The sequence below is a fragment of the Cajanus cajan genome, chromosome 1 (assembly GCF_000230855.2).
Source record: "Cajanus cajan strain Asha chromosome 1, NIPB_CcT2T_4, whole genome shotgun sequence".
NCBI lineage: Eukaryota > Viridiplantae > Streptophyta > Magnoliopsida > Fabales > Fabaceae > Cajanus > Cajanus cajan.
Genome location: NC_138517.1, coordinates 33,390,124 through 33,462,212, shown reverse-complemented (window position 1 = coordinate 33,462,212; position 72,089 = coordinate 33,390,124). Strand labels below are relative to the sequence as shown.

General features: G+C 33.1%; 3 protein-coding genes across 4 annotated transcripts in view; 2 read left to right on the top strand and 1 right to left on the bottom strand.

Moving 5' to 3' along the window:
* The window catches only part of LOC109806710 (Translation initiation factor SUI1 family protein), a 4,369-nt gene extending 278 nt beyond the window's left edge, over positions 1–4,091 (top strand). The window contains exons 1-7 of the mRNA XM_020369194.3: positions 1–56; positions 194–283; positions 613–662; positions 775–856; positions 1,180–1,247; positions 2,514–2,597; positions 3,834–4,091. The exon at positions 1–56 is cut by the window's left edge and continues 278 nt beyond it. Of these exons, the coding sequence (XP_020224783.1) occupies positions 1–56; positions 194–283; positions 613–662; positions 775–856; positions 1,180–1,247; positions 2,514–2,597; positions 3,834–3,890 (487 nt within the window). The 3' untranslated portion in view covers positions 3,891–4,091. The remainder of the gene's footprint in view (positions 57–193; positions 284–612; positions 663–774; positions 857–1,179; positions 1,248–2,513; positions 2,598–3,833) is intronic.
* A 1,271-nt stretch (positions 4,092–5,362) lies between these two features.
* On the bottom strand, positions 5,363–6,783 carry LOC109806444 (uncharacterized). The gene has a single exon (XM_020368853.3). The coding sequence runs from the start codon at positions 6,593–6,595 to the stop codon at positions 5,783–5,785; it is 813 nt and encodes a 270-aa protein (XP_020224442.1). The 5' UTR covers positions 6,596–6,783; the 3' UTR covers positions 5,363–5,782.
* A 39,567-nt stretch (positions 6,784–46,350) lies between these two features.
* LOC109805519 (uncharacterized) lies at positions 46,351–57,480 on the top strand. Of its 2 annotated transcripts, none has more exons than XM_020367608.3 (21): positions 46,351–47,015; positions 48,096–48,197; positions 48,312–48,437; positions 48,510–48,731; positions 48,821–48,949; positions 49,070–49,204; positions 49,327–49,452; positions 49,553–49,687; positions 50,728–50,823; positions 51,517–51,645; positions 51,774–51,902; positions 52,033–52,161; positions 52,987–53,190; positions 53,296–53,364; positions 53,464–53,565; positions 53,672–53,779; positions 53,895–54,266; positions 54,349–54,642; positions 55,031–55,420; positions 55,519–55,762; positions 56,392–57,480. In XM_020367608.3, exons 1-21 carry the CDS (start codon positions 46,928–46,930, stop codon positions 57,035–57,037), a joined length of 3,975 nt encoding a protein of 1,324 aa, XP_020223197.1. In that variant the 5' UTR covers positions 46,351–46,927; the 3' UTR covers positions 57,038–57,480. The 2 variants fall into 2 exon arrangements, with proteins under 2 accessions (XP_020223197.1, XP_020223196.1); XM_020367607.3 differs by having other exon boundaries at positions 46,352–47,015; positions 48,072–48,197.
* The last annotated feature ends 14,609 nt before the right edge of the window (positions 57,481–72,089 follow it).

Here is a 72,089-nt window from a genome sequence, read left to right as displayed (position 1 = left end):
ATGCAAACCCTGGTTGATTCAAAATGTTCCTGACCTTTACCCTAATCTTATTAAAGGTACCTTATTTTCCTTAAAATAAGATATTTTATTTGCCGTATGAGTCCCCCAATTTACAGTTTTATTTATTATTTCGATCATTTGGATTTAATCTTGATTTTAAATGGGAGTTATTATTGGTGAATTTTTTGTGCAGAGGCGAATGATAAGGAAGCTGATAGAGTTGCTGACAAGCTGCAAGGTACCGGTATATCATCCGGAGCTGGTGATGGAGCTGCTTCCTCAGGTTTTTTTTTTTTTTTTTTTTTTTTAATTTGAATGAGTGCATGTATGGTTCAACATCTATGATCCACGTTTAAGTAAGAATCGTATCAAAATTGATGGAAAGGTAACTAATTGTTGCTTCCAGTGGTCCATGTCCAACAAAAAATGATGTGAATCCAAACATGCTTTGAAGATGGTGGAAGTTTCATAAATTTCAGAATTGGTAGTTTAGTGGGTTAATATTTGTTTAGATGAGTTGTTTGGTGTTTAAATGATGTGATTTTGTTGGGTTTGTTAGCTGGGTTTTGGTGTGTGCGAGGCTTATGGTGTGTTTTGATTTTGATGTTGTAGCACCGAAAGAAGAGGTGAAACGTCTTCCTGGTGGGAAGATAAAGAAAAAGGCATGTCTTGGAATTCTTTGACCCTCCTCTCAAATGAGTGTACTTGGTGTTTGATGCTGAATGTTGTGGTTCCCGGTAATTTGATGTGATCAGAAGTGGTGTTGGTTTTCAGGAGAAGCAAGAGGTTATTATTGAGAAGGTTGTGCGCAACAAGCGAAAGTGTATCACCACTGTGAAGGGCCTGGAACTATTTGGTAAGCTGTTTCTGTTATTCTCTTGGGATATCTAATGAGTAATGACAAGTGGAATCTATAGAAAAGATGGAATTAAATTGTCATACCACTTTATAGGTATTTTATGATGAAATGGAGGAAAGTATTCATTCTATAGGGTGGAATGGGATAAAATAGATGTGTTCTGTTTCAGTCCATCTCAAACAATCCAAAAAATGGTTACTAGCATGATTTCATTCTCCCTCATTAATCCCATTCTATTAAGTATTAATACAAACATAGCGTAAGTTATTAATACATTGGTGTGCTTGGTGTTTAATTTGGTTTCTTTTGTTGTATTTCAGGTGTCAAGCTCAGTGATGCTTCAAAGAAACTTGGGAAAAAGTTTGCTACAGGAGCCTCTGTTGTCAAGGTTTACTGAATTTTAGAAAGTGTACATATAATGCATGTTGGGACCGCTTTTCCTAGAAAAAGAACTTTTTTTTTTTTTCTCTAAAGCTTGTTTAGGAAGTTGCCAAAAATTCATTTTTGAATCCCAAAATAAACCAATCCAACCATAGTTGTCAATATGCCAAATAGTAGCTCTATCACGGAGTACCTAGAGCATGTTACAAAAGTTGAGCATTGCAGTTTGAAGTAATGGCTATCATGGCTGGGATAGTGGACCAAATCACAGAAATTTGCAGCTGTAGTGGGTTCTATTGGAGTGAGTCATAAAAAACTTATTTGAACCAAGAAGCAGTGTTGTTTAGAGCTGTCAATTCCGAATTTCGCCTCCTCCTTTGATTAAGAACTGAAACCCTATTTCTCAGTCACTTGCATGCTCACTGTTATGAAGTATACCCACTGTTCTCCTTTCTGACAAATACTCACCCTTCTCTGGCAACATTTCCAGCATTTTCCAGCATTTTCTGGCCAGCTGGGACAGTAGGTCAACCCCAACCTCTGCAGCCTCTGCTTTCCATAGTTTCCAATGATACCTGAGATCTCTGCAGCCATTTTCTGGTGAACCTGTCACTGTTTCTTTCATCACACTGTCTTATACTCTCTTCTAAGTTTTACCTTTTTATTCTAATTGGTTAGAATAGTGGCCATCCTGGTACCTGTATCTTGCAATAGCATTTAAGGGTCAGTTTCTCTGCCTTTGCATTGCTATTTGTGATTCACAACTATGACCAAACCCCCATGTCTTTGTTGTTCTGTTTTTTAATCTCTCGAACAGGTTTTTCGTCATGCTGTCTTGTGTTCTCTTCTAAGTTATTCTAATTGGTTAGAATAGGGGCCATCCTGCTACCTGTATCTCACTATAGCATTTTAAGTGTCAGACGCACTGCCTTCACATTGCTATTTATGTTTGACTACTATGATCTAAACACCCATGTCCATGTTGTTCTGTTTTTAATCTCTCAAACAGGTCTTTCATCACACTGTTTTGTGCTCTCTTCTATGTTTTACCCTTAATCTTTTTATTCTAATTGGTTAGAAAAGTGGCTATCCTGCCACCTGCTATCTTTCTATGCATTTTAAGGATTAACTACTATAGTGGCCATCCTTCTACCTGCTATCTCTGCCTCCACATTGCGTTTTGTGATTGACAACTATGATCCCAACACCCATGTATAGTTTGTTTCATATATAGATATAATGTCTAATACTATTGTGGGTTGATTGGTCTCAGGGCCCGACTGAGAAAGAACAAATTGATGTTCAAGGGGATATAGCTTATGACATCGTGGAGTTCATTACAGATACTTGGCCTGACGTAAGTAATTTTGATTGCTGGTTGTTTGGCATTGTAATCTGATTTAATATGTATGTATTTCTGGCAGCCAGTGAAAATAAACAATTAAAAAAGAAAATTAGAGATATCATGCTTCAGTAATATAATTTATGTTCTAATTTGTTTCTTCATTTTGAAAGATAGGCTAGTAGATATTTTAATTTGGTTATAGAAATTTGGTGAGGAGAATGTGTTGTTCAAAGTGGCAGTCTATCTTTGACATCAGTTTATATGGTTTGTGGAACATTTCATTTACCTAGCTAGGATGCTACATAATGAAGCGAACATATTTTACGTAAAACATTTGTTTCCTTTTCCCTCCAGTGAACCAAGTTACTAGTACTTAAGTAATTTTTTATTACGTCTAATCTATTATTAGTAACAAAAATGTTCACTCTGTAAACTCATTTAGAGAATTATATTTTGATTTTCGTACTGATGATGACTTTGGTGATTAAAATTGAGTTTGTAAATATTAGCTGTAAAGATGCACGGGTTTTTTCTATAAATGTCATTGACCAAGCTAGGCCTGCTTCTTGTTATTGAAAGAGATGTTGATAGTGAGAGTTGTTTTCTATTTTTGTTAACTTTATTTCTGGACCCAATTGTTTGACTATTTTAATGATGTAATTCTCTCAAGACAAAAGTGAACTAATCTAGTTTTAGCTATATGAATCTTTTGAAATGGATTCTATATGCTTTGTGTTATGGAAATTTTCACAACAATAGGAGCTGCCATCATAATAACTCCCCTCCTTCCCTGACAAATAAAGAAGAAAAAGCAGTTGGGGTTTCTTCTATTTTTCTTTTAAATATAAATTTCCACGAGATTGAATAGAAATGAAGTAAATACTTGAAGATTTGACTTTTCTTTCTATTTTTCTTTTTTATTTTCTCTTAAATCAAACAAGGGAAATTTTAAATTAAGATATTTTCTTTACTATTTTCTTTTTGTCCATCCAAAAATAGGGTAAAATCAACATAAAACATTTCCTATGCTTATGTTAGACATAATATACCAGTGTGAAGCTATCCTAGTATAGTACGAATGGCAAAATAAATATGAATCTATATTTATAAGAGGTGTTCCATGGTCTTTTCTCTAATTGATCCTGTTGTTGATCCAATTTCCAAAACTGTTTTTTCTGTGTTATACAGGTCACTTGCTCTTTATAAATGCAATTAGTTCCTTTTAAAATCTATATCTTTCTCTTGCAGGTTCCAGAAGCAGCAATTTTCTTTATAGAAGATGGGAGAAAGGTTCCAGCTGCTTGATTTTGATATCCTGGCATTAAAACTTTGACTGATTGCCAGACTCTATTTATTGTAATCCCCCCTCCCCCCTTCCTAATATTCCCCAAAAAAAGAACATAGTGTGGCCCTGGTGGACATCAGCATATGTAGTTTTGGTTGAACTATCATATTCAATTAATGGGGTGTGTAGAGGCAAAAGGAAGAAAAGGCTCATTTGCATCATTTTTGTATTTTCATTGAGGTTTTTAGTCATCGAAGGAATGCTAAGTTGCAGTTGCGAGAATAACGCTCTGCTTGCATTAATTGCCAAGCATAATTTTTTTCATCGAACATGTCTCGTGGAATCTTCCTCCACGGGTTTAGAATAATCTAGGTTTAGGGTCTGAACATAAAACCAGAATTTAAAATATTTAAGCTTTTTCATTTACCATGTCTGTTCGGACTTCGGAGGAAGGGGAGAACGGGGAGTGACCCACTCCCATGGAGAATTGAAGGCGTCTCCTTTTATGAGGCGAATCTAGAACTGTATAGAATATAAGGGGGAAAAAAATAATTTATGCTAGCTAAAAAAGTTTTTTATAATTTTTTTTGTTTGATAAGGAAGTGTAACTTATATGAATTAAGTGGTACCTTTGGTCATGATTTCTTTTAAGTTAGAGATCTAATTTCAATTTTTGACTAGAAAATATAAGTGTTGAATTATGTGTTACCGTTCTTTGGTATTAAAAGAAGTTATTTAACATTTTATTTTATTAATATTGTTTAAAATAAATTATTTTTTGAACTACTTTTTATTTAAGCTTAATATTAAAAATAATAAAGTCAGTGAAAATATAATCGAAAATACAAAGGGTATTTCCACGAGAATATTAATATTTGAACTAATATTTATAGTTTTTTGTTGTTGTTTTATATTCGTATTCGTAAATGAAGGAAGAATACAATTGCATCCATGACTGTTTTGTAATTATCAACATTTACTCGCAAGTATTCAATGTTGTTATAGTCATTTGTCAACCGAGGTACAGTGCTTGAATGGTTTATTTCGAGTTCAACAATAAGTCTTGAAAATCTTGTAATTTCGTTGAAAAATTAGAGTTAAAAATGACAGAGCAAATGTTTTAAATTCTCGTAATTTCGTTGAAAAAATAGAGTTAAATGTGATAAAGATGTCGCACAAATTTGAGTAATTAGGTTATACAATTAATATGAAATGTTTTCTTAACTTGTTCTTGCATTCGTGAATCAAAACTAAATCTCCTCCGTACGTTTTGAATGGAAAAAAAGTTCCAGCGTGTGAACATTTGACTGTGCAGTATTTAGTAATCTGAATCGTGTAGACCCTTCTTGACCAAGATTCAGCCGCGCAAGGAACATGGCAATGGTAAAATAAATAAATTAATAAAAAGGTAAAGAAAGTGCATGCTACAACTGCGTGTAATTAAATATAGATTTCATGGTCTCAACGCAAGATGGAGTAAGAGTGGTTCATATTCGTTTGTGATGCATATTCATTATTCGAAACAAATTGTTCACATCTCATTTCACTTTTTCCTCGAACGTAACACCCATTCTGAAGTTAAAAATTTTCCTAATTTAACGTAAGTAACCATATGCCTTTGCTTGCTGCAAGGAAGTAACGCAAACCAAAAACTTTTTCCAATCAGTATGTGAATGTAACTAATTGTACTTTATGAACTATCATCGGTTCAAAACTACTCATGCCGGAAGAAAAAGAAGAAGAAGAAGAAATAGCAACGGTTTTCCAAGCCGTGCAAAACACCATACTATTACAAACACACAACAGCCTAGCTAGCCGAATTCTCGTGTTCATGCAGCTGGTGGCGAAGGAATGATTCTTTGAAATAATAATATATTTTCACCCAAAGGGTTCTTCTTCTCTTGTTCTAACTTCAGTTTCGTTTGAGCGTATCCCTGTAACGTAGAATAGAATCAAGCCTCTGCAACCTCAGTTGCTGCCTAAACCTGTTGATGAAATCATCGGCCTTCGCGTCCACCCCTTCCTCTTCTTCCCTTTCCTCAGCCTCATGTGAATCCTTCACCGACTCCGATCTTTCAAACGTCAAAGACTTAATCCGCTGAAGGATCGACGGAGCTCGCCTCAGTTGTTGCTGAGCTGGCTCCGGTTCATCAGGTTTTTCAACCTCAGTTTTTATAAAGCCGAGGTTGAAAGACATTACACAGTCCAACAGGGACGAAGTACGGCTCAGTTGCTGCTGGACCGGTTCATCATGTTCTTCAACCTGAGCTTCTGTAAAGTTCAGATTGAATGACCTAATCCGGTCCAGCAAGGATGGAGCCCGCTCGAGTGGGAGCAAGTCCGAATTCTGGACCGGCTCAACAGGTTCTTTAGTCTCGACTTTTGTAAAGTCGAGACTAAATGACCTGACCCGGTCCAACAAAGACGGAACCCGCTCGAGTTGAGACGAGTCCAGACTCTGGACCGGATCAACAACGTCGTGAGGCGTTGTTGATATTTGCTCGTGCTTGTGGTAACGGAAGTTGAAGGACGCGATGCGTTCTAGCAGGGAGGGAGAACGGTGGAGGTGTTGGTGTTGGTGTTGGTGATGCTTTTCTGTGGTGTTGGCGAAACGAGTGGTGATAGCTATGGTGCCGATGACGAGGTTGATGAAGACGAATAGATACGAGGGTGTGAACCAACTTGCCATGGCAGCGTAAACCGAAGCTCCTGCTGCTTCATCCATTTGTGTTCTCTCTGAGATTGGCACTGTGTGTCTCTAAACGAACAAGAACAACGATGCCTCGTCCAAGTGAAGGTGTGTGGTGTGTATAAATAGAAAGGTTTGACGTTAGCTTTCACTCTTCTGTTTCTCTTTTATCCGTTTGTTCAAACGTCAGGGGCTTCATAAGTGCGCGTTTACTATTATTTCTTCTTCTTCTTTATGGTCTTAACAACTATCGCGTGACGTGTTAATCGAGAGTCAATCATTTTTAATATAAACAAATGGATAAACATGGTTGAGTTCACATAAGCGTGTATAATCATATCCACATGAAATATATATTCTATAAATCACACCGAGGGAATCTGTGTTGCAAAGGGATTGCTTGGTTTTAATTTTGTAGTTTTTTATTTGGTTTATTTTATTAGAATATAAACACGTGTCTCATGCAACAGTAATTAGTATATAAAAAACGAGGGTTGATAGCAATAACCGTGTGTTTAGTCAAACTAAGTGCTGTTTCAGATTCAGGAGTGTATCTATGATCCATGATTGATTGGAGCTTAGTATTTTTTTTTTTCCCTTGCTATATGAGACTCCTTTAATTGATCAAGTGTATTTGGGTCGTTACCAATCATATATTATGAAACATTGTGTTGTAAGTTAGATCTTCTATAGTAGGTGCATTGTGCAACAAGAAGTTAGCAAAGACACAATTTAGGTGGGACCTATTTGTTAAAAAGCATTAAGGAATGAGTCTTTAAAATTTTTAAATGTTTATAATTTAGTCCATGGAAATTGGGTATTTCAATTCAGTTGAGACATTTTTTTTTGGAAACATCAAAATTAACTCATGTCATTGACTATATGGTATAATTTAGAACATCACCTTAAAAATTGAACCGAGTGAATCGACATTTGAAATTGGAATTATATACATGGTTTCAAATCATTCAGATTTTTGATAAATTAACATTGAAATTATATTGTACTTCAATTTTAATTATATGTTTCAAAACTTAATCCTCGTCTATTCTATTGTAAAAAATAGTTAATGGAAACTACGACTGTTTTAGATTTTTAATACTATTATTTTTTTTTAAAGTATTATTAATACTTTTTTAAACATTTTTAACACGATGATGATGATGATTATTATGTAGATAATTCTACTCAATTTATTATAAACAATAATATTTTAATATAATTGAATGTTTAAAAATTCAACTTGAAATTATTGATTAAACTTAAAACTAAAACAAAATCACCTCCCACTTTTATTAGTTTTAAAAAGTGTACTTTTAATATTTTTATTTTCAATTAGTGTATATAAAACGTTTATTAGCAATATCTTTATTTTCCATATAGTAATTAACATTACGCTATTATATAAACATTAAACAACATATATACCCGTATTTAATTTCTTTTCTTTCTTTTTGTCTTTTCTTTTCATCCTGTACCAACTAAAATATATGTACTAAGTGTTTGGCTTTTTGTGTGCTTCATAAATACTTTTTTTTTTTTTTGCAAGTAATGCTATAAATTTTTAGTTTTCCATCATTTAATTACATCATCTTATAAATTTTAATACTTTATAAAGTAAGTATCGAATAAAAACAAATATTTGTAAAACTTTCGAAATATATATAATATTTTGATTTAGTAAAAAATTATAAGAACATATTGCATAAAAATTATAAAATTATTCCCATATTTTGTTTTAGTTCAGAATGATGAGACGATTACTCCAAAAGAATGCAAACGATGCACGCTACACCTACTTAACCTTTGATTATTCATCAGGATTTGTTTTTATTAGAAAAGAAACTGAACATTAGGACATGTACTATAATGTATTATTTATTGTTGACCATATTTCAACCACGCTTTCGGGTCTTCTATTTCAAACTATACATTAATTTAATTTTACCATGAACCAAACATCATCATCTGAATGCTAACCCTAGCATTAAATTATACATGTTTTTATTAATATTTTATGACTTTGTAGCTATCCACTGGTAATATTTTAAGGCATACTGATTTTGAGCATTGTTGACAGTGCCAATTTTAACCCTTGCAGACAAATCTGACTGCTACATATAAGTTTGAATACAGTGTGCAGTGTGCACTCATGAGTGTTTTGAATTTTCGGTATCGGGTGTGGAATGATATACCAATGAGAAATAAATTATTTTTTTTTCTTTTACTATTTCACTTTCTTTAATTTTAGTTCCGATAATGAGTTTTTTATTTATAAGTTTTTATTTTTTTTAATTTTTATTATTGATTTATTTTTGTTATATTTTGATATAATTAAAGTATTAATTCAATTTCATATATTTTATGTTGAATTTATTTTTGTTAAATTTTTTAAATTAAGTATATCAATGTTTTTACATATTTTTTTTATATCTATCTTTAATGTTCATTGTTGAGATACCTTTTCTATCTTCATAAAATTGAATTTTATATATCAACACAAAATAAATAACATTAAAAAATATTAATGATAAAGACAAATTATGTAAGAATAAAAATTAATATATATATATATATATATATTAAACTATGAAAACTAAAAATAATTGAAAAAATTAAATATAAAAATATTTAAATATAAAAATTAAAAATACTTATTTTCTATTATAAAGACTAAAAGAATAAAAATAAAATAAAATATTTTAACTAAATCAACCTCGATTTTTTAGCTAACTGATATGGCTGTCTACGTGTTTTTTTTGGAAATATGTACTTGGAAGTTTCGGATTGCAACTTACATTTCAAATTGAATTACATTTCTAATTAATCTTTTTCTCTTCATTTTTGTAAATAGATTTTAATCTCTTATTTTTATTTTTATTTTTTACTTTGATCTCCTAAGTTTAAAAAACTCATTTGTAACTAAAGTATCTTTGTTATACAATTGGTATTTTTGTCTATGTATTTCATTAATTTGATTAATTTAGAGGTACGAAACAAATTATGAGAATATCATATCACTCAAAATTAATACAATTAGTGCAAGAAAAAGTTAACAAGATAATTAATAAAAAAAAGTTAAACTTTTTTTTATTGTGCTAGCAACCCATCAAACACTCCTCATACTAAATTTGGCTTAACACACGGTATTAAGTCCATTCATTCCAAACATGAAGCCGAAGCTTCTATATGGTTCAAAGATTACACGATGGCTATTCATATTGTTGTGGAAACTAATTAGTCAGTCTCCATGATATACTTTTTTTATTCATTAAAATTACTTTGGTTTTGTTGCAAAAACAAGAGAATTCCACCAAGCCTTCTCTTCGAACCAATTTCCACATAGAATATAGCACAAAGATTAACTCAATTGAAGAGAATTTTGCAAACCCTTGTCCTTTAACTTATCTTTTACCTCATTCCAATTTTGACCCAAATAGCTTCGTGAACTTTGATTGTTTATATATAACTTTTGGACTAATAATTAGTTTACTTCTGAACAAACCTTTACGGAGAAAAAACATTGATTTTATCATTTAAACAAGTTATCACTAAAAAAAATTATATATAATAAAATACAAAAAATATCACTATAAATATAATATATATATATATATATATATATATATATATATATTTTGAAATATAACTAGTGCTGATTTTGAATATGATTTAACAATATATTTTGTGTATTATTATAGTCTATATCAACACTTTTTAAAAATATACTAACATATATTGTATTTAGTATGTGGATAAAAGTATTTTTTAGTGACATATATTGTGTTACTATAATTAGAATGTGTGTCACTATATAACAATTTTCTTATAGTGTATATATCAATAAATAATTATTTATAAAAAGATTCAATAAAAAAATGATTTATTATTAACCTTGTCAAGCATATTTAAGACTTTCTAGTTTGTGAAATTTGCTTCCAAAAACCCAACTTTGAATACTAAATATTAAATTCGTACAGCTGAACATGTTATTTCATCCAAGCATTATTCCAGGATCTTTTTAACAGTTAAGAAAGAATCTTGAGAAAAGATTTAGAATGAATTTCAAGTGTGTAAGCTAGGAAAATAAATTGACGAGTGTCACAATTCAACTATCTTCTAATGGCTTTTAATCCATTTGAAATATGTGATTGAGAATGCAATGTGAGACTGAAATATACATTTTTGTCTTTCCTCGTTTTCTCACTGACTCATGACTAGTTTTACTTTTGGTATGGAAGAAGACAACGTGTATTCTATTTTATTAATTAAAATCAACGTATAAAATATTCTTATGATTATTCATTAATTTGAATTAATGAAACGAAATATTAAATAATTTTTAATTTTTTTAAAATATTAACAAATTTAATTTATACATTAAAATTTTTTAATTTATTAGTTGAATATTCAAATTTGATATAAAATATGAATTATTGACTAAAGTAAGTTTTACTTTTGAAGTAACACTAGTGCAAAAAAGGGCTATTACGTCACCCAATTTACGTCGGAAACGAGAAACCCCGACGTTGTAAAAACGCGGTGGCAATTTCGTAAATATGTGGAGAGTAATTTACGTCAGACAACAAAGGGTCCAACGTAAATTAGGGAATTAACGTCGGAAGTGATACTGTCCGACGTAAATTTACGTCAGAAACCCCATAGACCGACGTGAATTTACGTCGAACCCCTATAGACCGACGTAAATTTACGTCGGACCCCCCTAGTCCGATGTAAATTTACGTCTGAGATACCCCATCCGACGTAAATATTCCACTATATTGGCCAACGTCTCATTTTCCATTCTCGCGCTCACAGTTTATACGAAATCTATTAGCTTTTCTCTGATTTTCTAAGTCTCCCACTGCGTTTATTTGTGCATTGAACGTTTCCAAGTCTCTAAGTGTCTGCACGTTGGTCGTTTGAGGTTAGTTTCTTGTCCACGCAATTTTTCTGTGTTTTTTTTGCTATTTGTTCATCTGGAACGGGCCGTTCTCCTTGCAGAACAGGCCGTTCTCCTTGCAGAACGGGCCGTTCTGCTTGCAGTATGGGTCGTTCTCCTTAAATTGTTGGGTTTGTAAATTGTTGATCTGGAACTGCCGGTTCTGATTTCAGTACTGGTAAATATTGACTTTTTTAGGCATTGACCTTTAGTTTACCATCGTATTAGTAGAAATATTTATGGATTTTATCAGAAATTACTATCGATTTTTTAGGTTTGTAGTTTAGGTTAGAAAAATTATGAATAGCTGAGTCAATAGTTAATTTTTGTTAATATATAAATAATGAATCGAAGTTGGATGAATGCAAGTCGCATTAGTCAAGAGTACAGAAATGGAGTTGAAAAGTTCTTACAATTTGCAAGAGAAAATGGGAAACCCATCAAAGGGGCATATTATTGTCCATGTGTTCGATGTTTGAATAAGATACGTCAAGAAGTTGGAGAAATACGTGATCACCTGTTTATATATGGTATTGTGAAGAGTTATACAGTATGGACATGGCACGGAGAAATATTAGACATTCCAACAGTGTCAACAACTGAAAATTTTGAAGGGATGGACGATAACTTAGAAGAGATGATACGTGATGTTGGTGAAGAAAATTTTGAAAGAACACATGTGTATGATACCTTAAAGTCTGATTTTGAGCAACCATTGTACATAGGATGCAGTATGTTTACAAGATTATCAGCAACTTTAAGATTGTTTAGTTTAAAAGCAAGAAATGGCTGGACTGATAAAAGTTTCACAGAATTGTTGGAGTTATTGAAGGAGATGTTTCCAGAAGATAACACGTTACCTAATCACAACTATGAGGCAAAGAAGATACTATGTCCAATGGGTTTGGAGTATAAGAAGATACACGCGTGCCCTAATGATTGCATATTGTATACAAATGATTTTGCTACACTGAAAGTGTGTCCCACATGTGGATTGTCGCGGTTCAAAAAGAAAACTGATGGAAGTAGTGGTGAGGAAGAAATAGAGGGTCCCCTTGCTAAGGTCTTATGGTATTTGCCAATAATACCTAGGTTTAAAAGATTGTTTGCCATTAAAGAGGATGCAAAAAACCTCACATGGCATGAAAATGGTAGAAAATGTGACAATTTTCTTCGACATCCAGTTGATTCTCCGCAATGGAAGAGGATTGATGAAACATTTCCAGAATTTGGTGCAGAGCCAAGAAACTTGAGAATTGGTCTAGCTACAGATGGCATGAATCCTTATGGGAACTTAAGTAGTAAACACAGTTCATGGCCAGTTTTGTTGGTCATTTACAATTTGCCTCATTGGCTATGCATGAAGAGAAAATATATTATGTTGTCTATGATGATATCAGGTCCCCGACAACCAGGAAATGACATAGATGTGTATCTTAGTCCATTGATTGATGACTTGAAAATGTTGTGGGACACAGGAGTGGAGGTCTTTGATGCATATCGTGAAGAAAAATTAACCATGCGTGCAATGATATTTTGCACAATAAATGATTTTCCAGCATATGGTAACTTGAGTGGGTATAGTGTGAAGGGTCATTATGCATGTCCTATATGTGAAGAAAACACAAGTTATACCCAATTGAAACATGGGCAAAAGACTGCGTACACTAGGCATCATAAGTTTCTTGTTCGTAGTCATTCATACCGTAGATTGAACAAAGCATTCAATGGATGTCAGGAGGATGAAATTGCCTCGACACCGCGCAATGGTGAAGAAGTATATCAATGGGTGAAGAATATTAACATTGTGTTCGGAAAGACGCAAAAGAAGTCAACTGAGAGAAATATCTGGAAGAAACGATCAATATTCTTTAAGCTTCCTTATTGGTGCAAGCTAGATGTTAGACACTGCATAGATGTGATGCATGTGGAGAAAAATGTTTGTGATAGTGTAATTGGGACATTGCTAAACATCAAAGGAAAGACTAAAGATGGAGTGAAAGCACGACAAGATTTGGTGGACATGGGTATACGTTCTGAGTTACATCCTCTGTCTATTGGAAGACGCACTTACTTGCCTCCAGCTTGTCATACTCTATCAAAGAAAGAAAAAAAAAGCTTTTGTGAGTGCTTAAGCAGTGTGAAAGTTCCACAAGGGTACTCCTCAAATGTTAAGAGTCTGGTGTCTATGCAAGATTTGAAGTTGATTGGTTTAAAGTCTCACGATTGTCATGTGTTAATGCAACAACTTTTGCCTGTGGCTATTCGTAACATTTTACCATCTTCTGTTAGAGTTGCTATTACTCGATTGTGTTTATTCTTCAATGCCATTTGCAACAAAGTAATTGACCCTGTAAAGTTAGATGAGTTAGAAAATGAAGCAATCACAATCTTGTGTCAATTAGAAATGTATTTTCCACCTTCATTTTTTGATATCATGGTGCATTTGATAGTTCATTTGGTTAGGGAGATTCGATTGTGTGGCCCGGTTTATCTTAGATGGATGTACCCTGTTGAGAGATACATGAAGATCTTAAAAGGATATGTCAAGAATCAATACCGCCCAGAAGCCTCTATTGTGGAGAGGTACATTGCAGAAGAAGCCATTGAGTTTTGTTCAGGGTACATGTCGAAAGCAGAACCAATAGGAATTCCCAAGACTTGACATGATGGGAAACAATTTGGTAAGGGTACTCGAAGTTTAAAGATTAGAACTGTGAGTCGAACAGAAGTTGACCAAGCACATTTGTACATATTGAACAACACTGATGAAGTAATTCCTTACATATCTGAACACATAGATGAAATCAAGATAGCACACCCCCGGATGAATGAGAAATGGGTTTTGAATGAACATAACAAGAGTTTCTTAGCTTGGTTTAAGAAAAAGGTTTATGGTGAGGTTAATGCTTCTGATACACTTTTGAGACTCGCGCGTGGGCCTAACAACGATGTCATTACATTATGTGGGTATGACATTAACAAATATTGTTTCTATACAAAGACAAAAGATGACAAAAGTAGAGTACAAAATAGTGGGGTTACAATTCAGGCTGAGACTGTGCACTTTGCTAGTTCAAAAGATAAAAATCCCATTACAGCATCCATGAGTTATTTCGGAGTCATAGAAGACATATGGGAAATTGATTATGTTACGTTTAGAGTGTCTGTGTTCAAGTGTAAATGGGTTGATGGCAATACGGGTGTGCGGACAGATGATTTAGGATTTACTTTGATTGATTTGAATAAGGTCGGCTATAAGGATGAACCTTTTATTATGGCATATCAAGCAAGACAAGTTTTTTATGTCAGGGATCCATGTAATGAGAAATGGTCAGTGGTCCTCGAAGGAAGAACCATGCATGGAACTCACGAAGATGAGTCTCTAGATATGCATGAGACACCGTCTTTCTCAAGCAGATCATTTGGTCCTATTGCGGACCATGAAGTGGACGAAATACATGCTATTCGAAGTGATCATGATGAAGGAATATGGGAAAACATTCCAACCTAATAGGTTTCTGTTTGTGTATTATTTGTTTTTTTATTAGTTATTATGTTGCTATATTGTTATTATGTTTTTTACTTTATTTGTCTATTCAGCTAATTCGTTGTTTTAATAATGAAAGTTTAATTTTTTGAGGATTATGGAGGATTCCGGGTCTGGCAGTGGAAGGAGGGAAGGTAGATCTGTCACCCAATTGTCTGGGTTGACAGCTGGGCGCACTGCTAAGGAGAGGACACCGATTGAGGTGGATCCTCGTTCTGGGAAAGCATCAGGCCCAAATGCTGCCAAGTTTAAGAGCTATTTGGGAGTCCTAGCTCGACGACATGTTTCTATTATCATTCCATCATGGGATGACGTTCAGGAGGTTGACAAGAACCTCATGTGGCAGGATATTCAGGTATATACTTTCACATCCCTTGAATATTATATAACTTAAATACATTATTTATTAATTGTTGTTATTTTCATAGCAAAATTTTGACATTCCCAACACTGAGGTCATGAGGAGGAAGATGTTATCTGCCCTGGCCACCAGGTGGAGAGACTTCAAGACTTTCTTGACACAGGAGTATGTATTTGGAGAGCGACAAAATGAGACTCCATGTCTAAAGTACCAGATCACTGATGAGGAGTGGATGCAATTTCGTGCCACTCGATTGGACCTTTCGTGGCAGGTTAGTTATTGATAACTCTTACATTGACACAAATACTTAAGGTATATTTTAATTAATCTCATTTTCTTTTTTGTATTATTGCAGGCTAAAAGAATAGCTGCCCAAGAACGACAGGCCAAGAATGATGCATCTCATCTATTGTCAAAAGGGGGATATGAAAGGGAAAAAAAGGAAATGAAGAAGGCTAGGGCAGAGGCAGCAGGGGTTGAGTCTGCTGACCGTGTGGAGTCACCTCCCCGCCATGAGATGTGGATAGCAGCCCGGACAAAATCAGATGGGAAAATGACTTTTGAGTCTGCAAGGGTCGTTGCTGATAAAATAGTAAGTAAAAATATACAAACTAAGACTCTTCATTTCAACTCATTTAATTCATAAGTGTAGTTTAGGGTATACTTATTGTTAATATGTTGTAGGAGGGTTTAGTTGAGCAGAGCACCCAGGGCTCATTTGTTTCCGATGGTCGGAATGATATCCTCACAACGACCATAGGAAGGCCAGAGCACGGAGGCCGTGTGCATGGTGTTGGTGGTTCTTGGAGCCACCGAGATTTCTTTGGTGCCCGATCATCGAGGAGCACTGTTGACCCTTGCAGTCAAGAGGTTATGCAGAGAATGGAGCAGAGATTGGAGAGTCAGTTTGAAGAGAGATTGAAGAATATTCAAAAAGAGTTTGAACAGAAGTTTGAACTTTTGGCTCGTTCTCAGCAACAGACTGCAGTTGCTCATGATGGTGTTCGAGTCAGCACTAAAGGGAGTTGTGCTGCTCCAAATCCCTCACCGGATCAGACTCACACTGATGTACCAAACTAGTGTGAGTTATATGTTGAGGATGACCCCCCACGGTTAGTGGCTATTGGCCGAGTATTTGAGGGTGGCTCAACCATCCATGATGTCCCTCTACAGCCAGACAGGACACGGGTTGTAGTTGACCAAGTTCAAGATGCTGCTGCTCCAATGCCTTTGCCCAATATAGAGGTTCAACTAGTGGGGCAAGCAACCGGCACATTCTTAGCTTGGCCAAAACATTTGGTCATGCCGCTTTCAGCACGGGCAAAGGTAATTATATTATTGCTCTTTTATATTCTTATAATTCTATTATTGTTTAACTAATTTTGATTATTTCTTTAGGATTTTATCAATCGTGGTAAGGAGGTCATGAGAGAACCTCATGTTGATGATGCTAATATCGCAGAAGCTGAGGGTGATCCCATATCTAAGCTTCTAATCATATTACCATGATTAAAGAAGAAGCCAATTCAATTGCAGTGGGACATTAGAGTTTTTGGAGTTGATAGCTCTGATGTTCCACTATACATATCTCTACCTGATGCATTAGAGATTGTTGGGGGAAACTCCATGTTAAATATATCTATCATACAGTTGTGGGCCATGTAAGTCATATTTTCTTTTATGAGTCTAAATTTACAATAATTACATTTAACTTATAATAATTATTTGTGTTAGGTACTGTTGAGATTTCCGTTGAAACACTTTTGTTAATATTTGTAAATTCGTTTAATTCTATCAACGGTCTCAAACACGGCAAGTATACCGGCCGTTCAAGTAGTAAAAATATCGTATCCACAGGGATTAGAAGGTAATATAAGCATTTATTGACTATTCGTGACTAAAGAATAATTCCAATTTCATAGTTTGTGCAGTGAATTCAAAGTTGTGACTATTGGAATGAAAGCTGTAAATAAATATTGTTTTGTGAGTGGAAAAGGTAAGGAATGGTATTGTGGTATTGTGAGGTTGTGGGGGTCAGATTTCACCAAACGTAACACTAATGTATCCTTAATCTCTTGTTAAATTCATTGCTTAATCAACCCATAAGTTTACTCAAACCTAATCCCTTAGAGAAAGAGCCTAGGTGCGGATATTGAATATCAATCCCTTGAGTACCCAATATCTACACCCGCATTACGGGCTAGGGTTTAAGACTACTAATGGGTCAAGCTCTATCCCTAGATACAATCACCACTAGGCATATGTTTCAGAACTAGTTTCAAAGGTTATTTTCCAATACCCATGGAACCTTAAATCATGCAAAGGGTGATCAATCCAAAGCAAGCATTAAGAATAGAAACAAACACAACAAAGAATAAAACAACATGTATATATATCATTAAAACCGTAAAGATTACAATAGAGTACGTTGGTTACATCTAACCCCACAAAATGGGTGAAACCACTCAACAAAGAGGGCAAATACAAAATAGAGATGGAAGAGGAAGTGAAGAACCGAAGGAAAGATCCGCACACGGACGATCACAAGCCCTGGGAATCCCTTCCGCAGCTCCTGGAGGCGCCCAATGTGAGAATGGGGGGAAAGAACCCCGAAAATGGCTTCAAATACGAGCCTGGGAGATCAGATTAGGGTTCCGCGCCCGGCGCACAATTCTTCGCGCCCGGCTCAAGTTCTTCCAGAGAAGTCAAGCACTCTCTGTCTCAACACAAGCCCGGCACAATTCCTTTTGCGCCCGGCTTAATTACTTTTGCGCCCGGCTTAATTCCTGGCAGAGATGAAATACTCTGTTTTTGTCACGCCCAGCGCAGGTTATATTGAGCCCGGCGCAGAGCCTCTTCTCTGCTCCTTAGCTTCTTAGGTTTCCAATCCTAAGAGTCTTCAACTTTCCACTCTTCCTCAATACCTGCACAAAAAATGAGGTGGATTAAGGTATTGTTAGATGAATTTGGGTTAGTTATATCTGCACACAAAATGAACCAAAAAGAGAACAATTATATTGCAATGGTTCAAAGGATGAGTGGAATTTGTTCAATAAGTCTCATCCAAAAAGAGGTAAAATTGAGACTTAACAACTCCCCCAAACTTAGAACCTTGCTTGTCCTCAAGCAAAAGGTAATTAATCTAGCAGATAACAAGCAATGCAAGTGAGTCAATTTCTACATCCTAGTTTACTTGTATCTTCTTTTCGCAAGCATGAACCTCAGATGAATTTCCAATCACAATTATTGCAATAGAACATGACAAGGTGCAAACAAAGGTTTCAAAAGAGATCAAAGAGCTGAGAAGAGTAATGACTATCTGTGTATGCATCCTCACTAGGAAAATGTTTCTCTCTATGCACACTAGTGTATCAGGGTGAGTGTTTCTCTCTAGTCTACTACTCACGCCACATAATTCAACTTTGCTCTTCGTTTCCAAATGAAACCAGTGGTAAAACAAATGCAGACACTTATCACAAGGTCTTTATTAGGGCAATCTGGGTCAAGCAGGGTCAAGCGGTAGCAGTTTTATGGTTTTTCAAGGATTGAAGGTGCTATAGCTTAAGAGAGCAAATAAGATTTTACAATGATGTCCCTCTCCATACCCCATTACAACAATTTGGCACCTGCCCTTTACCTGATCCAAGCCATTAGCCTTTATGAGATGCATATTTACATTTTTGCATCTTAATATTTTTGTTTTTGTTTTGCTTTGTTTTTCTCTTTTTTTTTTATTATTTTGTTTTGTAATGGCTGACCACATACTTTCTTCTTCCCCAAAATTCCCCATTCTTCAACTCCCCCAAACTTATTTGATGTCATCAGTTTGCTCTCTTAACCAAAGCAAGGGTTATGGTTAATTTTTCATGGTTTGGGACAAGTGGAAGGTGTGGTGTTTAGGCTTAGAAAGGTATGGGTCAAGTGAAGAGTGGAGATGGCTTTTTGGCTTAGATGGTTATAAAATAGAGAAGTATGAATGCCTTGATCATATAAGTGCACAACATAAGCAAACCACCAGGGAAACTCAAGCAAAGTCTATCATGCAATTTAAGCGTAGTTCACTCATAAGTGTTTTAGGCTCAAACCTCACCCGGCTATGCATCCACAAATTATCAAACTCAGCTCAATTCTATGATCAACATTGAAACCCGTATGCAACTAGTCATGAACTAAAGATCTAATGTGACTTGAAAATGTCTAAGGTACACACACCATAAACATCAAGCAAACTATAATCCAGAATCGATCACAAGCAGAACAAGTATCAACAAGATTAAAAACCATGCTAAGGCAGACTATTCACAAAAGAACCAACAAAGTAATCACCAAAAAAGAACTAAGTCTAAAACAGTTAAAATACTGAAATTAAAAGACAAAAAATAATTTGCAATAGACAAAGGTAAACTAAGGTAGGCTCCCTATACTTCCCTCTATGGGGTCTGGTCATCATCATCTTTAGGGGCTGCTCCACCATCAACGGCTCCGTCTGCATCAGCAGCTCCACTCCCCCAAACTTAGGAGCCTGGTCCCCAGGCCAACCAGTATATGCCTGAAAGTCCTAGAAACCAAGAGTGGTCGCGGAGTATAAGCATGAAAAAGAATGGTGAGCACAAAAATGTATACATAGTGATGACCAAGCAACTATAACACAATGGAGAATATCCTTAGACCAAAATTAAGCACAAAATGCATGTACACGGAAATGGACTAAGACAATGCAACACAAACAGAACACAAAGAAACATGATTGAAAACAGATAAATATGGGCTGTCAGGAATGTGGTGCGCCGGGCTTAACACAGATGCGCCGGGCTTAATATCAGTAAAAATCAACGAGGTTTCAAAATCTGATATCGCGCCGGGCGTGCGTTAAACGCGCCCGGCGTGGTGGTTCCAGAGACCAAAAATTGAGTATTAGGCCGGGCGCAAAAGAGTCACGCCCGGCGCGTAGTCACTTTAAAAGGTCAATTTGCCCAGGTTTTAAATTAGGATCAGGCCTTATTTCTACCTAGACACAGAATTGCCTCATTCCTCACATTCCAAACAAAATGTACCCTATATTTACCCATTCAAACATGATTCTAACAACTAACACATAACACAAACAACATATACCACAAAACATATAACACAAAACACAACACATAATACAAAACAACACTTATAACACAGAACAACATGCAACAAAAATCTAAAACACAGTTCAGATCTCTGGGTTGCCTCCCAGGAAGCGCTTGTTTACTGTCCCGAGCCTGACGGTGGCCAACTTGAAGTGCTCTACTTTCCTTCTCCTCCTGTTGCTCTTGTTCCTCCTTGCTTTGTGCTCAATCTGAGGATTGCTCAGCAACTGCTCAGAAGAATTGGTCAATCTAGTTCACAGTTCCTTGCATACAAGAGAAAGTAGAGGACTAGAGCGCACAGGTTAGCTTCAACAATTCATTACCAACACACAAATAAAAATAACAATAAAAACAAAGAATAAGTCACAAATAGCTACAAATACTAAATCGCCATTCTAATCCCCGGCAACGGCGCCAAAAACTTGTTGAGATTTCCGTTGAAACACTTTTGTTAATATTTGTAAATTCGTTTAATTCTATCAACGGTCTCAAACACGGCAAGTATACCGGCCGTTCAAGTAGTAAAAATATCGTATCCACAGGGATTAGAAGGTAATATAAGCATTTATTGACTATTCGTGACTAAAGAATAATTCCAATTTCATAGTTTGTGCAGTGAATTCAAAGTTGTGACTATTGGAATGAAAGCTGTAAATAAATATTGTTTTGTGAGTGGAAAAGGTAAGGAATGGTATTGTGGTATTGTGAGGTTGTGGGGGTCAGATTTCACCAAACATAACACTAATGTATCCTTAATCTCTTGTTAAATTCATTGCTTAATCAACCCATAAGTTTACTCAAACCTAATCCCTTAGAGAAAGAGCCTAGGTGCGGATATTGAATATCAATCCCTTGAGTACCCAATATCTACACCCGCATTACGGGCTAGGGTTTAAGACTACTAATGGGTCAAGCTCTATCCCTAGATACAATCACCACTAGGCATATGTTTCAGAACTAGTTTCAAAGGTTATTTTCCAATACCCATGGAACCTTAAATCATGCAAAGGGTGATCAATCCAAAGCAAGCATTAAGAATAGAAACAAACACAACAAAGAATAAAACAACATGTATATATATCATTAAAACCGTAAAGATTACAATAGAGTACGTTGGTTACATCTAACCCCACAAAATGGGTGAAACCACTCAACAAAGAGGGCAAATACAAAATAGAGATGGAAGAGGAAGTGAAGAACCGAAGGAAAGATCCGCACACGGACGATCCCAAGCCCTGGGAATCCCTTCCGCAGCTCCTGGAGGCGCCCAATGTGAGAATGGGGGGAAAGAACCCCGAAAATGGCTTCAAATACGAGCCTGGGAGATCAGATTAGGGTTCCGCGCCCGGCGCACAATTCTTCGCGCCCGGCTCAAGTTCTTCCAGAGAAGTCAAGCACTCTCTGTCTCAACACAAGCCCGGCACAATTCCTTTTGCGCCCGGCTTAATTACTTTTGCGCCCGGCTTAATTCCTGGCAGAGATGAAATACTCTATTTTTGTCACGCCCAGCGCAGGTTATATTGAGCCCGGCGCAGAGCCTCTTCTCTGCTCCTTAGCTTCTTAGGTTTCCAATCCTAAGAGTCTTCAACTTTCCACTCTTCCTCAATACCTGCACAAAAAATGAGGTGGATTAAGGTATTGTTAGATGAATTTGGGTTAGTTATATCTGCACACAAAATGAACCAAAAAGAGAACAATTATATTGCAATGGTTCAAAGGATGAGTGGAATTTGTTCAATAAGTCTCATCCAAAAAGAGGTAAAATTGAGACTTAACAGGTACATGGACAAATTGAGTTGGAGTAAGCACAAGCAGAAGTATATGGATTTATTGAGCCTCAATCAATCCAAAAATCAGGAAACACTCAGGTCCAGATCCAACAATATATGCAAACATGGATGAGTGACTCAAGAAGAGATATATACATGGCTCCATACATTGACGGGTTAGTTTTTTAATTGGTTTTTTAATCATGGTAATTTTATAACTAATTTGTTTGTCATACAATGTAGGTCCCATTGGCAGTTAATGATAATCATTCTTAAGGAATACACCGTGGTGTGGTTTTGTTCACTACATCAAAAACCAAGCCACGAAATTAAATGCCAATTACAAGGGTAACTAAATTTTTTCATTATGTTTTAAAATTGTAATTATATATATTGGCTAACATTTGTTTTTATTTCAATTAATTAGAATCGTGTCTGGAGCTAATATTTTAAGTGGAAGAGCCAGATCATCAAAGTCATTGCATTTCATATACCCTAAGGTTAGCAAATTAATTCATACAGTCAATAATATTTAAATTTATTGACTTTGGAAATAATAGTTATTTGTTTCTCATTTTAGTGTAATAAGCAACAAGACTCGTTTGAATGTGGCTATTACATCATGTATTGGATGAGAGCCATAGTTTTTGCGGGTATTATTGATTCTTGGGCGCAGGTAATTCATATCAAAATTTATTTAACTATATTTACCTTTAGGATAATTAACATTGCATATTAATGACACTTAAATTAATGTTTCAGGTCTTTCAAGATCCATCTCCATTGCCCGAAGATGAGTTGCTCAAGATAAGAGAACAATGGACAACTTTTTTTCTAAGTTTAGTTAGTTAGATATTATGTTTATAGTTTGATAGTTAGTTAGTTTAGTTAGTTAGATAGCATTGACAAACATATGTTTTATAGCTTTTTTAGGATAATAGGATTTACATTGTCATAATTTATGTTTTTTAAGATTTATATATTATTTTCTTTTTGTCATTCAATTTTGAAATATAATTTGAATTTCTATTCTGGACTGTCTGGTTTAGATTTGGTATTCTGGACTATATTTATATGCAGGTGTTGGGTATATCAAAAATTTATAAACGTTTTAAAAAAAAAAACTCCCACAATTTACGTCGGGCATGGCTTTGGCCGACGTAAATTTACGTCGGGCCTTGCAATGACCGACGTAAATTTACGTCGGACAACGCCATGTCCGACGTAAAATTGTGGCATGTTTTTTGTCCCTTTTTACGTCGGTCTAAGAGAATCCCCGACGTAAATTTACGTCATCTTTTAGAGGCGACGTAAATTTACGTCTCCCGTATTAACGTCGGAACCTTTTCCAACGTAAAAGGCTCAAAATACGCGACGTAAAAGACCCTTTGTGTACTAGTGTAAGTAGATCCCTTATCTATATATATATATATATATATATATATATATATATATATTAATTTAAATTTATGTATCAAAACATAAAATAATTTTCAAATTTTACAAAATTTTGTACACTTAATTTATATAGTAAGTATTTTTAATTTAATAATTAAATCATGAAAATTCATTATAACTTAATGACTAAAATAAATTCATCAATTGTTATCTTTGAAGTGAGTGGTTCCATTAACACATAAAATGGAGAGTTACATCATGAAATTTTAACTCGATTTTTGAAGTCTAGAAAACAAATCCAAATCCGAGCGGATTTTTCCTAGTCAAGATCCAACAAATATTAACTGTTCAATATTTGTTTGCCATCCCTATCTTAAAAAAAAAAATAGTTATAAATTGAAAGTGGGGCTAGAGGAGGTTTAATCGGAGGATAATTGACTCCTCCATTGTCTTTTATCTAAGAACCTCACTCTTCCCAAATACTTCTAAATTGAAAGTTGCCATAGGCCTGGCCATAGCTAGCCCAAATGACAACATTATTTTCAACAAAGAGATCCACTAACCTTCCATTTTTGTTTGGGCTAAGAACCCTTTCTTTCTTTCTTTCGGCTGAAAGTAACTTGTGCTTCATCCACGACTTTCTTAAATGAACAATTTATGACACTAGCTACATGTGCTTCTCGTATTATGCAATTAATTAATATCTTCCATCAACATGTAGATGATGCCAACGTTTGAGATGTAACGATAGTATCATAAATCTTGCTTTGTACTCCACTTATCACCTTTCTTTTCTAAATTCATACGATTCTAATATACTTTAATGAATTCTTTTAATCATTAGTAAAGCCAAGATACTTAATTTATATCTTTGTTTGTTTTTCATAAAAGAAATAAAATTTTTAAAAACAATTGTATTCAGATTATATCAAGAGATTAGAAGACAGATTGAGAAAAAAAGGTAATTGTATAAGTAGTGAGAAATTTTTATTTATAATAGAAATGTATAGAGGTTAAATAATTAAAAAAAGTAAAATAAAAGTTTAGATATAAATAATGGACAAAACTTAGGAACAATTTTTTAGGTGTAATTGATATTGTTTATCAATTTAGTGTTTTATTTCAGTTATTTACTTGTATTTAATGCATGTCTCATTAATATAACTTATACATCTGTTAAGCTAACTTTAACTCTGATCGGAGAATAACATCAATCACATCTAAAAATTGTAACTAAGTTTTATCCATAAATAAATTGGTTTATTTTTTAAGGAAGTTGTGAAGGAAAAAATAATCTCATTAAAAATTGGAGGTCAAAAGCAATTAGAAGAGAAGGTATCACTTTTATCTATTACTAATAGAGAAAGAGGTACTTCATATCTTTATATTTATTATTTCTATGTATTAAAATAGTTATAACACGAACAGTTAAAATTCAAAAATAGGTAATAATGTAGAGTAATTTAGAAAAATTAAAGGTAAAATTATTCAATCAAAAGTGAAAACCAAAAAAAAATAATTACTAAAACATATTCCCTAAGTACAAATTATAGATGGTATTAGTGTGATCATAAAGTAACTATTAATTTTATAATATTTGTTATAAAATTTATTAAAACACTTTTAACAAAGTGTCATCTTTCAATTATATATATATATATATATATATATATATATATATATATATATATATATATATATATATATATAGGAGGGTTCAAACGACACCGGTGTAACTTTTACTAAGTGTTACACCGCTCAATAACTTTATATTAAATGTAAATTTTGAAAATCCAACCGTTAGATTGAAAGTTCATATCTCTTAGATCATATATGTCAAATTTTGTTAAAATTGAACAACAACTTGAAGGTAATCAAATTCATATTTTAGTATATTTTGAAATGTATATATTACGTCAATTTTATTTTATAAGAATGAAGTATCAAATCATCTTAGATTAATATAAAATTTAATATATATGATCTAAGAGATATGAACTTTCAATCTAACGGTTGGATTTTCAAAATTCACATTTAATATAAAGTTATTAAGCGGTGTAACACTTAGTAAACGTTACACCGGTGTCGTTTGAACCCTCATCATATATATATATATATATATTTATTTATTAATAAAGCTTGAGCTTCATATCATACTTAATTAAAATATTCGAACTTAATTTTACAAGAGTAAAGCTCAGGATGCATATAAATATATAAAAACATAATTAATAACAAAATAATAGATTGTACTTTCTTAAAATATTGCTTTTCTGACTTCTCATGAATTTGAATTTTCTCATTATTTCTCATATGAAATTCAGTTTTAGATTAACAAGTTTTTTTTTTATATTATTATTATTATAAACTTATAGTGTTTACGTTAACATTTTTTTTCTAATAAGTTATATCAACAAAAACAAATATTACTCCCTAACTTTTATTTGTTTACATATGACAATTTTTTGTGAAATGTTATATTGGATTTATTAAAAAAAATTGAAATCAAGTTAAAAAAAAAAGTAAATATGTTACCCTCTTGAGCGAGAAAAATATTACATATGGATCTTCTTTTTCCTTATGTTTGAGAAATTTGGAGCTAGTTCAACAAAGTTGCATTAAAACTAATTTAATTTTGAATTGAGAAAAATGTCACTATATGGTCCAAGAGGAGATAGTCTTTGGGCATAAAATTTCTATTAAAGTGATTGAAGTGTTAGAGCAAAAGTGGATGTGGATGTGATTGAGAAATTTTCTCTTCATATTAATGTCAAATGAGTCAAAAGTTTTTTAAGCCATGCAGGGTTCTAAGGCAGTTTATTAAAGATTTTTCTATGATAGTCAAACTTGCGTGTAATTTTCTAAATAAAAGACATTTTTGTCTATGATGAACATTGCTTGAAGGCTTTTATTACTTTGAAGGATAAGTGTAACGCCCAAATTCTAATACCCAATTTATACAATAAAAATTATAAATTTTTTTTTTATAATGTTTTCGCAATTATATCACTAATAATATCTATATATTTATTTAATAAAAGTAAAGAAAAGAATATCTTGTGAATTTAATATATAATATATCGTTCTAAAATATTTAGAATAACGTATTCTTTTACACATTATTCCTTTTTCCTTACTCTTTTAATACAATATATATATTCATAACAGAAAGAAAATTACAATTAAAATAATATGATTGACAAGTAAAGTTATAATAAATCCATCAAATAGCCTCCATATTCCAATTTCCTTCCATGTAGGACAGCAAAATGATCTGGAACCTCAAGTTGGTCCGTCTATTTATAATATATTTAATTTAAAAACAAAGAAAGGAAGGAGTAAGAACAATATCCAATAAATACAATAATTCAAAAGAATGAACAGAATTATTTATAAACAAAAATTTAACATATATATATATATATAAATATATATATACAAATTAAATATTAGATTTTCTTGATACAATAAAATTTGAATTATACTTGTAGTGACTAGTCAGGATAAATGAGCATCATTATAACACCAACCAAAAGATATTCCACCTCCATTTCTTACTCATTTAAATCCCCAAGGTTAAACCTCCAGCTACAAATAATTCAAACTTTATCATCTATGGCCATAGAGTATTAATTATCTTTAAAATGAGTAAAAGACATTTTAACAAATTATATTAATCATAAAAAAATTACTCAAAATAGATTTAAGAATTTATCATTATTTAAGCTTTAATTAAATAACACAAATTTAAATAAAATATATTAAGAGCACTAATTAATTAAATGACAATGACAATTATTATAAAATAATTAAACAATATAAAATGTGAATATATTAATAATTATTATAGATAAGAATAATCATAGAATAAGTAATAGTAATTAAAGGTTAAACAAATATATGAGGTTAGAAACACCCCACTAAATAATAACGTAAATAAATAAACATAATAATTAAAAGTTAAGTAGTTAGATGAGGTTAGTAACACCTCACTGAATAAATATAATAATAACATAAATAAACATTGTAATTAAAAGTTAAGTAGTTAAATGAGGTTAAGAACACCTCACTGAATAAATATATAAATATAGTAATTAAAAGTTAAGGAGTTAGATGAGGTTAGTAACACCTCACTGAATAAATATAACAATAATGAGGTTAGGGGCACCTCACTAAATAAATATAAGCAAATAGATGAGGTTAGGGATACCCCACTAAATAAATAAATAAATAAATATAGTGACATAAATAAATATACATAATAGTATATAAGATTTTAAAGAGATAAGGTTCTCCTCCCCCTTACCTAGATAAACAAGAGCTACCACTTGAGCAGAACCTCCTCTTTTGGATTCCCTCTCTCTTTCCTCTCTCTATTTCTCCAGAATTTCCTTCTCTCTAGAATTCTAAATTTTCAAAACCTTAGGCCCCTATTTATAGAAATTTTGAAATTACTATGCACTATGCACTATTCATTAAAATAATATTATAAATTACTATGCACTATGCACTATTCATTAAAATAATAAAATTTATTAAAATTTATAAACTTCAGATCCGCAGCCCCCTCTGTAGCCGCCAGTTACTGTGCACATGCACAGTAAAATACTATTTACAAATACGTAAATACGTATTTATGAATAGTGAAAAACGTATACGTGAATAGTAAAATACATGAATAGTAAAATACGTAAATAGTAAAATACTTAAATAAAAATATGACAAACCTTCTAATAATCTCAATAAATATTTAAAATCAAAATAACTTGTTTTATTTATTAAAATTTGGGATATTACATTTTTAAACCCTTTAATAATTTTATAAATATTTAAAATACATAAAAATAACCCTTTTATTAATATTGTATAAAATTTGGGATGTTACAATTCTCCCCTCCTTTTAAAAATTTCGTCCCCGAAATTTTCTTGAAAATAGGAATAGCTCCTCGCAGTTTGCTTCCTAAGCCATGTTTTCGCTGCGCTACTCTGATACATTTTAGTAACTCCTAACTGAATGTTAAGAGTACTCTTATGTCATTTATCTAAGATCATCTTCCTTAATTCGAGATTATTAGGCACATAGATTCTATCTTAAAACACCATCCACTTCCAAGCATAAGGGTTATTTATACATCTACCAATCTTTTCTACTTGGCTTATTAAGAAAAGATTTAACTCTTAGGTCCTCTAATCACATCTATTAATCTATTAGTCCTTTCAACATACTCAATTTAAAGCTCCTAAGGTAAGCTCACTTACCAAGCTTAAGTCTCTAAATTCTTCAATCAAATCCAACCCTTAAATCATCAAAATGATAGATCAATGATCATCCTATTTAAGGCATTTGTCACCATATTACTTAAATTTTTAAGACCCTCTCCAAGGATAAAGTACTTAAACGTAAGTTTACTAGATACATATAATCAATCTCTAAGTCTTACCACCATATCTATATCCAAGGCAACCTCATATCTACTATCTTGTCTTATACTTTCATGTCTTGCCATCAAAATGAATCAACTAATTATGTTTCTCTAATTTCCTTCAATAGTCCATTCTTTACTCGAGTCATACCTAGTTTCACACTACTAGAAGTAATTTCACAAATCAAACTTAAATTCTTAATGTGAGCTAAAAGATATCCCTTAACCATAAGAAGAGATATATAGAGTTTTTTTTTTTTTTTTTACTCAAAGTATCGACCACCACATTGACTCTTTCTGAATAACAACTGAGATTAAAATCTTAATCCTTCACAGTTTCCAATTATCTCTTTTGTCTCATATTCAACTCCTTTGGATCAAACAATTATGTAAAATTCTTATGATCACTAAATATCTCAAACTTAGAATCATACCAATAATGTTTCCAAAATTTCAAGCGTAACTATTACGACTTCTAATTCAAGGTCATGGAAATAATCCACCCAAACCTGTCTTCAAAGCATTACTATATACCACATAACACTTACTAAAGTTTGATAATCTTAACACTAGTCAATCTTTCCTTAAGAGTTTCAAAACTACTATCACACTTACTATTCCATAAAGGCAACTCTCTCTCCTTGGTTAATCCAGACACAGGTAATACTATCTTAGAAATTATCTCAATAAATCTCCTATATTAATTAATGCAACAAAGCTCTTAACCTAACTAATTGACCTAGGTATCTCCCACAACTTCTATCATAAATAGATCTACGTTATATCTCCACTAGAAATTACACAACCTAGAAAATTCACCTCATAAAAATTCATACTTAGATAACTTGGCATAAGCTGTCTTGAATATATTTTCATCCTCAATTATAATACGATGATATCACATCCTAAAGTCAATCTCACAACCTTCATTAATTCACTCCTAAGGTCGTCCATCCTCATATCAGCATACATGCATATCAAATCATATTAGAATACCTACTATAAATCTTCATATATACCATTCTTAAGCATGTATGAATCAATTACTGTTTACTCCGTATAGCCTGTACATGAACAACCTTTACCACATAACATCATACAACCTTAAAGAAACTTTTGATCCACAAGATAACACCTCAATATATTAGAATAAAATCGATTTCCTAATAACTCACAAATATCATGACAACATATATATCTCTTTAACAACTATCAAAGAAAATGATACATAGAAAATTATATAGGCTATCACCAAATAATCTCAAACCAATCACCAAATAATCCCAAACTTATCACCAAAAGAAAGCTAACAGGATAAGTTATCATTCTTATAAAGACTTGAAATTCTAAAATGATCATATACTTAACTAAAAATTTCAAAAATTGTAGTAGATTAAATCAGCGCTTAACAGCTAGACTTTTGATCACTAAAATATTCATAACGAAAGTTCTAGATCTCCATTGTACCTGATTTTGGTGCCCTTGACAAGTAAACATCCAACTTACAACTTTTATGAAATTCATAAAATCCAACTCTGTCAATATAATACTTGTACTGGCATCACAAAACTGCAGCTAAAACATTCCCTGCATTGATCAGCAAAAGAGTGCACCAAAGTCTAAAGCCCCAAAAATACCTTAAGATACTTCCAAATCATTATTTAAATTTCTTCCTACAATCTTGAACCAAAATAACTTTCATATTTAGCACAAAGAACTTAGAAACTAAAATAAAATCCTCTTACAATCTAACCCATAAAAAAATCAATATGTAAATATCAAATTTAATAAATTATTTAATAAGGTTTAAAAATAATAAAAGAAATATAAACTAATTCCAGTAAAGGTGGCAGTGCCTCCTAGTTAGGAATAATTTATAAATTCTAAATCATATAATAAAAATAACAAAGATTCACACTTTGGTTTTTATCAAAAATATTTAAAACTCCAATTCGCAACATACATCCTCTTTGGATTTAATTACTGTAACTATAGACTTCATCTACCAAACAAGCATAGTAAACTCATAACTCACGGCCGATTGGATCGACCGCTCTGATACCATTAATGTAACGCCCAAATTCTAATACCCAATTTATACAATAAAAATTATAAATTTTTTTTTATAATGTTTTCGCAATTATATCACTAATAATATCTATATATTTATTTAATAAAAGTAAAGAAAAGAATATCTTGTGAATTTAATATATAATATATCGTTCTAAAATATTTAGAATAACGTATTCTTTTACACATTATTCCTTTTTCCTTACTCTTTTAATACAATATATATATTCATAACAGAAAGAAAATTACAATTAAAATAATATGATTGACAAGTAAAGTTATAATAAATCCATCAAATAGCCTCCATATTCCAATTTCCTTCCATGTAGGACAGCAAAATGATCTGGAACCTCAAGTTGGTCCGTCTATTTATAATATATTTAATTTAAAAACAAAGAAAGGAAGGAGTAAGAACAATATCCAATAAATACAATAATTCAAAAGAATGAACAGAATTATTTATAAACAAAAATTTAACATATATATATATATAAATATATATATACAAATTAAATATTAGATTTTCTTGATACAATAAAATTTGAATTATACTTGTAGTGACTAGTCAGGATAAATGAGCATCATTATAACACCAACCAAAAGATATTCCACCTCCATTTCTTACTCATTTAAATCCCCAAGGTTAAACCTCCAGCTACAAATAATTCAAACTTTATCATCTATGACCATAGAGTATTAATTATCTTTAAAATGAGTAAAAGACATTTTAACAAATTATATTAATCATAAAAAAATTACTCAAAATAGATTTAAGAATTTATCATTATTTAAGCTTTAATTAAATAACACAAATTTAAATAAAATATATTAAGAGCACTAATTAATTAAATGACAATGACAATTATTATAAAATAATTAAACAATATAAAATGTGAATATATTAATAATTATTATAGATAAGAATAATCATAGAATAAGTAATAGTAATTAAAGGTTAAACAAATATATGAGGTTAGAAACACCCCACTAAATAATAACGTAAATAAATAAACATAATAATTAAAAGTTAAGTAGTTAGATGAGGTTAGTAACACCTCACTGAATAAATATAATAATAACATAAATAAACATTGTAATTAAAAGTTAAGTAGTTAAATGAGGTTAAGAACACCTCACTGAATAAATATATAAATATAGTAATTAAAAGTTAAGGAGTTAGATGAGGTTAGTAACACCTCACTGAATAAATATAACAATAATGAGGTTAGGGGCACCTCACTAAATAAATATAAGCAAATAGATGAGGTTAGGGATACCCCACTAAATAAATAAATAAATAAATATAGTGACATAAATAAATATACATAATAGTATATAAGATTTTAAAGAGATAAGGTTCTCCTCCCCCTTACCTAGATAAACAAGAGCTACCACTTGAGCAGAACCTCCTCTTTTGGATTCCCTCTCTCTTTCCTCTCTCTATTTCTCCAGAATTTCCTTCTCTCTAGAATTCTAAATTTTCAAAACCTTAGGCCCCTATTTATAGAAATTTTGAAATTACTATGCACTATGCACTATTCATTAAAATAATATTATAAATTACTATGCACTATGCACTATTCATTAAAATAATAAAATTTATTAAAATTTATAAACTTCAGATCCGCAGCCCCCTCTGTAGCCGCCAGTTACTGTGCACATGCACAGTAAAATACTATTTACAAATACGTAAATACGTATTTATGAATAGTGAAAAACGTATACGTGAATAGTAAAATACATGAATAGTAAAATACGTAAATAGTAAAATACTTAAATAAAAATATGACAAACCTTCTAATAATCTCAATAAATATTTAAAATCAAAATAACTTGTTTTATTTATTAAAATTTGGGATATTACATTTTTAAACCCTTTAATAATTTTATAAATATTTAAAATACATAAAAATAACCCTTTTATTAATATTGTATAAAATTTGGGATGTTACAATAAGCCATTTATTGCAACTATTATTGTGGCTCTAGTTTTAGATCAAGATTTTGAGTTAATGTTTTATGTAAATGACTATTTTATTGGGGGCAAAGAAGATAACAAGTATTTAACTTCATTTATTATGCAAGTAAGGTCCTAAATGATGCTTAAGATAACTATGTTACCAACTCACCATGGTGAAGGGGTTACTAGCAATTGTTTATGTTTTGGAGAAATTTTGATCTTATTTGATTGTGTCCAAGGTAATTATTTTTACTGGCCATGCAACTATTAAGTATCTCTCACTAGAGTTGATTATGAGCCAAGATTGATCAGATGTGTATAATTACTCGAAAAGTTAATTTGGAGATTAATGATAAGAAAGGGAGTGAAAACTTGGTGATTGATCATCTCTCTATAGATTAATGAATTAGAAGATTACTTTGAAAGAAATATAAATCCAAGAAGATTTCTTGGATGAAAATTTAATGGTTGTAATGGTGAGACCTTGGTTTGTAAACATGGCAACTTCAAGGTAGTTTGAATCCTTTCTAAAGATATGACTTAGCCACAAAAGAAAAATTTTCTATGAAATTCAAGATTTTGTGTGTGGGATGATCCCTACCTACTTATTTAAGGTTGAAGTTTACAACCTACTAATTAATGAGATGTGTTCCTTTTAATTATGAGATCAAGCCATATGCCCTTATTTAAGGTCTGACTTATTCTTATCCATAGTCATCACTCAATTGAAACATTATGGAACCATTGAAGTGGAATATCTTGCTATCAAAAGAAGTTGGATAGTCAACAGACAAAGACTCGAGCCCTTTCTTTGGGGTAAGTTGGATAGACTCAAAAGAATGACTAACTTATGTGGTCCTTAAAATCATTTCATTTGTCAAATTAATGACATTATGAGTGTTTGTTGGGATGAAAACCATTCTTCTTCTAACATTTCGTTTAAAATTTTGCACATTAAAAGGACTTCATTAAATTGATACTTAAGCATGGTGTGATGCTTGTTTAAGTGAATTAGTCTCAAATTCAAACGTGAGCTCTCTAGAGTCCCTTTCGTGAGCTTTCTAGAGTCCCTTTCTTAAGTAAACATTAATCTTAAGCTATTTTTTTTAATAGATTTAATACTTGAACTTATATCTATTTTACTACTTATAATTTTGAAAAGGTTACTAAAATACAAACAAATGATTATAACCATCTTATGATTTTTATCCTTTTATATTTTGAGACTTTTTGTGGCCTACTATTTTTTTTCTTGCTTCTCATCACAGAAACTTGTTGGCCAAAGATTTATTTTTGCTACTATTAACCAAGTATTGAACTAACTTCAACGAACCAATTAATAAAGAAAAATTATTATTAACATATTTTCGAATATATTACTAATTTATATTATGTTCTTAATTATTCACTACTAGAATTTCTCTTATTACATGCGAATTTTCTTGCGAATTTTTCATAAAAATTCGCAAGAAACGTTGTTCTTGCAAATTTTTCTGCGAAATTTTATCTGCAGGTAATACCTTTGTGGATAATATTTTTTTACGAATTTTAAAATTCGCAGGAAATTTTCCAGCGGAATTTCTTGCGAAAAAAATTCACAGGAAAATTCACAGAAAAGTTTCCTGCGAATTTTTTCACAAGAAATTTTGCAGCAATATTTTTTACCAAAAAATTAAAGAAATTACTATAAATTCTATCAATAATTTTTTAACTTTCAAATGTTCACAATGAATTCATCTGAAGCATTTGTTTCCATGCTCCAACATATGATACATAATCTTTTAAATTCTAAGATTGTAGATTATAAGCCTAACATTCAACCATATAAATCAACTTGTAAGGTAAGTGTTGTCCTAACTTATATACTCCTTAATTGCTTTATTTTCAATCGATGTGAGACTTAAAATTTTTTTAAAATATTAAACTTATAAATTTAAATATTGTTTTTTTATTTTTCTTACGGATTAAAATTTGCAGGAAAATTCACATGAAAAGTTGCCTGCAAATTTTTTTTACCATTTAGTAAACATTACTTGCGAATTTACTTTTGCAAGAAAATCTACAAGAAACAAAATAAAATTCTTATAATATTTTCTGAAAATTTTTACTATGAAAAAAAAATTCTATGATTATTAAAATTGTAGCAAAATTTGTAAGAAATATCTGTAAATTATTTTTCGCAAAAAAATTTTGCGAATATTTTTTTGTAAGAAAATTCGCAAAAAATTTCTGTGAATATTTTTTTGTAAGAAAGTTCTCAAAAAATGTTTGCGAATATTTTTTTGCAGGAAAATTTGCAAGAAAATAACACTTTTCTAGTAGTGATTATATTAAAATTTATTAAAATAACAAAGTTATAAGTGCGCCTAGTTAAATAAGTAATGAGACCCATAAATATCAAAGGCTAATCATTTTTAATAAATAAAAAAGTAAGTAGAAAGTATATATTCATTAATATTTCACCTAAACAAATTCTTTTGTAGCATGACGTCCAAAAAAAGCTTATTATTTGTTGTATTCATTCATACTTATACGTACTTCGAAAATTAACTTAAATCGCCAGCTTTTTCTCTTTGGTTGTCATCAACTGAAATCCACGGTCTGCCTGTGCACAAAACGTGAAAAAATGGTTTCACAATATCAAAAGGCCCAACAAATCACAACATTTTACTTCGAAAAGTTTCTGAAAGATTTTAAATGAGCATGAGAGAGATGTAGTGCCTTGTTGAAGTTCACCTATTTTAATTATCTAATTTTTGTTTATATGACGTGGTACCCTTTTCCTCTCTTTGTGCAGAGTGTCGTACGACTCGCATTTAATTTACAGTAAGGAATCTATCTTTTCAACCCAAACCCCAAATGACGGTTTTGTCATTTATCAATTTAAGTATTTTATCTTTTAAATGCGGAGAATATTTGTCTCCGACTGCACTTCGTTCATTAATGACAATTTCAATAAACTAAATTTTTCAGACGCAAAAAAAGTGTTTTGCACACTTCATCTGACGAGGAATCTCAGATGCTGCAATTTCTTGTAGTGTTCTCAGGTGTATGCAGACACAACAATTCACTATGTCTTTGTCTGCATGGACACTAGACATATATAACTATTCTAGCATGTCCGACAATATCTATTCTAATATAGTGTGGATTATGCTTTATTTGAGTGAGTAAGATGATACTTGTTTTACCTATATCAGTTGTTCGTCTTCCTTGCTTTTCAGCTTCCTTCGTCCTTTGCTCTTCTATAGATCAACGTATCCCCTGCATTGTTAGATGCTCAACCCAAGGGGTCAAGCTCTGATACTAATTGAAGTTAGCGGAAATACACATAGAAGAGGGGTTGAATATGTGTGTGTGTGTGTGAACAAGGAATTTTAAAAACGTTTTTGCAAGAGTGATGTTCTTCATCCAGTGCACTTTTGAACATCAGACGGTTATGTAGATTTTGCTTAATCAAGATTATTGCATCTGAAAGATTTATCTTCTACTGTAAGAAAATAATTCACATAACAATAATGATTAAGATTCTTGTATTTTCCTTTTCAAGATGTTTCGTTTAAGGATAAGCAGTAGATGAAACTTCCAGTATAATATGTTTGTTAAACAAAATTTGCGTCTTCGTTTGAAAAATGGTTTTAATGAGAATTATACAGTAGACGAAGTTTTCAACAAGATTTGTCAATTAAGAAGTATTCACGTTTGAAGAATAAATAAAATAGTTCAATCATTTTTATACTGGTTCGCTCAATTTGAGCTACGTTCAGTCTCCTTCAATTGAAGGGTTCCACTAGATATAAAATGAAGCACACAAGTTAGAACCACTCCTCAATGCTAGTATATTCTTCTCAGCCTCTTTAGGCTAGCAGTGAGTATTATGAACCACCCAGGTTAGAACCACTCCTGGTCCAAGTATTCTTGACCACTCCTAGCCCGCCAGTTTCACTCATCAGCGCTAGTATTCTTACACCACTTCTGGGTCAAGTATTCTCGACCACTTCTAGCCCTCCAACTTCACTCACCAGCGCTAGTATTCTTACACCACTTCTGGTTCAAGTATTCTCGACCACTTCTGGCCCGCCAGCTTCACTCACCAGCGCTAGTATTCTTAAACCACTTCTGATTCTCCAAGTATTTTTTTATCACTCCTGGCCCGTTGGCTTCACTCACAAACACTAGTATTTTCTTATCAGCCACTTCTGGCTAACAGTGAGTATTCTTTGACAAGTCTCTCTAGGCTTTATAAGTATTCTTTTCCTAACCTCTTCAGGCTTTACGATGATAGATGTGTAGTCGGGTTCGAGTGTTTTGGGTTACTGTCACAGAGAGGATACATATATGATCTACACTCACTAAGGTTTTGCTTTCTAAGATGTACACATTTAGGATTCCTTAGTTTACTAAGAGAATTACACTAAGGTACATTTGACTCTATTTGCTCTGTCTTTGATTTTTGTTACTTCATGGGCTGGTATAGTTCTTCTTCATGCTTGCACTATTTCGGACCAAACAGCCAACCTCTCAAGGTTTGATGTTGAGGCTTATATATAGTCTTGTGAAATCTGCTCGTTGTAATTATCCGTTGAAGCAAATATAGTCATTCACGACCAGTTTGATCTTGTCATTTAATGCTCAGATTCGTGCATTAAATGTTGATTCCCGTTCATAGACAATGCGTGAAGTTTCCTTGCTCTGTTAGTAGCTACGTTTGAATATAGCAGAGTCCTAGGAAACTTTTTGTCCTTTTCTAATCCTATAGCTGTGGAACTTTTGTCCTTGCCTGAAAAAATGATGTACTTTTTATGACATATGCATGATTTAGTGTTTGAGCATACTCTTCTTCTTTCTTCTTCTCTTCTAATAATTCGAATGACTTCCGTTGTTCTTCTGTGAGTGCAGACGATATTCAAATTCTCCTTTGAGGCTTGATTTCTCAGATGATTGCATGACATTCTTCGTCTGCGTCTAGTAGTCGATATTTAGTTTAATACTTCGACCTTTGTCTGATCATCAATGTTTTGACTTTTCCTTTCGTCTTGATCAACCTTGTATGTGGTCAGACTTTCCATTTCTTCTGGAGTTTCTTCTTGGTCGTTTGATCATCTGCCGTCTAAGTCTTTATGTTCTGCCTTAGATTGTGCTTGGCATGGTCTTGTTCCTGATTTGGCTTGTTGATTTCTTATGTTGGCCTTTCGTTTTGTAGCGTCTGATGCTTATGCCTATTCGTCATTTTACCTGTTCTTATGTCTTTCTGAAATACTAACTCACTTGTTAGAGATAACAACATATATTATATTTGTTTCACTCAAAACCTTTTTGGGAATTTCTTCGTCTGACTTAACAATGGTTTGATATTTGGCCTGGTAATTCTCAAGTGGTACTGAACAGGATTATTTCTGATCATTGCCTAATTATGGTTAGACAAGCAGAAATCGACTGGGGACCCAAACCTTTCAAAGTCTTTGATCATTGGATGCAAGAGAAGGACTTTCATAGGTTTGTGATAGAATCTTGGAATGAGATGCAGGTTCAAGGGTGGGGAGCATATGTGATGAAAGAGAAACTGAAACAACTAAAAAGAAAATTAAGAGAGTGGCATGCACGACGGATGGATGATCCTGAGTCAAACCAGAATATTATTGAAGAAAGGTTAAATGAATTGGATAAAAAGGAAGAAACAAGTGGTTTATCTACGGAGGAAGAACAAATTAGGAGAGAACTACAACAAAAATTCTGGATAGTGGCAAGTATAAATGAGTCAATTTTGGCACAAAAAGCTAGAGTTTCATGGCTAAAACAGGGGGCCAAGAATTCTAGGTTTTTTCATACAATGGTCAATTGGAGAAGGAAGAAAAATGAAATTAGGGGTCTATTCGTGGATGGTGTTTGGGTGGATAATCCAATTACGGTCAAGGCCCAAGCAAAGGATTTCTTTTACAACAGATACCTAGAGTAGTAGTGGGAGAGGCCTTACTTAGAGGGGGTTCAATTCAGGCAAATTTCATTTATGGAGAATAGCCAATTGATTTCTACTATAAACCTAAAGGAAATCAAAACGAAGATTTGGGATTGTGGCAGTGAGAAAAGCCCGGGTTCGGATGGTTTTAATTTTAGATTTATTAAGTCGTTTTGGGAGTTGCTGAAGTTGGATATTGTTAGAGTGGTTGATGAGTTTCATCAGAATGGAAAACTACCAAAGGGTACAAATTCAGCTTTTATTGCCCTAATTCCAAAGGTGGTTGATCCCCAACATCTAGGGGAATATAGACAAATTTCTTTAGTAGGATGTATATATAAAATCATAGCTAAGATCCTGGCTAATAGATTGAAAAAAGTTCTCCCTGGGGTTATTGATGAGAGACAAAACGCATTTCTAAAAGGAAGAAATTTACTTCAGTCAGTTGTCATAGCAAATGAGACTTTAGATGAGGTTAGAAGGGATAAGAGAAGCTGCATTTTCTTCAAAGTGGACTATGAGAAAGCACATGACTCAGTAAATTGGAAGTTCTTACTATACATGATGAAAAGGCTAGGTTTTGACAGCAAATGGATTCATGCTTGCTTAGAATCATCCTTTGTCTCAGTGTTGATCAACGGGAGTCCCTCAGAGGAATTTAAAATGAGCAAAGGCATTAGACAAGGTGATCCTTTATCTCCATTTTTATTTACTATTGTGGTGGAAAGCCTTACGGGGTTAATGAGAGAGGCGATTCAAAAGGGTCTGTTCTCCGGGATGAAGGTTGGAGAGAATTCAGTTGAGGTGAGTATCTTACAGTATGCAGATGATACCATTTTCTTGGGTGAAGAAACCGTTGGAAATGTGATTACTATAAAGGCTATTCTTAGGTGTTTTGAAATGGTGGCAAGGTTGTTAACTTCTTTAAAAGCAGCTTCGATGCTATCAGAGTAGACAAAAACACAATGGTTAGTTTTGCACAATTACTCAATTGTTGTTTGATACAGCTACCTTTTACGTATTTGGGTATTCCAATTGGGGCGGATCCTAGGAGGATTGAAACCTGGAGGCCAATAATTGACAAGTATAACAAGAAGTTGACAAAGTGGAAACAAAAATCATTATCTATGGCAGGGAGAGTATGCTTAATAAATTCAGTTTTATCTGCACTGCCTCTCTTCTACTTTTCCTTCTTTAGAACCCCAAAAGGTGTGGTGAAAAAATAATGTCTATTCAGAGGCAGTTTCTTTGGGGTGACTCAGCAGAGGGTCGAAGGATAACATGGGTGAAGTGGGAAAAGATAACAACGCCAAAAGAGGATGGGGGCCTCGGTGTTAAAAATATTGAAATTTTTAATGAGTCCTTATTAGCTAAATGGCGATGGAACCTATTTCACAACCCCGACTCTCTATGGGCTAGAGTACTACTATCAAAATACGGAAAGGATTGGCCTAATCTATGTTTAGGCTATGCTGGCATGAAATCCTCGATTTGGTGGAGGGACTTGCTGAAGGTATGTGGAGGCGACAGTGAAAATAATTGGTTTGATAATTCGTATACTTGGAGGTTAGGGGATGGGAAAAACACCCTCTTTTGGCTAGATAGTTGGTTAGGGGAGCAATGCTTAGCTACAACATGTCCCACACTATTTCTAATATCTGAACAAAAGAGGGAAACAATTCACAAAATGGGAAAATGGGTTGGAGGGGCATGGGTTTGGGAGTTTTGTTGGAGAAGACAACAATTTGAATGGGAGAGAAATCAAGTTGAGTCTTTGCAACAGAGGATAAATACGGCAACGATTATTGAAATGGAGGCAGATTCTTTGTGTTGGAAACCTAACACACTGGGGGTTTTTACTGTAAAGTCAGCATATAAATGCATTTATTCTCAGAGATTCATCAGTGACAGTAGGCAAAATGTTGGAGTGGTCTGAAAGATTCCAATTCCCCTAAAAGTGTCTATGTTCGTTTGGAGGTTGTTTAATAATGCTCTGGCTACTAAAGAAAACTTGCTCCTTAGGAACGTTCAAATTGAAGCTCAAGAGCTATTGTGTATGTTTTGTAGAGCCAATTTAGAAACAATAGATCATTTGTTTTGTACATGCCCCATGGTGGAAAAAATTTGGAATCAATGGTTACATTGGCTAGAATGTCCTAACCCATGGCCTCAAGGGGTTGAGCAACATTTTTTGGCCATTCCTACCCCTCTAAGGTCCAATATGGAGTCGATATACTGGTAGGTTGTGTGGTGTGCTACTACATGGTGTACATGTAATCTTAGAAATCAGTGTATTTTTAAGGAAGGTCAGTTCCAGGGACAAAATCTACTAAAAATATCATGTTTTACTCTTGGGCTTGGTTATCAACATTGACTGATAAGTTTGAGTATTCTTTTTCTCAATGGTGTACTAATCGAGGTTTGTGCTTAGCTAGATTGAAGGTATAAATATACAGTGAAGGAAAGGCATAGGACTAGACAGAGGATAAGGTTAAGTAGGGAGTGGTAGGACAATTTTAAGTCATTGATAGTTATGTAGTTTCTATTCCTGTAAAGAGTTTTAAGTACCCCTTGTACCTATTTATATTTATATATAATCTTCGTTTTGGTTGTTAAAAAAAAAAAAATACTTATACGTACTTCATTGTTGAATTTAAAACATAATAATTCTATAATGAATATTGATAACCATAAATACGAAAACATAATTTACACATGTATAAATATTAATGTTTTTTTTTAATTCGACTTAAAAAATATCGTACACATATGTACGTGAAACCTTTTTAAGATGCAAGACATCATTGAACTGCTTAGGGCCTAATTATAGTTTAATATATTTTATGGAGGTTTCTTCGGAATTCAGCTTTGTTAGAAGGAGCCAACTCAACCACCATGGGAAATGTTCTTCAAAAGTGCATCTTTCAGCCTTAGCAAAAGGGAAGATCCTAAAGCTATGCGTAATATAAGAATTCTATGTTAAAAATAAGTTAACAACTCATTTTCGTTCTTGCACATGGTTTGAAGCATAGGATAAAACTCTTTTATGTTGGTCCAGCGATTCCTTTGGTAACATGAGTGATTATTATCTTGTAGGAAAAAGTGAATTAGGTTCAACTACAAAAGTGACAAAGAAGGTGTAATTCATTAAGAATTAGAGTTTGGTTATCACTTTATCTATAAACTTGTGATTACAAATACTACTTTATATATAAGAAAAAAGTAGGATAAATTGATAGTTATTAAAGAAATATATATTTTTCTATTTTTTACACAAAAATATCTTTAACAATAATTAGAGACTAATTTACTTTAAAGTATAGAGATTAATAAAGTGAATTTTGTCTCTCTTAATAATTGTTTTCATATTCATAATAGCTGCAAAATTAAGCTTCTATGAACATACTTAAAGGACGTAGCTATCAATCAATTTTACTTTGCCTTGTTGGTAAATAAAGTATATACTGAAATAGTAATAATGGATATATAGTTCCAAAGCATAGTGGACCAAAAGGAGTAAAAGGGTGGAGTAAGTAACAAGAAAACAAAGGGATGCGAAGGAAACATTTTGTGACATGCATTGTGTCACCACATTCTACTTAGAACTTTGTTCCTTTTGAACTACGAATCGAAGTTTGAAAGTACATAACATATTTTCTCTGTGGGGTTAGGGACTTGAAATTAAGAAGAAGAAAAATTAGGAGTATTTCCAAAGACTAAGTGGACCATATTGTGTGTACGTGGTTTTATTCTTCGTTGCTTGTCCACTTCTACATATACCACGTGACATTTTTCTTTTTTGCTTTGACATGGAATTTGAGAATGGTCTTTGTATGAATTGAAATTATACTATTGGATGAGGTCCCAGCTAAGTGAGTTTATGATTCATATATGGATTTGTTCCACTTTGTGGGTTGTGAGCCACCACATACTTTCTATAGATTAATGCAATTCATATTTGTTGACTTCATGCTCTTGACATGAATACCATTTTTTATACTTGAGAGTGGCCCTTGGTGGTTGTCAGAAATGTTTGGTAGTTTTCACTATCTTTGACCACAGTGTAAATTTACTTAGTTCAATGAATAATTTTACATGGTCATATACTTTTTTTCTTTTTAAATCATACATGGAATTATAATTGTAACGAGTCAAAATTGAAAAGTAATTGAAATTTCAATACAATTATTCTAAATTGTTATCTTTTAAATAAATTATAAAAGCACTTTCTTTAAGGTAGTTAATTAAGATAAGTAGTTCAATATTTGTATATATTAAGAAAAAGACAATTGCTTGATACATTTGGAATAAATTCTTTTTTGTGCAAGCTCTAGTACAATTAAAATATAGAATAAAAATTAATTTCATCATATATCTTAATTACAATCGATTAGATCATTAGAGTCAATTTAGTAGTGAGAACTAGAATAATATATGTATAATAATATATATATAATTTTATATTTGAATTTTAATGTTATCATTATAATTTTAATATAATTTCAATAGATAAAAAAAATTATAATCGATCATTCAAATTTAATTTGATCTAATTTTAAGATGATTGTCAATTAACTAATTGGCTTATAAAATTGAGTTTTGATCTTTAAAAATTATGTATCATAATAAAAACATTTAAACAATATATAAAATATAACAATATATTAAAGGGATACTTTTTTCTCTAATTTATTTTTGTTCATTTTGTCCTTCACAACTTCTTTAAAAAAATAAATCAATTTATATCTAAACTTTTGATCTTTTAACCTCCTTAAGTAATTATAAGTTACATTTTTATTGGAAGTAAAAAAATTTCACTACTCACACAATTGCTCTTTTTTCATTTTTTTATAATAATCGATAACAATTATTTCTAAAATTCTTATTTTTTAATAAAAAATTAAGAGAGACACGAAAACTACTTCCGAATAGCTGAAGTACAAGGGGGAAAGTATTCATTTTCGTTCTCTTATATGACGGCTTTAACTTTCAAAAAAAGGAAGATTGTTTTTGAAGTTTTGATGATGAAATATTTATTTACACAAACGAAATCCCAAAAAAAAATGATAAGGAAATTGTATATTTTATATGAAAGAATATTCAACCAAAAAGGGCATTTGGGTTTAAAAAACATACTTTAGGCCTTGTATTGTGCTGTCTTTAAGAAAGAAAATGAAAATCCTTCTACATATCTCCATTTTCAATTGAGATCATGCAAGTTCAAAATGAGTTGTCATTAAGTATAGTGTCCCTAAATAAGGGTCCTCACCTTTGGGCACAGTTCCACTTACATAAAATAATACTTGGAGAGACAAGTTTCAAAAAGAAAATGCGTATTTTCATATGGACCCTACCCTTTTTGATGTATTGTTATGTTGCAATGGGGGCATATGGACAGCAAAAGATTGTGCACCCACCACACCACCATCTTGAGGCCATTGTCTTTGCACTACAATCCAAGAAAACCATCACTCACTGCTGGCCAACCAATCTACACTACCCCTTGCCCTAAGGCCCTTATCTCACTCTCTAACATTAATGTGTGTCTCTCTCATGCACCACTTTGTTTCATATGTATACATACCATCAATAACAATGCTTTTGTCTTCTCCCACTCTACATTTTGTTCAACTTTTTTTTTTTTTTTTAATTAGGTTAATTTTCAAAAATGGGTGGTTTGGGGACAGGAATTTGTTACAATGATTCCCTTATTAGAAGCTTTCTTTTTCTTTAGAAAAAAAAAAAAAGTTTAGAAAAGCATATGTTATCTTTATAGAAATCGGAACATATCACCTTGATGGCTTGATCATAATTTACGTTAGCACTTATAAGTCACCCATTCAATAAAAATAGGTGAAAAAAATATAAAACTTTGCTTTTATGATAGATATTTTTTTTAATAAGCACTCACTTTGGTCTTCAATTTGCAAGATGTAGTCATGTTAGCCGTTAAAATTAATAAATGGTAAATTTAGGCTTTAAAATATCAAATAAATATTTAAATTAACTATTTATTGTTATTTTAATTTTTAAATATATATCAATATTAATACTTTGATCAACCATTGTATTTCATCTAGGATCTAATCCGAGTTTATATTCTTTATAATACAAGTTCAACATTCTAATAATTATTAAAATCTTATTTTGACAAATATATCTATTCAATAAATTGTTAGAAAAATCTCAAGTCAAATTAGATGTTATTAAACTTCAGTTCAACACTAATGAAACATAAGTGGATAAAAATGTTTAATTTAAAGAGTTCTAATATGTTATTAATTCTTTGTTTGATAATTTTGAGTGTTATTTTTATTTACCATATATATATATATATATATATATATAAATTTAATCACATATGGAGTTGTTAACTAATATGATTTTCAATTTAAACTTCTAATGACTAAATTTACAATTTTTTCACTTAAAAGACTAATAAGATAATATCTTGTAAACTTAGAGACTAAAATAATGTTCGGTCTATGTTTTAAAAATATAGAAACTTCTGTGGGATGAAAATTGTTTTTAATATCATAATCTCATCGAATTAGCCCATAAAGGTTTTTGTGGTATGAATTTCAATTGCGGTGCTCGATAAAAGCACAGGGGCTAATAGTTAGGCAATAATCAACCTGAAAAGGCCATTGAATGGTGCAATAAAAATCGTAATGGGGTAACTGCTGTTGTCTGATTTTTTTCTTATCGTCTCAGAAACCGATTAAAATGATCCTAAAGTTCTGCTTTTTGTCCATTACATGGAATGTCATGGGGGCCATATTTCCCCCTTGTCTCCAATGTCCTCTTGACCACTATCTTAACTTGTTGAAGAAAAAAAAAATCCAGTGTTGAATGTGTTGGATGGGAATTAATTAGTCACTTTATATTGCAAATCCATGTGACTGAAATCCTGGCCTTACACTATGTTACACAAACATGGGTTGGATTATTGGATCCCTTACTTTTTCCCTAAACAAGCTGCAATTTAAAAATTTATCATAATAATAACTTAATTGATGACCATTTATTGTGTGTTGCAGAAGTCGTTTAAGCATTAATTAATTTGAGATCATGTGGGGGAGGTTCATGAGGGATCAGAACAAGATTTTGCCACATGGCACACCTTATTATCATCCATAAATCACTTTCTCAAATGGAAGGGGAAAAGCAACTAGGCAACCTCCATTGAACTGAAATCAAAGTAAAGTTTGGTAATTATCCTCTGTTGAAAACAACACCTAAATCTGACTTTCCCACTGAAAATTAGTAAACAAAAAATAAGTACACATAAAAAAAATAAGACTGTTCTGATCTGATCCTCAGCCTCTCTGCCCCACCCCAACTGCCTCTCTCTCAGAGAAGGGGTCTGTTACTTCACTTTTTCCTTTCTTGAGTTTCCTTGAAGTGTGTGTGGATTGTGGAATACACAAAGTTCATATTTTTATTTCTTTGCATCAATTTTATACTTGATCTAGTTACCAACTCCAGTGGAAAGAGTTCAACTTTCTAGTTTTTAGTTCTAAGTTCTAACCCTGACATGGAAGACTCTGAGTTCTGTTTCTCCCAATTCATGAGCTCAAATTCTCAAGACACGACTCTTCTGGCTCTTGCCCTTTTCACTAAAGACTATTGTTCTGCCTTGTTTCATAACCTTCCTTCTCATTGCTTTGGTGTCACTATATGTGGGTCTTCTTCAATTTAACCTCCGTTTGTTCTTGCTTCAAGTAATAAGCTTCCAAGTCTGTGATTTTCTTTCTCCTATTTATTGTCCTGTTGTTCTGCTGAATCACTTCTGAAGAGATTGTCTTTGGAGATTGGGATGGAGATGGGGGTGGTTTTGTCACTGATTCTGCAGCTAGTGAAACTCTGCATCATTGGCTTTGTTGTGGCATTCCAAGGATCTGAAGGTAGGTACTTAATTCTCAGAACTCTTTGGTGAAGTTAATCTTTGGCAAGAGTTGTCACAAATTATGAGAAAATTTATGCTTAGGCTAGAAGAACATGATCTGGATCAGCATACATGGTATTTTTAATTTGTATAAATAATAATGACGATGATAATAATAATATCGTAGAGAACCTAAACATCATAGCTGAGTTTGCAATCAGACTATTGTTTAAATCTTTATACTTAGAGCTGGGATAACCAGAGGTGGCATCTGATGTCTTCTTTCTGTTGTCCTCTTGCATTGCTTGCAAAATCTAATTTTGATTTGAATATATTAAACAAAAGGTAAGTTAGTGGTGGGTTTTGATACCATTGTTGCACCCTCCATTCTTGTCGTGAGCCTATGTGTCACTGGAATCAAAGTACATTGGCTGCTTACAACAGATTCAGCTGATAACTACTAGTTTTCTATTTGTGATCATTGCTTTATACAAAGAGTCCTCTGATAAGCATATAAATAGATGCATATAGGTTTTACTGGTTTAATCACATAACCATTTTAAACCAAAGAGTTTCTTCTAGTGAAGGTACTTTTTGCATGTTGATTGAATTCTTATCTTCCCCATGAATATTTTAAATCCAACGAGGTTCATCTAGTGAAGGTACTTTTTGCAAGAAAATTGAATTTTTATCCCCCCTTTAAATATTCATTATGAGAAGCTGGTGTTGTTCCCTAAAAATGTTGTGGTCTTCAATATTTAAATTTGTACATGTAGAAAAATGATTTCTGAATTCTTTCCCCTCTCAATTGAACTGCAAACCTTTATTTTTATTTGAAATTTATTTATCCAAATACACTGCAAAGTACAAACTCATCCAGAAGAGAAATATACCAACATTCCAAAATGTTAAATTTTTCACAAAAGATATTACTGATGTAAGCCCATATGCTTGTCTAACTGATCAGCATAAGTCATCAGATTTGATAATTAAGATCTTTCTGATAATAAAAAATTGGTAAATTTTTCTTTTCTCCCATGGAACTTTTGGCTTTACTGATAATATCTTCTTCAAGGGTCTGTTATATCCCCATCTCCAGCATTCCTTCCAGTCATTCATCCTAATGGAGAAGCACCTGGTCCCATCCATCATGGACTGTCATGGGGAAGCAGTGCACCAAACTCATCTTCAGATCAAAATGGTATATCTAATCTAAAATATCATACAAAATGGGATTGAATGTTGAACTTGACTATTCATTGTCATGTCCCTATTAGCTTCTACTGATATTTAATACTTCTGTGCCTTCTTTCAGGGTCTGCTATATCACCATCTCCAGAAACCATACCTGTGGATCCTTCCCCTAGTGAAGCACCTAGACTTCTACACCCAAGAGAACCATGGAGAACCCTTGCACCAAGTCCTCAAGAAGTATCAAATGGTAATCTCACTCCTTTAGTGCATTAGGTCATACTGGATTATCTAACCAAAATTTTGTGTTTTCACCATCCAGGGTCACTCTTGCCCCCTCCAGTTACATTACCACCTCCTACATCAGCTCCAACTCCTCAGAAGATCATAGGATTTGGACCATCTATATCTCCTAGTAGTACAAGCACCATAACATCATCACCATCAACTTCTGAAGGTAATGTGCCTCCATCCATACAACCAAGTCCACCACAAAGCAAAACACCTGCAATTAGGCCTCCTGTATCCACACCAATTGCTCCAGGTATGTTTGTGGCCGAGAAGTTTCTTTTCTGGGGGAACCTTCTCATTGATAATATACCAAATTCAGCTCTTTTCTTGCTTCTTGAACAGCCTCCATTGTAACTCCGTCTGGAAATTTGCCAAAAACTTCACCAGCCAGCCAGCCAATTGAACATGGAAGTTTGCCCCCTAAGATTGATGAGAGGAATAAGAGTCACAAGCCAGAGCCAGCTTTGCCAGGTATCTGATAAAAAGTCTTGTCATTTAGTTGGAATTATTAATGATGGTTTTCCATTTCATCATATCCAGCTTCCAGTTGGTATTGACGTAAACTATGCTTTTCTATTGAATTTTGATCAGCTCCAATTCCCATACCTTCTACCACATTGCCCAAAATTTCACCAGTAAGCCAACCAGCTGAAAATGGAAGTTTGCCTCATAGAGAGGGTGCAAATAGTAGTCACATGACTCACATCCCAGAGCCAATTTCACCAGGCATGTGATGAAAGTGAAAAAGTGGTTACCTGATTTCTTACTTCTGAAATTTCCTTTTTTTCATCTCCATCTCCCAGTTGGTATTGAGCCAAAAGTATGTTTTTCTAATGCCTTTTTAACAGCCCCTACAGTATTCAGTTTGCCCGAACATTCGCCAGCGAGCCAACCAACTGAACATGGAAGTTTGCCTCCAACTGTTCCCAGAAGGAATAACAACACTGGTCACACATTGGAACCAGTTTCACTAGGTAATTTTACTTGATGGTTTATAACATTTTTTTTTTTTTTTAATGCTATTTGCAGCTGATATTGACTTCAAATTTCTTCTTCTCTATGCATTTTGAACAGCTCCAGTTGCAACACCTCCGGCAAATTTACCAAAAAATTCATCAGTCAGTCAACCAGTTCATCATGGAAATTTCCCGCCCGATCTTCACAATAGAACTACAAATAATGGTCACAGTCACACCCCAGTAATGCCACGTATGTTATATAGTCTTATCTATCATCTATATAATTCAACTAGGTAAAATATGTTTAGGGTTTGTGGTATTTCAGAATGTTAGTTTTGGTCCTTATAAAAATTTAATACATTTTTAATCTCTACTTTTACTCGGATGTTCCCCACTTACATAAACTAATTTGACCTTATTATTAGTCGATGTGGAATTTCCAACTTATATATCTCTAGCTTGGACATATGTGAGTGTTCAATGAGGCAACAACAGGCCTAACTGGCCCAACAACAATAGCTAGGATCAAAATATGGATATGATAGGCTTTGATATCATCTTTGAAATATAAAGTTGAATCTAACTTAATTCTATAACATTGACTCGTGAGTTGAGTATTTCCTCACTTGCATACTCTATTTTGGTCATATCACCTATTAACTAAGATCTCCAACACCTCTTTACATCGATTGTTAGACATTTGGAACGTGAAGTTTGCAAATAGACATCTATGGGTATTTTGATAATAGTCCGGTAGGCCCAACAACAATAGCTAGGGTATGTTTTGATACTATCTTAGAAGGTGAGAGCTCATATATACTAACAATAAGTACCGTTTTTAGTAGATTGGAAGGTGAGAGCTTATATTAAATTGGCCTTTTCATTAGTAGATTGGAATCTCCAACAATAAGTACCGTTTTTAGTCTGTGATAAAACCACGTCACTTTTGGTAAATGTAGGGACTGAAAACATATTAAATTTTTAAAGGAACTAAAACAACATATCAAGATATTTTGATGGACCAAAAACATATTTTATCCATTCAACTATTATTGTTCTAAACTTCCTTTTTTTTTCATGAAAGCACAAAATCTATTGCATCCTCACCATGGAAAATTACCAAGGAATATGCCACCTATTTAACCAAAAATAACTCCATCCATATAACCTAGGAAATCTGATTACCTTATTTAATGAAAGAAGGGATAAAGATAAAACATTTAATCTGAATTTTATCCGATTATCACTTTTATTTGTCTCGCTAATTTTTCTTTTATTGAGTTCATGCAGCATCTGTTACATCACCAAGTAGTCCACTTCCAGTAGATCCACCATTGGTACACCCAGTCATACCATTACCGGCAGCAACTCCTTCAAAATTACCAGGTGCAAATTTTGAGAAAGGATTTTGTTCTAACCCCCGAGTTGATTTTGTTGTTTATTTTAAAATATGTTGCAGTGCATTTTTCTGTAAAATCATTTACATCTTTAGTCTTTCTGCTCTTTGAATGAAGGTTTAAAACCCAATCTTATGTATAATTCTATATTTTGTTGTTGTTGAATTACTATTGCTGTTGATGAAAGAGATGTGATTATATCTCTCATTTCAATGTCACATAACAAATTGACAATGTATTGGGAAATATTAATTATATAGCTCAACAATTGAATTAAGATTAAAAATGACAATTATGACTGATATGTAATGTTTCCTTATCATGCATAATTTTTGCTCCATGCAAAGTGGAATAAAAAAACTTGGTCATGAGGCTGTTTAACAGATAATTGTTTGGTGAATTATGCATGCAAGATAGTATTCACTAGAATTAAAGATGATAACATTGGGATTTGGATCCTCTAAGGTGAGTAAAAGGGTTCATCCACCGATTTAAAGTGGGTTAAATTATGGAATACTTTAATTCAAATCAAGAGTGGATTCTCCCTTACATTCTCATTTTACGCACCTCACTCCCAAGGAACTAGAGTGTGTATCATTTGCATTTAATTACTATAATTTCTTTAATTTTGTTAAGGCTATTGCACATTAATTAATTTAATTACCACAAAAATGTGGTTCAGCACCTGTTGTCTCTCCTGCAGTGTCTCCTTCCAGAAGCTTCAGTTGGAAAAAAGGTGGAGAACCAATTTCTGCACCTGTATACAAAACACCAAAACCACTACCGGCTATAGTACATTCCCATGCTCAAGGTATACGGCAACATTAAACTACTTTTGATGAGTTGCAAATTCTTAATTAGAGGATCGCTCATTGTACTAACAGCATCATTCATTCTTCAATTGACAAAAACTTAATTGGCACAAAACATTGGATGCAGCACCTGTTGTTTCTCCTGCATTAACACCTTCCAGAAGTTTCAATTGGAAAAAAGGTGGAGAACCAGTTTCTGCACCTGTGTACAAAACACCAAAACCACTACCGGCAATACTACATTCCCATGCTCAAGGTATATGGTAACCATAAACTACTTTTGATGAGTTGCAAATTCGTAAGTAGAGGATTTTGCTCATGGTACTAACAGCATCAATCATTCTTCAATTGATGGAAACTTAATTGGCACAAAAAATTTGATGCAGCGCCTGTTGTCTCTCCTGCATTAACACCTTCCAAAAGTTTCAATTGGAAAAAAGGTGGAGAACCAGTTTCTGCACCTCCATACAAAACACCAAAGCCACTGCCAGCCATTGTACATTCCCCTGTTCAAGGTATATTAGTAAGATTAAAATGCTTTTTGATGAGTTGCATATTCTTAACCAGAGGATTTCTGATTGTAATAACAGCATGAAGTTTAAAGGTTTCCCTAACAATACTGTGCACACTTCAAAATTGACACAGTAACACTGTCAAAGATCTACTCAAAAGCCTAAGCTAGATCTACTCTCTCAAAAGCCTAAGCTCGTGGAGTACCAAGAAAGATTTTATATCACACTTTCCTTCACACAAGAGTCTTGTGTGAAGGAAAGTGTGATACAAGAGTTCAATTGGCTTTAAAAGTAGACAATAACATTTTACCTGTGTATTGAAATTCCATTTAGTTATGTTGAACGGAGAGTAAAGGCTCAAATATCATGTGTAAAACCAACTCTCATATGAGAGTAAAGTTTTTTTGCTGAAGGCAAAGGAATGATTTGTTATGTCTAACAAATACAAGGTTGACATCTTGCTTTAATTGTTTTGCAAAAGTAATTTTAATTATTATCATAATTAAATGATCTTATGCACAACCATTTTTTTTTCTTGTTCAATAATTTACTATACATAACCTTTAGTTTCTGCTGATGTAAAATGATGTGGATAAGGAACGTAAATATTACAATTATTAAAACACACTAAACCAAGGTATTTCTTTATGAACAAAAGTTCTATGCAGTACCATAATTCCATTGAGTGTTAACATATATTATTAAGATAAAATTTCATTTCTGATTGAATAATAGTATCGACAGTTCTTATGGTACTATATTTAAGTTTTGTCCTTTCTATATACATACATACTGAATTGCTTTATTTATTTTCTTTTTATGCTGTAGCTCCTTCAGAACATAAAGCAAGGCAATTTCACCATGCTCCTGAGCCACTTGTTTCATCTCCTAAATCTCCTTTCAACAAAGGTCATTCTCCCGCATCTTCACCTTCAACCACATTTTATAAGCATCATCATACAAGGAACACAATCATCAGCCCTGCTCCTGCATCATCAAATTTGGTTTCTCCTCCCACTTCAAAACACCAAGGTTTGGTTTGTTAACTGCTAGTCTGCTATTGAATTGTTCCACAAATTAAGCTTTTTTTACTTCAATTTAATATATTACTCATTTTTTTTTGGTTATTTTATGTAGATGAACCAATTTCTCCATCACTACGAACAAGTAGACGAAGACACCAAGCTCCACCACCAATGAACACAGGTAACTATAAAATTTTGGTGAGATTATAAGATGTTTCTTCTATTAAACTGATAAGTAAATAAAGGAAATTTTGATTACTTAAACTTTTCTGCATGGTAGGTTTCTCAGGTTCCCCATTTTCCTTCCCTATTCAATCACCAGTGAGCAAGGTTTCACCTGCTCCTTCTCCATCATTCAAAATATCCCCCCACTCAACCAAAAGTAAGACAGGCTAAACTTGCATACCCATTACAAATATTTTAGAAAATAATGTCTTTTCATTATCATCTACTTATCCTTTTGCATCCATTGTGTTTGTTATTGCAAGTTCCATTACATCCTCCTAAAGTATCTCCTTCTCAACCTCCTTCCAAGAGCCCTAAGAAGCCAGTCCTGCCTCGTGTTCAAGCACTGCCACCCCCACCTCCCAATGAAGGTAAGTGCTCTATTTGTTTTATCTTTAGTAAAGGAACTATGTCTGCTAATATATGTACTTTTTGCTAACTATATTCATGTACCTGAAATATACATGTCCATTCTTCATTTTGTAGATTGTATATCAGTGGTTTGCACAGATCCCTTGACAAACACTCCACCTGGAGCACCTTGCAAATGTGTCTGGCCCATGAAAGTCGGTCTCCGCCTTAGTGTTTCTCTGTATACTTTCTTCCCTTTGGTTTCAGAGTTTGCTTCTGAAATTGCCACTGGGGTATTCATGAAGCAAAGTCAAGTTCGCATTATGGGAGCCGATGCAGCAAACCAGGAACCAGAAAAATCTGTCGTATTCATTGATTTGGTACCACTTGGGGAAGAATTTGATAACACTACAGCCTTTTTAACTTCTGAGAGATTTTGGCATAAACAGGTTGTTATAAAGACTTCTTACTTTGGTGATTATGACGTGTTGTATGTGACCTATCCAGGTATATATAAATTTTTTAATGTCTTGTATACTCTTCATGACTTTCCTGGTCAGAAATTTCATGTAGTCCTCTCTGGATATAGGTTTGCCTCCATCTCCTCCTATACCTCCTTCAAGCATTAGCATCATTGATGGTGGTCCATATTCGGGTGGTGGCAATAATGGTAGGACAATAAAGCCTCTTGGGGTTGACATACCAAAGAGACAGCATAAAGGTGGACTTAGCAAAGGCATAATTGCTATTATTGCTCTTTCAGCTTTTCTAGTAGTTGTTTTATGCTTTGCTGCTGCTTTGGCCGTGTTCAAGTTCAGAGATCATGCGAGTCAACCAACATCAACCCCACGGGTTTTGCCTCCTTCTCTTACCAAAGCACCAGGTAATACAAATGGTAGTGTCCAGTAAACTAGAATATTTTTCCCTGTTAGAAATGTTGTTTTGGTTGATCATTTAAAACAATACTATATTCTGCCCCAAAGAAAGAGAGAGAGAAATCACTGTATTTACAAATTACAGGCCATATTTTTAGTACTTATTTCATCTAATAGAATTAGAAAAACAATGGTAGGCAGAATTCTATACATAAAAAGAAAAGTCCAGTTGAAATAATTCAAATAAATAATATCATTTTCTTGAGCAATATATTTTAATGTTAAATATTTGGTGTCCATAATTTGAGTGTTTCCTTTTGTGCAACATTATGTCAATTTGATTGTTTTATTATATATCAGATTTTTGATTAAGAAGCAAACATATGAATTTCACAGGTGCTGCCGGATCATCAATTGGAGGTGGGCTTGCTTCAGCTTCAACATCATTTCGATCTAGCATTGTTGCTTATGCAGGATCTGCCAAGACTTTCAGCATGAATGACATTGAGAAAGCCACAGATAATTTCCATGATTCTAGAGTGCTTGGAGAAGGTGGTTTTGGGCGTGTTTATAGTGGCACCCTTGAAGATGGAACAAAAGTGGCAGTCAAGGTTCTAAAAAGGGAGGATCATCACGGTGACCGTGAATTCCTATCTGAAGTTGAGATGCTTAGCCGGCTTCACCATAGAAACTTGGTTAAGTTGATTGGTATATGTGCAGAGCTCAGCTTCCGGTGCCTGGTTTATGAACTCATTCCAAATGGCAGCGTGGAATCCTATTTACATGGTACTTAACTCCTTTTGATTCAGTACCAAATATCATTACCATTCCAGTTGTTTAGTTCTTTAACATAATGGTTATTCTTATATTTGATCTTTTGGCAGGAGTTGACAAGGAAAACAGTCCACTTGATTGGAGTGCTCGGATAAAGATAGCTCTTGGTGCTGCTCGTGGACTGGCTTATCTACATGAAGATTCAAGTCCCCATGTTATACATAGGGACTTCAAGTCTAGCAATATCTTGCTGGAAAATGATTTTACACCAAAAGTATCTGATTTTGGATTGGCCCGGACTGCAGCTGATGAGGAGAACAGACACGTATCAACTCGTGTCATGGGAACTTTCGGGTAACAGTTCTTCCTTTCCTGTTTCCATTTTGGAAAGTTTTATCTATAAGTTATCTCTTAACCTCAGTACCCTTTACTTTTTGAAGTGATTTCTTAGCAATTGCTTCTGTAGTCATTTATATCAAGAATTTACAATATTTTGAACTTGTATACTGTCTGAAATAATTTTTGACTAAGATTATTTTTGAAGAAGTGGAGGTATAGCAATAAATAGAAGCCAGTGCTATTTCTAGTAATTTTATTGTGGAACTAGGTATCCACCTATATCCTGCTTCTAGATTATCCAATTGGCAAAGTTACTAATATTAAATTGTGCCAAAAAGTGATCATTTCAAAATCACATAGGACACTAACCAGGCATAAGTTTGTTTCAGAAGATCAAACACTCTGAAGAAAAGTTGAGAGGATGCATAAGGATACTTGATCCCTGATTTGTTTCAGTCATCTAACTTCTACTGTCCGTTTTTTTTTCAAATACTGTCATCATAACCAACTCTTAAAAGTTTCAATTCATGGAAATATCTGCAGTCTGCACTAGCTTTTGTTGGAAAACTATTGCAATTCTTTTGTTGTTTTACTATTATGCATTCCCTGACACATTTTCTTCCATATTTTAAATACTAATTCAGTTATGTGGCTCCGGAGTATGCAATGACTGGCCATCTTCTAGTGAAGAGTGATGTCTACAGCTATGGTGTTGTCCTCCTTGAGCTTTTAACTGGAAGAAAACCAGTAGACATGTCACGACCACCCGGTCAAGAGAATCTCGTTGCATGGGCTCGTCCATTACTCTCGAGTGAAGAAGGATTGGAAGCTATAATTGATCCATCTCTAGGAACTGATGTGCCTTCTGATAGTGTGGCTAAAGTTGCAGCCATTGCTTCAATGTGTGTCCAACCGGAGGTGTCAGACCGTCCTTTCATGGGCGAGGTTGTCCAGGCTTTAAAACTTGTGTGCAATGAATGTGATGAAGCAAGAGAAGCAGGTTCAAGTTCTAGCTCTGTTGACTTGAGCAACTCTAGACAACTATCAGATAACGTCCAAGGCCAATTCTCAGGCACCAACTATGATTCTGGAGTTGATATTGAAAACGGGCTGTTGGCATCAGAGTTGTTCAGCTCATCTGCAAGATATGGAAGGAGAGTGTCTGGATCATTCAGAAGACATTCTTATTCGGGTCCTCTGAGTACCGGGAGAAGCAAGCGGTTGTGGCAGATAATTAGAAGGCTTTCTGGTGGTAGTGTGAGTGAACATGGAACTATGTTCAAGTTATGACCAGGTTCCAATTTCTCTCTGCATATTGCTCTCCCTCATTTTGTTGATGTGCAGTTCACAACTCTGCTAGAGGCATTGCTCCTCCCTTTCTGAGTCCTTTGAAGTTTGACAAGAGAATACAAGCAAGGTGTAAATAGGTTTTGACATGCTTTTTCTGCTAACCTGCAAAACCATATGTATGTAAATGGTACTAACTCTTTGAAGAGGGGAAGCAATGCAAATCTAGCTTGGAAATACATGATGAGTTGATGACTGAAGAGGACCTTTACTTAGACCTCCTTCATTGGCAAATACAACATACAAAGTATAGTCTTTGCAGTTACAGCATCAATAATGTAATGTTCAAATTGTCAAATACCTGTGGGCAGAAGGGTTGCCAGTAGAACATGATGTATCAGGAATACATTTCTCAATTTACACAGGCCAGTCACACTTTTCAAATATCTTTATGATTATAGTTTCGGATGTTTATAACTTCAATGACATAGTGTAAGAACTAATAAGTCACGTGGAGATGGGACAAAAGAACAAAAATAAACAAACTTAGACTATTCCAGGCAACCTGTCGCAGGCATGTACCCTGGCCTGCATAAGGTCTGACGAGCCAAATTTGGTTATTAAAAATAGGGGTGGGTATGCGGACCGGTCCGGCCCGTTTAAGGCCCGGTCCGCGAAGTCCGCATTTTTAACGGGCCGGATAAATCCGGTCCGCGAAATAAATGGACTTAAATCTTTAAGTCCGTATCCGGCCCGTGAAGCCCGCGGATAAACGGATAAGTCCGCGGGCCCAATTAAATCTAAATTGTTTAGATGAATATTGACTCAGATTTTGAATTTCTTTTCCTTTATTTAACCTATGAAAACATGAGGAAAAAAAAACATATAAAATGATATAAATATACTTCTAATAATAACATCTAATAAATCAAAGTATTAAATAACAAAAGTTACACATTCTAAATTTCTAATAGAAATATTTAAGTCTCAATGCCTTTAAAATTTAAAGTCCAAGCATACCAACTATTAACCAAATATTAAAGCATTACTACCTTAAAACTTTAAAAGTCTTAATACACAACCAAACAAATATAAAACACTTGTAAGTCCAAGTACATCAAAGTCTAAATACCTTAAAACATCAAAGTCTTAATTAATATCTTAAAAACAAACATAAAATATTTGTAAGTCCACATTTAAACGGGTAATCCGCGGGCTCGCGGATTAAATCCGCAAAATCCGCGGACTTAACGGGTCGGACCTAAAAAGTCCGTATGATTATACGGATTAAAAAACATGGGCCCGTTATCCGTGAAGTCCGCGGACTTACGGACCGGTCCGCGGACTCAAGTCCATATACCCACCCCTAATTAAAAATACTATTTTAGTGTTTATACTTACTTTTTCTTTTAGTTCTTAAAATAGACATTTTAAATTCTTTTTAGATTTTATAGTTTAAAATAGATCATTTTAGTTTTTGTGCTTATAATTTTTTAACCTTTTTAATCTTTATAGTTAATTTTTTTGTTACATTTTCTGTTTTGTGTTATGTAATGGAGGTATTCAATGGAAGAAAAAATGCTTCAACAATAGGCTTTGCAGATGAGGATAGACAAAAAGCACGAAGGATTAAATTTGATATCAAATATACAAAGTTTAATTAATATATATGTCAAGTTAATACAAAAGGAATAATGTTAAAAAAATAACAATAGAGATTAAAAAGATTAAAATAATTGCAAGTATCATAATTAAAAAAATATCTTAAATTATTGAAACTAAAAATGATTGAAAAATATAAGTATAGAGACTAAAAAACATAATTTAAACTAAAAGAACTAAAAAATAAAATAAGTGAAACTATGGAGACTAAAAAAAGTATTTTAAATTTTTGTTTTAGTTGGTTTAATTGAAAAGTCTACACCTTATGATACTTAAACACATTTGTGGTCAATTAAGTCATCTTGTTTAATACTATTTTCATTCCTATATATAAAACTCGAATATCTAATTTATTAAGATTAATAAAAATAGTTAATCTAATTGATAATAATAAATTTGCCTTATTTTTATATTTTTTTCTAAAATTATCCTTGTACTACTTTTTTTTTAAATTAATACTCACCTCTCTCTTAATCAATTAGAGTGTATGTCATATACTATTTTTATCTCATAATTAATGTTTTATACTTTTCTACCTAATTAAAATGCATGTCTTTTAAAAAGGTCTATAATTAATGTATTTCATCAAATTAAGAGAATATGTTTTAATTAGGGGTATTTTGATATAAAAATAATTAATATATCAAATATTATGAATCGAGTCTTATATAAAAAATAAATAATTAATTATTTTGAATTGGATCTTATAAATTGAAGTGGAGATAGTAATAACAACAACAATATTTATATGTATACATTTTAAGCATTATTCGAATGTACCATTTTACTTTCACAAGACTAACTCAATATAAGAGTTATATTTCCTTATTAAACTAAACAAACATTAATATAAATTTTCAATTTCAATAATATCATAAATCAAAATCACCGCGGTTGACCTAGTATTGAGGTTATTAGGATAGTATGTAGAGAGTCTTAGATTTAAACTTTGGTGTTGTCTTTATAATCTTGATAGATAAAAAAACATACGGTAAAAAATCACCTTTATAGTAAATCCTACTTTAATAAGATTTAATAACTCAACTTTTTATAATATTAATATACAGTCCATTATTAAGAATGAAAATAATATAATATAATTTATATATGTTATGTTAAGAAAAACTTGAAAACTTGGTGGGGGCATTTGCCTCCATACTCTTGGTCATAAACATGTCCCTAATTACAAGAATGTAAAGTAGTTTTATATTGTCATACAAATAATATGAACTACTTATTAGTAGAGTGGTTCTTTTTCTTTGAGTGTTTTTGGAGACCATGATTTAAAGTGAATTAGAAAATAAGATGAGTGATTTGTATAAAATTGAAAAAAGTTAAGTGTTCGCGGGAAAGTGATTTGTGAAGAGGTGGATCCCGTAAAGGAAAAAAAAACCCTAAATAGAGGGGATTTGCATGGAATTTCAAAAAACAAAAACTTATATTCATTATTTTTTTTGTCTCATTCTACTAAACAATAATTGGATATAATAAAAATATGATTTTAAGATACTAATTTTTCTCTATTTCTTACTTTATTCTTCTTTATCAAACAATTACAAATTTCACTCTATTTCCTATTAAATCAATTCTCGCCTATTCTCTCTTATTCCCTTTCATTTCTCTCCCCCCCCCCCCCCACAAAGAATTAAGCAACCACATGTGCGTGGGCTTTATTCTTTTCTTAAGCAAAATTCTCACACATTTATCTTATTTTTTTGTTTTAGTTTTGATTTATCACCAATTCACCACCTTGAGTTCAAGCATGTCATTAACTTACTCCTAAAAATATTCCAACAACACATGAATGTTATGTCCACCCAAAACCTGAAGCAACATTTGTGGTTGGATGCAACACCTTTTATGTAGTTGGATGTAACCCTAAACCCCAAAATATATTACATTAATAATTATATTGCATAAAGGACAATAATGATATGACTAGTCTATATTGTGATTCAAGATTAAGTAATGACATGACTACACTATTTGTTGTGATTCATGATAATTGTTATATAAAATTTAATTTTTAGATATATTAGGGAAATTATTCTAAATTTCTTATACTTTAAAACCTTTTTCATAAATTTATAAAATACATAGGTTTATTTAATATTTATTTACTTTTGGTTAAGTTTTATAAAAGAAATAGGTTAAAAAATACAATTTTGAAGATTCATTATTGCTTAAGCAAACCAATTTGATCGCTTAAGTCAGACAAGAGAAAGACTTTCAAGGCTTAAACTAGCACAAAGAAGGGAATTTGATTTTGATTATCAAGTCTTGAATAAGTGACCACTAGTTATACTTAAGCAAGAAGACTCCCAAAGGTTTTACACATTATGTGTCCTTGCTTGCTCAAGTGAATTTTTATACTCACTTAAACGGGCCAAACTCCAATGATTATCCAAGCCTGCTTAAGCAACATTATTAGGGTGCTTAATGTGACTCATTATTAATGATTATATTTAAAGGCTAATGAAAAAGGGACAAGTTGTCTTGTATTCTAATGGGATCCTCTTTGGAAAAAGTGATGACTACAAAACATCTTCATGGTTTACCCAACCATTTTCTCTATCTTTTATGTTTTCACATGTCCACGAGTAGTTTAACTCACCCTTGTTGGGGGTTGATGTAGATAGACCTAATCCATGTACTCTTTTCTAAATTAATTATATAGGTTTTTATGCAATTATTATGTCTTCCTTTCAACTCTTGGTGCTTATTTTGGCTTGATCATCCATAATATGATTTCTTTGGATTAAACATGGTTGAAAAGCACTTTCAATACTTTGAAGGGAAAATTGAACATAATTAAACCTACATTTAAGGGCAAAGCAAGGTATATTAGCCAAATTTTCTATCATTTCATCACAATGGAAGTCATTTGGTAACCTTTGTAAAGAATTAAGAGATTGATAAACTTAACACCAAGTTTTTTTCCTTTTATACCTGTTTTGTGATTTTTATGTTATTATATATGATGTTTGTTACCTATTTTGGGGAAAAGGTTAGTGATACATAACTTTAAGCTTAAATTATAAGGTTATAAGTTAAGTGTGAGTAAAGTTGGTCTTGTGAGGGATAAGGTATAAATAAAAAATTTGAAAATGAAACTTCATAAGTTTGTTTCATAAAGTTTAGAGAGATAAACTTGAGAGAAGGTTTCTAGGATTCTAGGACTCCGTTTTGACTTTTGATCATTCCACAAACTTGAGATGTCTTCTAAGTTAGAGATTGAAGCTTCTTGTGGCTAAAAGGAGATCATTTAAGCTAAGATCTTGGAGATTGAAGCTCAATGAGCTATGCTTTTGAAGGAGCTCTCTAATATCTTGATTTCTCTTTCTTGGAAGCAAATTAGAGGTAAGAAAAGTTTAATTGTTGGAATTGTATGTATGTTATTGATGTCGATTGGAGCCAAATGATGGCTTTTGTTGATAAAATCTCAATTTTATCAATGTTGGGGGTTTGGGGCTTTAATATCTTACCCGGGGGAGATATTTTGAAACCAAAACTTGTTTGCATGTGGCTTGTGATGTTGTTTTTGATAAATTGAAGTTGTAGAAAATGTTTTTGATGGTTTAGATTTAAGTTTGGAGGTTTGGATGGCCTTGTATGTTGAAGGTGTTGGGTTTGTTCGCTCAACGAGAGGGTATCTCGTTTAGTTATTCTTCATAGGATGAAGGCTCAATTGTCAAAGTTTGATTTCACTCAATGATATAAATCTCACTAAGAGAAAATGATTAATATGATGAATCTTGGCTTAGCAAACTAGGGTTTGCATAGCCAAGTACCTTGGATGTTTTGGGACCTTCGTGGTTTCGTTAAGCAAAACGACTTTCTTAAGTGAGTCATGGTCTTTATGGATCACCCATTTTAATTTGCTCAACAAAGGTGATTTACTCAACAAATTTTGGGCTTTTTGATAGGACTATTCGGAGTTGCTCATCAAAGGTATTTCTTTCATCAATTTTTGGCTTCTAAAATGGACATGAGTTGTGAATTGTTTAGTGAACTAGGTTCGCTTGTTAAGTTTTGGTCTTTATTGAAGTGTTAATTTAATTCGATCAACAAATTTGGTCTTGCTAAGTGAATTTATGCTTCTAAGATTAGAAAGGTTGGGGGTTTGCTTAGCCAAAAGTTTTGGATCAATGAACCTTGCTCCCTATGATTAAGATGTTGACGATCACTCAACGAGAGATGTTCACTGAGCACATTTCCTTTTCTACGGTAGAGTTCTCTTAGTGTAAAGGGTGCGCTTAGTGAAACCCCTATTTATGATAGATGTTGATCTAGTATGAGTTGTGGTATGTTATCTTACTTTTAGAGGCTAAGATACAAGTGTTTGACCCATACAGGGTTGGTTACGATGATGACTAGTTGTACAATATGTGATTTGTTGTGATTTATCTAGGAGAGACCATTTGTTGTTGTGATTCATTGTATGGTATATATGTATGTCTTATTTATGGACATGAGCCTATAGTGGTTGAGATCCCTTTATATATACCTTAAATGATGATGTTTAGGTTCTTCTTAGCATAAAGTCTAAGGTAAATAATTTATTTGTTCTGTATGTTTTGTTCAACTAATATAGTGACATGTTGAGTTAATACAATAAATCATATTTATGTTGGTTATAGACAATAAATTTGAGTTGAATTTGATATTGTTTGACAAATTATTTGAGCAATGACTCAATTTTGAATTGTATAAGTGCAAAACTTTAACTATACACAAATTGTGGAGAGTCCTAAAAAGTGAAAGAAAATCAAGCCATTTTGAAGAAGCGCAACTATGTTAAGCACAACCATGTTACCTTAAGCACAACCTTGAAGGGGAGACATTAAGCCAAAAAAACATCAAGGAGTTGAAGTACAATCGTGTGGGAATAAACACAATCGTGCTAAGATTTGAGATCTCCACATCTAAAAAAGAGGTATAATTAGGTTGAATTAAGTATAGTCATGATGTCAGATAAAGAGATGGAATACGGCCACAACATGACCATGTTGAAAGAAGATTGCATGTGTGACACCCTTACTACCCCAACACATATATAATATAATTTAATTAAGAAGAATAAACTTTCAAAGGGTTCGTAAAAGGGTTCACATAAAACTTCAAAACTGTTCTTTCTTCAATATAAGAAAATGACTGAAAAATAAAACTTGAAAGGTAAAATTTAAGAGTTTACAATTTTAAAATCATTTATTACAATACCAAATCCATATAAATATTCTGTCCTAGAAATCCTCTGCCCCGATGTCACACTATCAGAGCATTCCCATAATTTAATTGTTGGCATTCTAGATGTTACTCGTAGCCGGATCTTCTTCACCTAAAATATCCACAGTTTATACGGTGAGAAAAGAAAATATCTATATGCAAAGTACATACAAACACATCACAATATAATCTCATCATAATTCATTATTTAATAATATATATATATATATATATATATATATATATATATATATATATCAATCATTCATCATCTTCACATCTCAATTCACATTTAACATATCTCATTTCACATACATATCTCAATCCATCATAATCCACACCAATTATATAATTTACAACATCATTTGCATATCCATAATTCATGTCAACCTTACAATTAACAATATCATTTCCACATCCATAATTCACACCAATCTTACAATTAACACTATGTCAAGACTTCGCTACATCTGACACAAGTGATACGGGTTAATTGCCTCCCACACCAAATCAGGGTCACGCCCTCCCTGTAGCATCACTTACCTAGGGGTCGTGCCATCCCTAGTCATTAAGGAGTACGCTCGTCCCTGAAGCATCACCTACCCAGGGTTCGTATCATCCCTGATCATCCGGGAGTACGCTCGTCCCTGAAGCATCAACTACCCAGGGTTCGTATCATCCTTGATCCTTTAGTGTGAGGAACCACAATCACATTACAATCCACACAATCTCTTGCAATTAACCCTATGTCAGGGCTGCCATAATTGACATAAGTGGTGTGTGTTAACTGTCTTACTCATCCCACACCATGCTAGGGTCACGCCCTTCCTGTAGCACCACTTACCCAGGGGTCGTGCCATCCCTAGTCATTAGTGTGAGGAAACACATCGCAATCACATTCTTAATCATGTCCATACAACATCTCATCTCATATCACGATTCCTTATCACATACACAATTCCATATCACATACTCAACAGATAAGTCTAACGAAATAAGGGTTTCATACACCTCAAGCAATTCACATATAAATCATCAATTTTTATCAATTGATATAACAATAATATTCATAAATTAATATAATACTCAACAGAATTACCAATTTAATATAATTTCAACATAACGGTAAAACCCCCAATTGTTCCAAAACCTAGCTCACATGCACTTTTCTACAGTTTCGTTCTCCCTCTCAGATCATCATTCTTACAAAGTAAATATATATTTCTAATCCTCAACACATACAGAATCTAATGGGATCATCAATTCCTCAAACAGAAATAATCCAATGTTTCCAAAACCTAACCTACAGGCACTTTTCTATAATTTCGTTCTCTCTCCCAGAGCATCATTTTTACAAATAAATCATATATTCATAATCCTAAATTCATACAGAATCAAATAAGACCAATAATTCTCCAAACAGAAATAATTATAAAATTGTTCATAATCCTAAGGGATTCTTCCTCTACCCAATTCCCTCATGTAACTCTTACATACAAATAATTTCATTTTCCCCCGTACCTGGATAAACAGCAGTTGAAACTACAACAGGGATCTCTTGGTCTCCTCCTCTAAGTGCCCCATGGTCTTCAGAGAGAAGAAGAGGGGAAGAAGAAAGAACAGAAGAGAATAGGAAGAGAGAATGAGAGATGTGAGAAAATGAGAGGTAAGGCCTCCTATTTATAGGAATCTGCCTCAGCTAATCCGGAACGGCCCGTTCCAAAAGTGGAACGGCCGTTCTGGACCCTCCAGAACCAAGCAAAAATCTCAACTGGAACGGCCCGTTCCAAAACCGGAACGGCCCGTTCCAAAACCCAGCAGAACGGTCCGTTTTACTTTCAGAACGGCCCGTTCACCAAACCAGAATGGCCCGTTCTCCAATCGGAACGACCCGTTCTCAACTACGTTTTTTAGGCAAATTCTTTATTCCGGAACGGCTCGTTTCACTTTCGAAACGGCCCGTTCCAGGCAACGATCTGCGAAAATTTGGGCTGTTACAATATTCCCCTCCTTTAAGAAATTTCGTCCCCGAAATTTTTGCAATGGTAGACTCCTCGCTTCTTACTTTCTAATTCTTGTTCAATCACACTACCTTATTGATGTACAACTCTATCAATTTCACCAAAGGATATCTAAGGGTAAAACAAGTAAACTTGGTGAGTCTATCCACTAAAACATAAATAGAATCGATCTCTTAAGCGTCTCAAACAAACCTACAATTAAAGTCTATCCACTCACCATTACAGTTCCAAAATGGGACGTCTAAGTGCTACAGAAATTCCTAAAGACTTCTTGCATACTAAACACGAGCATACAATTTCTCTACTCCTCTCTTCACCTTAGGCCACCATGCTTCCGCTGCACCACTCTGATACATCCCCTAAGGTCCCAATACATCTCAGTAGCTCCTAATTGAATGTCCTTCCTCTAAAATCATCTTTCTTAATTGAAGGTTACTAAGCACTCAAATTTGTTCTTGCACCTCGAAACAACATCGATCCTACTCAGAAAAGTTATCTATACTCCTACCAATCTTTTCCACTTGGTTCTCTAAGAAAGGCTCTAACTCCTAGGCTTCTCTAATCTCATTCATTAATTTACTAGTCGCTTTCAACATAATCAATTCAATGCTCCTAAGGATAATCTCACACACAAAGCATAAGTCTCTAAATTCTTCAATCGAATCCAACCCTTAAATCATCATAAATGATATACCAGAGGTCATCATAATCAAGGCATCTGCCACAATATTGGTTTTACTTCTATGATCATCTTTAAAGATTAATCACCTAAGCGTAAGTTTACTAGGTATACATATCATATCTCTAATTTCACCACTCCATCTACACCCAAGTCAAACTCTTATCCATCACCTTATCCTATATACTCATATCTTGTCACCAAAATTATGCTTCTCTAATTTCCTTCAATAATCCATTCGTTAATCAAGTCATACTTAGTCTCACACTACTAAGGGTAACCTTATAAGCCAAACTTAAATCTCTAATTTGAGTCAAAAGGATTCATCTCTTTAATCATAAGGAAAGATAAATATAAAGGTTTCCTACACAAAACATCGGTCACCACAATGACTTTACTCAAATAACAACTAAGTTTGAAATATTAGTCCTCCAGAAAGTTAAACTATCTATTTTGTCTAATAATTAACTCCTTCAGTCAACCAATAATTAAGGCTCTAATTATCAATAAATACCTCAAGCTTAGAATTATATAGGCAGTATCTCTAAATATTACAACTGCTAACTAAAAAAAAACATAGGTAAGGTAATTCCTCTAATGAGTTTTCAATTGCTTAGAATCACAAACTACTACCTTTCCTTCTTGCATCAACACTCCACCCAAACCTATCTTAGAAACATCAACCCATACCACAAAAGGCTTACTAAGATCGGCCAATGCTCACACTAGTGCACTAGTCGATCTTTCCTTAAGAATTTAGAAACGACTCTCACACTTACTATCTCACACAAAAATAAAACTCTTCTTACTCAATCTGTTCAAAGGTAATGCTATCTTAGAAAGTTACTCAATCAATATCCAACAACAATGAGCTAATCCAAGACACTCATAACCTCGCTAATAGACTCAAGTATCTCTCACTTAAGCACAACTTCTATCTTAGATAGATCTACGTTTTACCTCCACTAGAAATTACAGGGCCAAGAACACTCTCCTCATACTATCAAAAATCACACTTAGATAACTAGCATAAAATTGTCTAGCATCCTCAACTCTAATTTGATGATATCACATCCTAAGGTCTATCTTACTAAACACACAAACACCCACTAATTAATCCATAAGGTCATCTATCCTCATATCCACATACATGCATATCAAATCATACTAAAACACCTAATTCAAACATTAATGTATATACTATACCTAATTATGTTCGAATCCATCATCGTTTACTCCATATAGCATGTACATGACCCAGCTTTACCACATAGCATCATACAACCTTAAACTACCTCCCAATCTACATGAAAACACCTCAAAACATCATAACCAAATCAACTTTTTTTTTTATATATCCTTGCATTGCCTAACACTCAAAACATCATGACACCGTATATATCCCTTCAACAACTGGCAAGAAATGATACTAGAGAGTTACACTCGTCCAATGATCTCAATCCTATCTCAAAAGAAAGATAAAAGAATAAGCTATAACTCTTATGAAGACATGAGATTCTGAATAGATCATCTTCTTAGCTAACAATTCAAAAATCACAGCAGATATATTTAACGCTTACAACTAGACTTCTGATCACCAAAGCAGTCATAACTAAAGTTCTAGACCTCCGTTTTATCTTTTTCTAATTCCATTGGAAAGATAATATCCAAAGTCACATTCTTTATGAAGACCACAAAAATCTAATTCTGTCAATACGATACTCATACTGTCACAACAAAATTACAGCGAAAATATCTTCTACACCAAATAGCAATAGTGTATCAATATATCTAATGCCACAAAAATACCTCAACTCTTCCAAAATCACACCTCAATTTCTATTCAAGCCTCTCATTACAATCCTAACCAAAACAACTCACATGCTACCTAAACCATGCCAGTACTAACACTCAAGGGAATTACCGTCATTTCAATCTCTCACCAAGGAGACAACCACCTTAGATTCAACCGCTACAACTATAGATGTCAGAAACTCCACCAATCGCAAACTCTTAGTACACTCGACAAATCAATGTATCACTCACATCTAAGGTTCTAATAGTTCTAGTTGGCTTGCACTAGGCTCCGTCCACTATTACCGGCACATGTGCTTGCAACACGAGTGATACCATTCAACCACTACTTTTTACATAAGTAAGAAGTATCAAAACCAATGAGTAATCATCAACTAAGCTATATCATGTCTTTCAGTCAAATTCTGAGAAAACAATACATAGGTACGACACTAACAACATAAGAGAACATCATCATCATATCATTATCCTCATCCTAAAGCAAAACATTTAGAGTACACAACAACAACAAACATAATCAATCATTATACTAACATATCAATAAGTTTCACAATTCATTTCATCATTCATCTACCAAACAAACATAGTAGACTCATAACTCACGGTCGATTGGATCGACCTGCTCTGATACCACTAAATGTGACACCCTTACTACCCCAACACATATATAATATAATTTAATTAAGAAGAATAAACTTTCAAAGGGTTCGTAAAAGGGTTCACATAAAACTTCAAAACTGTTCTTTCTTCAATATAAGAAAATGACTGAAAAATAAAACTTGAAAGGTAAAATTTAAGAGTTTACAATTTTAAAATCATTTATTACAATACCAAATCCATATAAATATTCTGTCCTAGAAATCCTCTGCCCCGATGTCACACTATCAGAGCATTCCCATAATTTAATTGTTGGCATTCTAGATACCACTCGTAGCCGGATCTTCTTCACCTAAAATATCCACAGTTTATACGGTGAGAAAAGAAAATATCTATATGCAAAGTACATACAAACACATCACAATATAATCTCATCATAATTCATTATTTAATAAAATATATATAGATATATATATATATATATATATATATATATATATATATATATATATATATATCAATCATTCATCATCTTCACATCTCAATTCACATTTAAAATATCTCATTTCACATACATATCTCAATCCATCATAATCCACACCAATTATACAATTTACAACATCATTTCCATATCCATAATTCATGTCAATATTACAATTAACAATATCATTTCCACATCCATAATTCATACCAATCTTACAATTAACACTATGCCAAGACTTCGCCACATCTGACACAAGTGATACGGGTTAATTGCCTCCCACACCAAATCAGGGTCACGCCCTCCCTGTAGCATCACTTACCTAGGGGTCGTGCCATCCCTAGTCATTAAGGAGTACGCTCGTCCCTGAAGCATCACCTACCCAGGGTTCGTATCATCCCTGATCATCCGGGAGTACGCTCGTCCCTGAAGCATCAACTACCCAGGGTTCGTATCATCCTTGATCCTTTAGTGTGACGAACCACAATCACATTACAATCCACACAATCTCTTGCAATTAACCCTATGTCAGGGTTGCCATAATTGACATAAGTGGTGTGTGTTAACTGTCTTACTCATCCCACATCATGCTAGGGTCACGCCCTCCCTGTAGCACCACTTACCCAGGGGTCGTGCCATCCCTAGTCATTAGTGTGAGGAAACACATCGCAATCACATTCTTAATCATGTTCATACAACATCTCATCTCATATCACGATTCCTTATCACATACACAATTCCATATCACATACTCAACAGATAAGTCTAACGAAATAAGGGTTTCATACACCTCAAGCAATTCACATATAAATCATCAATTTTTATCAATTGATATAACAATAATATTCATAAATTAATATAATACTCAACAGAATTACCAATTTAATATAATTTCAACATAACGGTAAAACCCCCAATTGTTCCAAAACCTAGCTCACATGCACTTTTCTACAGTTTCGTTCTCCCTCTCAGATCATCATTCTTACAAAGTAAATATATATTTCTAATCCTCAACACATACAGAATCTAATGGGATCATCAATTCCTCAAACAGAAATAATCCAATTTTTCCAAAACCTAACCTACAGGCACTTTTCTATAATTTCGTTCTCTCTCCCAGAGCATCATTTTTACAAATAAATCATATATTCATAATCCTAAATTCATACAGAATCAAATAAGACCAATAATTCTCCAAACAGAAATAATTATAAAATTGTTCATAATCCTAAGGGATTCTTCCTCTACCCAATTCCCTCATGTAACTCTTACATACAAATAATTTCAATTTCCCCCGTACCTGGATAAACCAGTTGAAACTACAACAGGGATCTCTTGGTCTCCTCCTTTAAGTGCCCCATGGTCTTCAGAGAGAAGAAGAGGGGAAGAAGAAAGAATAGAAGAGAATAGGAAGAGAGAATGAGAGATGTGAGAAAATGAGAGGTAAGGCCTCCTATTTATAGGAATCTACCTCAGCTAATTCGGAACGGCCCGTTCCAAAAGTGGAACGGCCGTTCTGGACCCTCCAGAACCAAGCAAAAATCTCAACTGGAACGGCCCATTCCAAAACCCAGCAGAACGGCCCGTTTTACTTTCAGAATGGCCCGTTTACCAAACCAGAACGGCTCGTTCTCAACTACGTTTTTTAGGCAAATTCTTTATTCTGGAACGGCCCGTTTCACTTTCGAAACAGCCCGTTCTAGGCAACGATCCGCGAAATTTTGGGCTCTTACAGCATGATCATGCTTAACTTGGCATGATCGAGCTTAGTCAACCTAGACCCAATATTGTAAATAAAAAAAGGTCAAATAAAGAGATCTCTTACACACTCTTGACCTAATTTCTAAGCAACACACTTGAAAACTATTCTACCTCTCTTGTTGTTTGTTTGAAAACGAGGATACCTTAAAACAACAAAAATATATCTTTAGATCTTTATATCATAGTTAAAAATGACCTTCATTACCTTTAATGTTATTATTTTCTCCTTGTTATTCCAACTAAAATTTTAGTTCGACGATTATCACGTTTCATTTTTGCTTTTAAAATATAAAAAAAAAATAGCATGAAATAAAAAATATAGATTTAAAAGAGAGAAATATTAAATACTTTTTAAAACATATGTAAATAATATACAAATATATAATATTGCTTTATCTTAATTTAAACTTTTCGTGTAAAAAAAATATAAGTATATAATATTTTTTTGAATATTGAACTCTTGATTTTTACAAAAAGTCTTCTATACTTCTTAATATATTGAGTTATGATAATATACGGAGTTCTCAAATTTATCATAGACTAATTTATTCACTATTTCCTTGTTTTTTTTTTCTTTTTTTTTTCTCTTACTAAAGAATAAAACTCATCGATCACTACCTTATATTGAACACAACTTGTTGTAGGACAATGTTTCAAATCTCATCAATAATAGAAATTAATCTCGAAAATCAATAGTGATACCCAATCAAAATATCCTAATGACGAAAGGCTTGGTCTCTAGCTTTTTCTCGATAATTGAATAATCAAATACGAAAATAGTTATTTTTCTATCACGTGTGACACTTATATGTG

Bases quoted from the DNA above. Each gene is read 5' to 3' on its own strand.
- LOC109806444 (XM_020368853.3), bottom strand. From the start codon at position 6,595: ATGGATGAAGCAGCAGGAGCTTCGGTTTACGCTGCCATGGCAAGTTGG.
- LOC109805519 (XM_020367607.3), top strand. From the start codon at position 46,928: ATGGAGATGGGGGTGGTTTTGTCACTGATTCTGCAGCTAGTGAAACTC. The intron at 49,453-49,552 runs GTAATTTTACTT...CATTTTGAACAG, and splicing joins ATTGGAACCAGTTTCACTAG to CTCCAGTTGCAACACCTCCG. The intron at 50,824-51,516 runs GTGCAAATTTTG...AATGTGGTTCAG, and splicing joins AACTCCTTCAAAATTACCAG to CACCTGTTGTCTCTCCTGCA.